This window comes from Lactuca saligna, chromosome 6 (assembly GCF_052625555.1).
Source record: "Lactuca saligna cultivar CGN05327 chromosome 6, ASM5262555v1, whole genome shotgun sequence".
In the NCBI taxonomy this organism is placed as follows: domain Eukaryota; kingdom Viridiplantae; phylum Streptophyta; class Magnoliopsida; order Asterales; family Asteraceae; genus Lactuca; species Lactuca saligna.
Window position 1 is genome coordinate 20,162,689 of NC_136422.1, and position 72,089 is coordinate 20,234,777.

Below are 72,089 nucleotides of genomic sequence, written 5' to 3' on the forward strand. Positions count from 1 at the left end.
AGTTATGGGCTTAATACCTAATCCAAAACTTTTCTCATGCTTTAAAAACTTTGCAACATCAGAAACACTTCTAATCAACCTCTTAAATTGCAGTTTTTACTCTTATGGAAATAAGATCTTTTATTCTCTAAGCTTTTTCTGAAGTGATGGAATGTTAAGATTAAGATAGAAAACTACATGTTGTGTATTATTAATCTCTTTCCGAATCACAGTTTCAGAAGGTGGAGAAACTTTGAGTTCTATAACCATCTTTATTAATGAGTCAAGCTTCTTGTTGAGACTATTGACTTCCTTTACTATTGCATACTACTTTTTTGTTTAATATCTCATTTTATTTTAATGGATAGTAGATGTTGGAACAATGTTGACATTTTCTTCTTTATACTTCTTTTCATTTTCTTCTTATTCATTAGCTAGGTGCTACTTATGTTCTTCTTCAATATGCATTTTTTGTAGCCTTATCTATTTCAATTACTTTAACTTTTTCCTCTTGTTCTATAACATCCGTATTTTCAGGGTTATTATTTTGTATGTTAATCTTGAGATTTAAGGAGAGACTCGACGAGTTGAGGGTTCAACTCGCCGAGTCAAGTCGAGTTGCTCGCTTTGAATTCATGAGTGGACTCGATGAGTTAGAGAACCGACTCGCTAAGTAGGTTCTGGGCAGAGAAACCCTAATTGCCCAGCTTGGATCCTATATAAGGGAACTTATGCCCCCATTTACGCATCACCAATTACCCTACACCCCAGAGAGCAAACCCTAATCGCCATTAGATCTAAAGAGTGAGTGGGGAGCTAACTTGAGTTGTTTTGTGCATCCTTTGAAGGATATTTGGAGAGCTTGGTGTGTTTGATCTAGGAGGGGCTGTAGATCCAGAGTTCTCCAGTGGTTAGCTTCAGTGAAAAGGTAAAAAGCTCCTATCTTGACCTTTCCTTTGTGAGATCTTATTTTAGGGAGATGTTGTGGGTTTTCTCCCATATATTCTTGGCAATGAGTTATTCCAGCATATCATGAGGTTAAAACCTCTGATATGGACTGTAAAAGGACTTGAGAGACCAAAGAACCTAGCTTTAAAAATCTAGATTCTAGATTTTGTGCATCTAGCCCTTGTGGGAGCATGTTTTGGCATTACGAGTCTTATATGCCATCTTTAAACGTAAAGCTTGCAGCTTTACATGACAATCGACCCTTACGATGGTAGATCTAGTGTTTGGAGTGATGGATCTGCGTTAAATCGTTTGAATGAGGAATCTGATCAAAGGGACCCGCCGAGTCGATGGCCTGACTCGATGAGTCGGTGAGGGTTTGTCCCGATGGGTTGATTGTGTGATAACTCGGAAAGTTGGGGGTCAATTCGACGAGTTGAGATGGACCTTTTGAGAGTTCTGAGGATACAAGGGGAATCGACGAGTCGCACGAGTGCACTTAACGAGTCGGGTCAAACATGGACTGTTGACTCGAGTTTGATTTATGTTGACTTTGGGGTTTTGGCCAACATGAGTAATAGAGACCATGGAGGGGTAAAATGGTCATTTATCCACTTCAAAGATTTAGAGAGAGAAATAATAGCCTTCAGTTATTTGATTCGTGAAAAGAGTATTAATTAGAGATATTCATCCTTTATGCTAGGAAGAGGCTAGTTCGAGATCCGAGCACGAGCTTATTTGCTCACCTGCTTTCGAGGTGAGTCTTCTCACTATACTTTACCTAGAGTGGTATTTATGTGTGATCGGAAGGTCTGATGTGCTCACTTGAGGTTTGCATTTTTTCTGTGTGATATATATGCTATATTATGTGACCGGACCGAAGGGTCCAACGAGCTATGGGACTGGAGGGTCCCAACCAGATCGGACCAGAGGGTCCAATGAGCTGTGGGACTGGAGGGTCCTACTGAGACACATAGACTGGAGGGTCTTACAGTTTTATAGCCTCGAGTGGCTAATGTGTTGTATGTGGTATTTTGGGGAACTCACTAAGCTTTATGCTTTCCGTGTTATGTGTTACGTGTTTCAGGTTCTTATCAGGATCATGGGAATGTGTTAGCTTTATTGTACACACGTCCGAGTTCGAGATATGTCCTTGGAGGATCCTGGATTTGTGATAAACGATTTTTAAAATGTGTTGATAGTTTGTTACTTGTGAGTTTTAAGAAAATGCGACATGTGGTTTATTGTGTTTTAAAAATGAAACAAAATTGGTTAAAAATTTACGCTGTTACAAGTTGGTATCAGAGCCTTGGTTTGAGGGATTCAGATGCACCTCCAGGTGTGTTTGAACTCAAACTCAGGATTTAAGAAACATTTTCAAAAGAGATAAATTTTTCTAAAAATGAGAAAGAGTTTAAAAGAAAACAAGTCGGAACAGTGTGTACAATTAGCCAAAGCTCGAATGGTGATTTCCCAAAATACCCTTACTTTTTTTGTTATGAGAGGTTTATGAGATATTATGCAGGCTAAATATAGGCTAGGTATTACATATTTTGGACTAGAGTTGCCTGATTTGTGATGCCTTAGTCTAGGAGTTGTTGCTATTTGTGATGTGCTTTTGAGTATGTGCTGAGTAGAGTAGTTTGATAACTCGAGGGGTAGGATTGCCAGAGTCGGCAATGTCTTTGAGTTGGGAATAGTGAAAAAGGATGCTTGCTTCATGCCCAAATGATGTGGGGGGTTATTTCGATGCCCAAATGATGCTTGCTTCGTGCTTTGTGGAACTCTTGATGATGGGAGACAGCTACTAAGTGAGTATGATGATATTCAGGAGGTAGATGGCTGGCATCATGAGGAGTTCTTCAACAGCTGACGGTAGAGAAGTGTGAGAACCTAGGAATAGCCTAGGGAGTGAACTTAGTCAGATAAGTACGATGATGGAGGATAGTATTTGCTGGAGGGCGAAGTTACGTAATGGGATTAGTGATCGAGACGGTTGAACAGCTACTTAGAAAATTTTGGATGATATGTGTGAAAAGTATGGGTAGATGTGGCAGGTAGTATGGGCCCGTACTACTGAAAGCAGAGGACCCATACTCGAAACAAGGAGAATCCTAGAAGTTCTAAGTAGCGGATTGAGAAAGAGAACATGGTTCAAGTGTCGTGATTCGTAGCGGATTGAGAAGAGAGAACATGCTTCGAGTTCCATGATTCGTAGCGGATTGAGAAGAGAGAACATGGTTCAAGTACCATGACTCGTAGCAGATTAAAAGGAGATAACATGGTTTGGGTACCATGATTCATAGCAGATTGAGAGGTGGCCACATGGTTCGAGTACCATGACTCGTGGCGGTTAGTGCTTCTACTTTTACCAGTTATTCCATTGTGATTTTTTAGACTGAGATCAGATGTGAAAGAGTGTGGGGGCAGAGGGCCATGTTTAACGAGTTTCAATGGAGCATACATTGAGAGGGGAATCAAGTTAGTTTCTGAGGGATTTTGGTGAAATGCCAGTTGGAGTCGCAAGACTAAGGGATGAGTAGAGTTGGTGATTTATGAAGGATTACAATCTGAATTGAGTAATCAACCAATAGAGGAGATGTCACTTTTAGTGACCAGAGTTGTGCTATTTCCGTTTCCTGTGAGAAGCAGAAGATATATTGAGACTTTTGGTTTCTGAGCTTGGGGATAAACCCTGTGGGGTAGCATTGGTTGCGATCTTTCACCAGAGTATATGGGCAGTATGTCTACCACAAGGTAGTATTATAGTAAGACAGGATCATTAGTGGTGACTGAGATGATCAAGAACAAGGATATACCCTATTTGAGTATAGTAGGGCATGTGTTGGCAGCAGTGTCAGATAATTAAGAGGAGCATTTTGGGGTGGTGGTTTTTGTTTTCTAAGTTGTGTATCGGCTATGAGAGTGAGGTCTCTTGCTTTTATAATTATTCCCACGTTGGTAGGTTGATCGAGGAGTCAGTGACGAAGTGTGTGATAGTGCATTATTTCCGGACTAAGAATCAGGACTAACTCAGAACAGTGAGGTACCTGGCGGTGTGTCGGTCTGAGGCTTTAAGATGACTAAAGGTAGTCACGTTGGGAGGATTTTGAGATTTTTGGTCAGAGATAAGATATTTGGAGATTGCTTGGTTCCATCGGGAAGGTCCTTGACTGATTGCATAGTACATTTCAAGAGTTAAGTGTGACATACCTGGTGAAGAAATCTATGGAATAGATTGTTTACATGCCAATGGGTGATGGTTTGAACCCTGAGTGGGGGAGAATTGTGTATTTTATTGAGGGGATCAGCGATCTGTTCAAGTGAGGTTAGAGAAATGGTTATGGAGGTCTACGGTGCGAACACATGCGGTCATGGTTATTGGTGGTCGAGGCGAGGGCAGAGCGAGATAATGCATGTTGTACGTGTTAAGGACAGGATGGGTGTCTCCACGGCAGGTGGCCGTCGGTCGAAGGCCGTGTGGTGGCTCGTAAGGATAGTTTCAACGGTTGAGAACTTTTGTTCAATATATGGGTTGTTCTGTGCACTTTCGGAAGGGTTGAAGTTGATTGGCAACCAGTTTCCGGTTATGTATGGGTATTACTGCATGGGATTTTAAGAAATAGAAGGTGGAGTTTCGGATGTTCGTCAACGTGTTATACATTGTTGATGATTCTTCCTTGTTTCAATTGAGAGTTGGAATATTCCGAAGTTACGTGTTGTGTAGCATGAAGACTAGTTGTGAATCCTAAAGGAATGTAGTGATTTATCTGTGTATGATGTCGTAAGTAGGAGATCAGTGGTTGAGGCAAGATATCGTGAGGTTCTGTGATGGTGTACCGAGGTATCCGAGTATAATGTTCTAAATTTCGGATTATTTTGAGACTGTTGTGTTATGAGATGGCGAGTGGTGTATCAGGTGTCAATGATTTCAGTGGGAGCCTTTTCAGCTAATTGACATCAAGCGAGATTATCCGAGAATGTGAATTGCAGTGAGAAAAAAAATTGTCCCGATGGTGGTCATCAGGATTAGTGATGCTTAGCTTGGGTGGGTGTGTGTGCATATTTATGTTGGGTCGCGAAGTGTGAGTTAGTGGTCGCAGTGAGGTAGTGATTGGGGGATGAGATTGTGGGGTGATAAGAGAGGATGTTGTGATACTGCGGGGAGCTGCAGTACTCACTAGTCAGCGAGAGAGTGTTGTGATATTGTAGGGAGCTGTAGTACTCACTAGCCAACGAGAGGGTGTTGTGATACTGCAGGGAGCTACAGTACTTAGTAGTCAGCGAGAGAGTGTTATGATACTGTAGGGAGTCGTAGTACTCACTAGCCAGCGAGAGAGTGTCGAGGGGCTGCAAGGAGTCGTGTTATTCGTTAGTCAGAGCATAACGCAGGTGAGCTCTCAGGCTTGAGTAGCCTTATTAAATTGAGTCTTCGGGAACCTAATGGCCAGACTAGGAGAGAGATGGAGGTATCCTTAATGGTTGAGAATCATTGTATTCTGAGTTAGGTTGTGGAGACCGCAATCAGAAGGAATGGAAGAAATGATGTACGCGTGGGTTGCGGCACATGGATCACGAGTTAAGTGTTTCGTTGGGACGAGTGGTTCCAATTCTATGCCGGACCAGACTATCAAGTTGAGTTTGATTCTAGTGGTGTATTGAGTAGGCGAAATGAGATTCTGGATTCAGAGATGGATTTCATTTTGTAGGGGTATTTTTTTTTCATCTAGTGTCTTAGACCTGAGTGGGTTAGTTTGTTGGTATGGGAAAAACCACGAGACGCATGGAACTAATGGGTAGTTGACGATAGAGGCCGAGGGTGAGACGATTTCAGTTGGGAGTATAGTAATAATTTGGGGTAAAGAGATCCTCGTGACTTATGTTTCACAGTGGGCTGATATAGTTATTGTTAGAAGGAAGCCAGTGAGACGTTTTGAGTATGCAATGGGTAACCTTTGGAGGTTCAACTGCTGGTTCAGGACACGACTTGGTACTTAGTCTTGAAAGGGATATTGAGAAGGGAACTGGATTTTATGATTGTTAGATGTTTGAGGATACTTCTGAGCAAGCACGATCATTTTCTATCTATGAGGACTGGGTGTTGAGGGTTCGTTGTTCAGATGGGTTTTAATTGCAGTATAGTGGATAGGTCCCTGGTGTGATGTGATCCTTTCATTCCTTGGTATATGATCTGGATTATTTATCATATCAGTGATGAGTGATCGATAGCCAATTTTGGGCATTGACTTGTTTTTATCTGTCACAACGAGAGAATCAGAGGGGCAGTGAGTTAGCGGGGTTTGCTATTCGAGAAGAGAATAATGTGGTGATATCTTGAGAGGATGGTCTGGTTGTGAGTCAGGCCACTAGAGTTTCTAGATTCTGGAGAGTCAGAAGGGGTATCGTAGTGGATGATGGGTCTGTCCTTGTTCCAGGGTGGATTTCCTGTTTGGATTCAGGTGTCTAGAGAGGAAGATAGTTGTGTGGTATGATATCCTTTCGATGGTGCTGTTCGGTTGTTGGATTCGATCTATATGTTGTTGATGAGCGATTTTGAGGGCAAAATCTAATTTAAGTGGGGGAGAATAGTAATATTCGGATTTTCAGGGTTATTATTGTGTTTGTTAATCTTCAGATTCAAGGAGAGAATCTACGAGTTGAGGGTCTAACTCGCCGAGTCGAGTCGAGTTGGTCGCATGGATTTAATGAGTGGACTCAACGAGTCAGAGAACCGACTTGCCGAGTAGGTTCTTGGCAGAGAAACCCTAATTCCCGGGATTGGGGCCTATATAAGAAAACTTTTGCCCCTATTTATGCCTCACCAGTTACCCTACACCCCTGAGAGCAAACCCTAATCACCATTAGAGCTAGAGAGTGAGTGAGGAGCTAATTTAAGTGGTTTGGTGCATGCTTTGAAGGAGATTTGGAGAGCTTGGTGTGTTTGATCAAGGAGGGGCTGTAGATCCAGAGTCCTCCAGTGGTTAGCTTCAGTGCAAAGGTAAAAAGCTCCTATTTTTACCTTTCCTTTGTAAGATCTTACTTGGGGATATTATGAGGGTTTTCTCCCATCCATTCTGGGCATTGAGTTAGTTGAGCACATCATGAAGTTAAAACCTCAGATTTGGACTGTAAAAGGACTTGAGAGACCAAAGATCCAAGCTTTATTGAGCTAGAGTCTAACTTTTTTACATCTAGCCCTTGTTGGAGCATGTTTTTGCATTATGAGTCTTATATGTCATGTGTAAATGTAAAGCTTGCAGCTTTATGTGACAATCGACCCTTAGGATGGTAGATCTAGTGTTTGGAGTGATGTATCTGCCTTAAATCGTCTGAATGAGGAATCTGATCGAAGGGACCCACCGAGTCGATGGCCTGACTCGACGAGTCGGTGAGGGTTTGTCCCGATGGGTTGATTGTGCGATAACTCGGAAAGTTAGGGGTCAACTTGACGAGTTGAGATGGACTTTTTGAGACTTCTGAGGAGTCGCACGATTGCACTTGACGAGTTGGGTCAAACATGGACTGTTGACTAGAGTTTCACTTCTGTTGACTTTTGGGTTTTGGTCAACATGAGTAATAGAGACCATGGAGGGGTAAAATGGTCTTTATCCACTTCATAGAGTTAGAGAGAGAAAGAATAGCCTTTGGTTATTTGAGTCATGAAAAGAGTATTAATTAGAGATATTTATCCTATGTGCTAGGCGGAGGCAAGTTTGAGATCCGAGCGCGAGGTTATTTGTTCACATGCTTGCGAGGTGAGTCTTCTCACTATACTTTACCTAGAGTAGTATTTATGTGTGACCGGAAGGTCATATGTGCTTACTTGAGATGTGCATTTTGTCTGTGTGATATATATGCTATATTATGTGACCGGACCGGAGGGTCCAACGAGCTATAGGACTGGAGGGTCCCAACCAAACCGAACCAAAAGGTCCAACGAGCCGTGGGACTGGAGGGTCCCATTGAGACACATAGACCGGAAGATCTTACAGTGTTATATCCTCAAGTGGCTAAGCTTCGTGCTTACCGTGTTATGTGTTATGTGTTTCAGGTTCTTATTAGGATTGCGGGAAGGCGCTGACTTGATTGTACACACATCCGAGTTGGAGATGTGTCTTTGGAGGATCCTGGATTTATGATAAATGATTTTTAAAATATGTTGATAATTTGTTACTTGTGAGTTTTAAGACAATGCGACATGTGGTTTATTGTGTTTTAAAAATGAAAATATTTTGGTTAAAAATTTACATCGTTACATGTTCTTTGCATATCCTCTCTTCTTCTCTGTGCATATTCTCTTCCTATTATTTTTTTCAAAGCATGCTCCTGTTCTGAGTAGCTTTTTATCTATGGTTCTTTATTCTTGTCATTGATCATACCCTTTACAAAATTTTCTTTCCAATTATCAATTTCCAGCTTCCGAGCTTTTAGTTTTTTTTAGTGTTTTTAGCAATGATGCACGTTGGATTTTATTCATGTTTTTATTCTTTCTCTTATAAACTAAATTAATTGAACATGACCCTTTGTTGCCAACAAATTCATGATGAACATTTCCATGTTGGTCATCATGAGATCCTGCTTTAATGATCAATTTATTAGGAATTCGAAGATATATATATTTTTCATATATGATTATATTACAAGAAGGTTTACTTTTTTTTTTTTTTCTGATTTTGTATCAGCACTTTTATTTTTCTCTATTTCAACAGTTCTTCTATCTTCATCTTCTTCAGCCTTCTTTTTGTTTTCTTTGTCTTTAGTAGTCAAGCATTGCTCTTCATCTTCTTCTATCCACAATCTTTCTATTTCTGCAGCATTAGCCATTTCAATCTCTTTAGCTTTGTCCTTTTCTTCTTTTTGCATCCACTCTTCTTCTTCTAGGCAGATCCTCTCCTGATATTCTTTAGTGTTCTTTTTGTTTTCTTCTTCTTCAACAACTAGTCTCTACTTTTTTTTTTTTTTTTAAATTCTCAAACATTCTATTTCTTGAGTCTAAGCCATTTCATTTGCTTTGGGTTTGTCCTATTTTTCTTTGCAGATCCTTTCTTCTTTTTCTTTCCATGTTTTTTCTTTATCTTTAGCAGCCAAGCACTTCTTTTCTTCTTTTTCTATCCTCAATTTTACAATTTCTTTAGCCTTAGCCATTTCAGCAGCATTAGCTTTATCCTTTTTTTTTTTTTTTTTTTTTTTTTTTTTTTTTTGTGGATCCCCTCGTCTTCTTCCCTGCAGATTTTTTTCTTTTACTTCTTCCAGCTTCCGAGATTTTTTATGGCTTTTAGCAAGGCTTTTTTTTGTTTGTTCTTTTTTAATACTTTTTTTTATGTGTTATGCTTGATTGAATTTTACATTGAATGCTTTTGATTCTTTTTTATTTATCAGTTCTGCTTTGTTTTGATAAAAATTTCATTGCTTTTAGTCCTATCTCTGAGAAAATGGATATAGGTCCTATGAAACCTTGTTCTTCACCAGAATATGATTCTCCGTAGATCCCAGTTTCATGATCGGCAGTTTCAAGTTCATCACTCATGTAGTCTTTATCAGAACCTGTTTTCATATTCATTTTCTTGGTACTTCTAATTATCTTTTTAGCTAATATTTTTTTTTATCAAAAGGCATACCTTTTGTTTTGCCTACGTTACTTTTATAAATTTTTTCTATTTCAATAGCAATCTTACTCTTTGTTCTTGGAGGACCAAAATAATAATTAACATCATCAGTCTTGTTTTTATTGGGACCAGAGGAATGAACTTTCACATCTTTTTCTTTAAGGGTTACATAATCTTCAAATGATATGTAGAGTAAAGGAAAAAAAATAACATGATTCTATAGAATATATGAAAAAAAATCATACTAAACTCCATTAAATTAAGTTCCAATGAAATATAAGTATACAATTTATGATTCATTTCATTAACTTGTTTTTTTGTTGTTTTTTTATGGTTTTGTTTTGGTTTTTTTTTTTTTTTTTTTTTTTTTTTTTTTGTTTTTTATTTTGTTTTTTTTTTTTTTTGTTTTTTTTTTTTTTTTTTTTTTTGTCATTCTATTCAATCCAACCAAATAATCATATAAAATAAAAAACTTAAATCAATATTATGACTTATATATACATTGACTTGTTATCTAAAAGCATACATTTTGTTATGTTTTTAGAGTCCGTGGAAGAATGGTCTTCTTCAATAGCAATTTGTCTCATGTTTTTCATTGGAGTAGTCTTCTTTTTCTTTGAAGCAAGGGAAGGACCTTGTAATGAATTGTCTGTAAGTGGTATATGATGTTAATAATATACATTGTAATTACTATTTATATAGAAATATAAAAAAAATCTCATTAAATTTAATTACATTAACTTCAAATAAAATATCATTACACATCACTCTATTCAATTTAACCTAACAAGCATATAAAATTGAAAACTTAAATCAATATTATGACTTATACATACATGGACTTTTTATCTATAAACATACCTTTTGTTATGTTTTCATTATCTGTGGAGGAATGGTCTTCTTTAATGTTAATTTGTCTTTTATTTTTCTTTGGAGCAGTCTTCTTTTTCTTTGAAGCAAGTGAAGGATCTTTTAATGGCTTTTCTGTAAGTGGTATATGATGTTTGTTATATAACTGTAAGTATTCTTTATATAGAAATATATAAATAAAAAATTAAATTAAATTCAATTACATTAAATTCAAATGAAAGATTATTACAAAATTTAATGATTCATTTCATTTCTTTGTGTATTTGAATTATATTCCCTGCAACCAAATAGTCATACAAACTTGAAATTTTAAAACAATACTATCATTTATATGTATATAGACTTGTTATTAGAAATCATACTTTTTTCTATGTTTTCATTATTTGTGGAAGAATGGTCTTCTTCAGTAGGAAGATTAACATCAGTAGTCTTATTTTTCTTTGGAGTAGGTGAATAAACTTTCACATCCTTGTATTTTAGTGGAATTTTATCTTCATCATAAGTAGAGTTATTATTTTCTTTTTCAAGGACTTCTTTCTCAATTGGAACTATAGTTGTTTCCTTGAGATCTTTTGATTGTTTGATGTATTTCTTCAACAATGTAGAGTTGCTATCAATAAGATTTAGCATTTGTGATGGAAGTTTGAATGATTCTTTGGGAGATTTTTCATGAGGAGTGTAGTGTTTTAGGTATGTTGGTTCAAATACTTCTTGATTTTCATTTTATTTTGCAGTTCCACATAAACTTTTGTTGAAAAAAGACTAGAATCTAGCACTTTGAATCGTTGTTGTTTATTTTGCTTTGATATATTGCTTGAAATTATTCTACATAATTGTTCCAACATCCATAAGTTTGTCATAGAAAATTCCCCAAATTACATTTAGCCATAATGATCTAGGAGAATTCGTGCCTCCAATTTTACCAGTCTAACAATGAAGCATAAAATGAATAAGAAAATGTCAATCAGTAGGGAACTTAGCTTTTTTGTAGTTGGTTGGAATTGGACCTTCTTCATCATATCCCATATATTTCATCATCGATTTTTCTTGTTCTGGAAAAGGTACTACATAATTAGGTTCAGGTTTTTGAAGAGGAAACCTTATGGCTTTTAGAAATTTCTTCCTTGTAAGCAGTACTTTCTCTTTATCTATCATCTCGAAAATCACTTTTTCGTTTTTCTTATCAACGTATGCTGATAATATATGTGTTTCATGGAATGAATTGAGCAGTTATTAGTGTATTTTGTGAAAAGCCCATGGAGATTGGAGTTTTTGATGATCTATATTATAATATGTAGTTTCTCGTTGTAGTGATAGCTATCAAGATCAACAGTGTAATTACAGTAGCCAAATTTGTAATCTGTTGATGATGAAGTACCAATCTTTGATGATTTTTTCCATTTGAAAAGATAGTAAGGAAGAATGGTTCACATAAGATTAGGGTTTTTTTTTTCCAGAGATATAGAAGAAGTATGAATTTTGAGCGCCTAAAGAGTGAAACAATGAAATTTGGATGATAAATAAAATTTTCAAATTTTAGTATGCTTTTTTTTTTTTGTAAATTCAACCACTATTTGTAGAATTGATGATTTCATTATCAACGGTCGATATTCTCAATATTAAAATTATATATTCGTAAATGCTTAAAGTAATATATATATATATATATATATATATATATATATATATATATATATATATATATATATATATATATATATATATATATATATATATATATATATATATATATATATATATATATAGGGAACTTAGCTTTTTATAGTTGGTTGGACTTGGATGATGGGATTGTCATTAGGGATTGTCATTGGGAATTCACAGGAGGTGGCTAGAGTGTTGAACATTATTCGATTGAATGGTCTAGGCGTGGGTCTTGAGATGAACATCATAAAAACTGAGATTTTTTGGCCTTTCTGTGATGGTAGGATGCTTCGTGCCGATATATTCCCAATAGATATAAGGAGACCTTCTTTAGGAGTGAAGCTCCTTGGGGGGGGGGGGGGGGGCTGTTAGCAGAGACACAGGGTTTACTAACGGGCTGGACATGAAGAGAGTGGTCAATGATGTTTATTTGATGGGTCTTTTTCCACAACTATGTGACCCGCAGAGTGAGCTCCTTTTGCTTCGATCATGTATGGACATTACAAGACTTTTCTTTGGTTTAAGGAATTTCCATCCGGTGCACATAGAAGAGGCAACTTTGTTCTTTAAAAAAGGATTACACAGGTCTATCGAGCATATGGTGGTACGTGGAGGCCCCTTCTTTAGAGACATTCAATGATGTCTGGCTTCCTTACCTATTCGTTTTGGTGGTTTGGGTTTATACTCGGCATACGAGGTTTCCTCCGACACATTTGTAGCCTCGAGGGCCCAATCTTGGGCATTACAAGACCACATCTTATGTGACAGTGGCATATGTGGTATAGACTCTGATTACCTATGTGTTATGACTCGTCTTTGCGATAAAATTTTGGGATTCAACTGTATCGGTTTCACTAATAAAGACACCACCCCCACTAAATCCCAAAAAAGCATTGGCGTGTGCCCTTTTTTGCAAAATCGTCAAAGATATGGAAGTCGACTTCGACATGACTATTAGACAGAAAGTAGTTTTTGAGTGTCTTTGAGCACCTCAGGCTCAAGATTTTGTGCTAACTATCCCCATTGATGGCCTTGACAGCATATGTCGCCTGTGGAGTACTGAACTATCACTCGTTACGCCTCATGATTCCTCTATTCCTAATTGACAAGATATGACCAGTGTTCCGCAAGGCATGTTTGGATACCTTTGGGGAACATCCGCTTCATTGTAGAAAGATCCTTGGTTTCAAGTACATACATGATGTGGTTAGGGATGTTCTTTTTGATGCTTGTCGGTGTATTGGTATTTATGCGAAGAAAGAAGCACCAGTGAACTTTTTGACGAACCTGCATGATGAAAGATCCACACTTAGACCGACTGCCATTTTGGTCTTTGGATGGGTAGGAGGGAATCATGTGTGTGTGGATCTTACCGGGGTCTCTCCTCTTGTCGATTTGAGGAGCGGGGGTTTCACAGCAGGGCATGCCGTTTTGAAAGCCGCTGCGTGCAAAGTGGCAAAACACATGAATGTTTGTATAAAAAATTCAACATGTGTTTGTACCTTTTGCATTTGACACATTTGGTTTTCTCACACCAGAGGCGGTGGAGCTCCTTAACAGAATCCAACGGGTCATCCACTCTAATGTCATATCTCCTAGATCCACAAATATTGTTTTCAAAAGAATAGTTTTTCTATCCAGAAAGGACTAACGATGCAACTTGTTTTTCATTTGCCTTCCATCAATATGTATTGAACTATATTATACCCACTATATATATATATATATATATATATATATATACACACACATACACACTAGTTTATAAGCTATGAGAACCACGGTTATAAAATTATTTAAATTTTCATATTAAAAAAATTAAAATTATTAAACAATTATTTTAATAAATTATTACTTAAGGGTTATTTTTTAGTTATATAAAATTATAATCATTGATTTAAATAAATATGTGAAGTTATATCGCCTTATAATCTATATAAATTTTATTTTATTTCAGTGTAATGTTATTAATTAAATATAATTATAGTGAGAAAATTTAAAATCAAGAATCAAGAATTAATTTAATGTAATTAGAGTGAGAAATTTAAAATTTGAAATGAATAATCAATTATTAATTTAATTGTAACGATCCAATTTCCACGTTCAAAAATTTTGTTTTTACAACATTACTTTAGAAAACGTTAATAATAAAAACATTGTTTGATCAAACTACATCACATCATAAACCATGTTCAAAAGTCAAGTCATACAACCACTCGAAACATCAGAGTATAATTCCTTGAGAAATCTAATAAATGCGGAAACCAATGTGTGTGCATGATGTACCGCTACCGAGCCAGCTCCTTCCCCTTCGATGAAGAGGTATCTGAAACCAAAACTGTAAACTGTAAGCACAAAGCTTAGTGAGTTCCCCCATTGTACCACAAACCATACAATCACATAACATACATAAATTGTCAGGCATATCTGGGTGCCCGACCTACCCCTTCGGTCCTCTCGACGGGATACTGCCTAGCATATCTGGGTGCCGGCCTCCCCTTCGGTCCTCTCGACCGGATACTGCCTAGCATATCTGGGTGTTGGCCCCCCCTTTGGTCCTCTCGACCGGGTACCGTGGACTATTTCACCCCCTACTACTACCACATAACATATATACCACATAGTCTATCTAGCATGGCTGGGCATGACTGCCCCTTCGGCCCTATCGACCAGCAACTTGGGGACTATCTCCCCTACTATCACTAGCACATAGCATCATAACATACAAACACATAAACATAACACAGGTAGTAGCAACACTAGATGAATATCACAGAGACAATCATCTAATCATACATCTCCTACTGGTGGGTCGGCATTGTGGCCTTAAACCCACCGCTACTGGAAGGTAACTCACCTCGTAGCTGCTGCTCCGGAAATCCTCCGGCTGTAATTCCCACCAAACACTTAGTCAAAAACTGCTAACCGTTCTTTGGGTAAAATGACCATTTTACCCCTGATCATCCCCTAAGTCAAAGTCAAAGTCAACTTCCAGTTGACCCGACTCGCCGAGTTGGACCTCCAACTCGCCGAGTCTATGTCCCAACGACTGTCCTGAATTCTGTTTCTACTCGTCGAGTTAGGCGTCGACTTGACGAGTTCTCCTTCCAAACTGATGTTTAAGTCCTTTATCCTACTCGCCGAGTTGTATGAACAACTCGCCGAGTTCATCTTAATCCGATGAACAAGTTATATTGTGACTCGCCGAGTTGTATGAACAACTCGCCGAATCTGATCTTGATCTAAGGAGATTGCCTTGAACTCGCCGAGTCTAGGCATCGACTCGTCGAGTTCCATTATGGGTGAGTTTTGGCTTCCAACTCACGGAGTCCATCCTGGACTCACTACACAACTCGACACAGCAAAAATGGGACAAACTCGGAGACTCGCGACTAGACTCGCCGAGTCAGATGAGCGAATCGTCGAGTCCGCTCCATGCAAGAGCCACAAATGTGATTTTGCTCGAATCCAGTCCATTCCATTCGTAGATCTGGGCTCCTAGAGCATGAATAACATGTAAAGTTTCCAACCTTACGTGTAAATATCCATCTATGGGGTTTTTAGGGTTCAAAATGCATTAAAAGAGTAGATCTAAGGTTTATATGCAATATGGGTTCATAAAGGTAGTAGATCTGAACTCCTGGAGCTCAACCATGCTTAGATCTAGAGGCCAATAACCTCATTTAAAAATATGATGCACATACAAGCTTGGAAATGAGGCATGAAGGACTTTAATGGGGCCATAAGCATGGAGACAAGGGGGAAAACGAACCATACCTTAGATATCACTCTGAAATTGCTCACAAGTGCTTGACCTTCTCTTCTTCTTCTTGGTCTCCTTCCCTATTCACTCCAATCTTCAAGAGGACACACCAAATGGCTTCAAATCCATAAAACAAGGCTTAGAACGAGGTATATGGCTCTTAGGGTGAATGGGGCTGGCTTAGGGGCGGAAAAGGGGGATTAAATAGGGTGCAAACCCCTGAAACTTAGGGTTTCATCCAGCAGTGGTGACTCGCCGAGTCCAGGATATGGACGCACCGAGTCGCCAACTTAAATGTGTCCCGGGTCCCGTCCCTACTCGGCGAGTCGGACCTATGACTCGCCAAGTCCAAGGCTTAAAAAGGAAAATACTCAATTAAGATTTACATACCAGGAACCAGGTGCTACATTAATGTAATTAGAGTCAAATTTAAAATTTTAAATGGATAATTAATAGGTTGATAAGTGACATGATAGATGATATATAACATTAATGAAGAATTCTAATTGTATGACACTTGTCAATAGTAGATTAAACCTATTCTTTTATAAGAATACTAGTTTATAACTTGTGAGAAACACGATTATAAAATTAATTAAATTTTCATATTAAAAAATTAAAATTATTAATCAATTATTTTAAATAAATTATTACTTAAGATATATTTTTTTGTTATATAAAATTATAATTGTTGATTTAAATAAATACTTGAAGTTATATAATTATATTACCTTATAATTTGTGTTAATTTTATTTTATTTTTCAATCTAATGTTATGAATTTAATATAATTAGAGTGGAAAATTTAAAATTTAAAATTTAAAATAGATAATCAATTATTAATTAGTGTAATTATAGTGAAAATTTAAAACTTGAAATTTAAGTTGGATAATTAATAGGTTGACAAATGATATAATTGGTGATATATAACATTAATGAGGAGGTCTAGTTATATGACATTTATCAATAGAAGATTAAAGTTATTCTTTTATTAAAATAGGGATATATATATATATATATGTGTGTGTGTGTGTTTGAATATTTATTAAAAAAATTAGTATTTATTTTTAAATTATGTTTCAATCTAGACATTTTCATATTTTGTAAAACATTTTGACTGTGTAACAAATGTTAAATACAAATTTTAAAGATATATTGTTAAAATACTATATTAAAATAATATATATTAGCTTTAATATATTGTTGGATGTAAACCATTATCATTTTAAAGATATAATTTTAGAATAATTTGTATAAAATACTTAAATTATTAATTAGAATATAACATTAGATGGTCAATTTAAGTAGAAATTTTAATTTAACTTAAACAACCAAAATAATATTTTGTAACTGGTTAAAAGTGATTGATTTTAATATTTTTCTAATAATGATTATAATATGTCAATAAGGTTAAATAAATTTTAAAAAATTAATTAACAATAACAATTACTATAAATAACATTAAACCATATATTATATTTATTTTATTCGTGTGTAACTCGCGGGTAGAAACCATTCAAACGATTAAGATTATATAGTTATAGCATATGTATATATTATCATATAATTCAAAATAATTAATATATTATATCAATTTAATATACAAATTAATATATTAAATTTAACAAAAATGTTAATGCTATATTAAAAAAATATATATGTGTATAGACTTCAACTATATATATGTTTCTGCACAATGTATGAGTATTCACATATGTATATATATATATATATATATATATATATATATATATATATATATATATATATATATATATATATATATATATACGTTCAGGTTCATTTGAGAACATGTAAATTTTGTGAGACCGTGAGACCAAATCTAAAATAATTTTAAATTGCAAAATAAATGGAAAAATCCAAAAAAAAAAATTTTAAATATTATTTTCGAAACTTGAATTAACTAAAAAAAAAATTTAAAAATAAAAAATAATAAAAAAAATCCCGTTTTTTTTTTTGAAAAATACGTGAAATATTTTAAATAGAATATTACACTGATATATTCTAAAAAATAATTTTAAAATGCAAAATAAATAGAAAAATCTAAAAATTCTTTTTTTAAATATTATTTTCGGAACTTGAATTAACTATAAATAAATAAATAAATAAATAAATAAATAAAATCCGTTTTTTTTAAAAAATACGTGAAATATTCTAAATAGAATATTACACTGACATATTCTAAAAAATAATTTTAAAATGTAAAATAAATGGAAAAATCTAAAAATTCTTTTTTTAAATATTATTTTCGGAACTTCAATTAACTAAAAAAAAAGATTTCTATTTTTTTGAAAAATACGTGAAATATTGTAAATAGAATATTACAGTGTACATATTCTAAAAATAATTTTAAAATGCAAAATAAATGGAAAAATAAAAAAAATTCTTTTTTAAATATTATTTTCGGAACATGAATTAACTAAAAAAAATATAAAAAAATAAAAAAATACGTTTCACGGTCTCACAAAATATAGGTGGTCTCAAATGAACCTAACCCTATATATATATATATATATATATATATATATATATATATATATATATATATATATATATATATATATATATATATATATATATATATATATATATATATACCATTTTATTTTCGTCAGGTGAATCTTTCTCTCTCTGAAAATGATTACATATTTACATCTATGATAAGTACAACTTTAATTGCGTCGGGTATAATTCATGTAACATGAGTCAGGTGAAAAGCTTTACCTAAAATTATACTGTACTTTAATAGCTCAAATCATCTTCTCTTTAGTCTTTATCTTGGGAAATCTTTTCACATAGTATTTTCCACTTAAAGCACAAAGCATTCACTTTCCATAAACAACCTCTTTTCCCCCTTTCAGTTCCCATACCCTTTCGAAGCAAGCAAGAGAAAGAGATAGAGAGAAAGAGAGATGGAGTTGTCATATGAAGAAGTATTACTTTCTTCTTGTGATCCCGTATTTTCAGATGTTGAATTCAGAAAACCAAAAGAGATTGTTCTAAAAGATGAAGAAAGAGATATTGATCAAGAAGAAGAAGAAGAAGAAGAAGAAGAAAGAAACACAAAAGCGTGTGATGGTGTTGACGAATCAAGATTGAATCAAGAACTCAATCTTTTAGACAGTTTAAACATGGGTAATTCATCAGAAAGTACAACCCCACAAGCATCCGATACAACTGAGCCTAGGGTTTTTTCCTGCAACTACTGCCAAAGAAAGTTCTACAGCTCACAAGCACTAGGGGGTCACCAAAATGCCCATAAAAGAGAGAGAAATCTTGCAAAAAGAGGCCAAAGAATGGGGTTCCTTTCAGGTCCCATGATTTCAGCAGCTGCAGCTTTTGGCCATACATATATGCACCAGCAGCAACACCAGGATCAAAACTACTGTTCTAGCCTTTCCTCGCTTCCTCTCCATGGATATAACAACAACAGATCACTTGGAATTCAGGTACACTCAATGATCCACAAGCCTTCTAATTCCATGTTTTCGAGTTCGGCTTCGGGGTTCAGGAGCTTTTATGGATCAAAAGGATGGCCATCTAGACCTCATGTTGATCAGCAACCAGCTATAAGGAAGCTTAGTTCAGCAAGCTACGCCTCAAGTTTGGCGGCAGCTCCATCATCCCATGCCGGTGTTGGGAGGTTTGAGGTAGTTAGGACAGGAATGAGTTCAACCGGTAAGGATGAGATTGGTGGTCATTGGTGGCCGGAGTTGAAGACTAATCAAGATGAGTCCCAAAAACTTGACTTGTCCCTCAAGCTCTAATCAGTTTCCCCAATTCAATTACATATAATATTTTTTTTTCCTTTTTAATCCTTCTGGTCAAGAATCATTTATACTTATGTTTTTTTTTGTTTAACTTTATTTTTTGAAAATTGAAAATAGTGTGTATATTTTAGATCTTGGAAAGATTGATTTCAGATATTGTTTATATATTTATTAATTTCGATCATTTCTAACCCACCCCACCAAAGAAAAAGTGGAGATGGTACGAAAGAATAGGCATTGTCCAAAATTTCAACCATAACTATGCTTCATGTATTATTATCACGTCCATCTTACCATCTAGTTAAAGAAAAAAATCAGATTTGAAATTACATCAAGCTTTCTTTTTATAAATTCATAAAAGTAACTTATCTTAGTTTATAAAATTACATAATCTAATTTACTAATAAACTAGCTTTAATAAACTATTGATAAACTGGGTTTTTAGTTAGTTTGTTAAAAAAGAGCAAAATATTTTGGTGTTTTAGCAACAATCTTTAATAATCTTGAAAAAAAACATATAAACCCAATTTGATGTTAGAATATGTATTGTAACAACTATTATTATTATCTCATACAGTAATTGGCTATTAGTTTTTGTATATCTTTTATTTAATGATTATTATTATTATTATTTAAATAATATACCTAGCAAGACACTAGGCTAGACAAAAAGCCAAAAAAAATCTACAAATAAGCCAAACATGCAAAAACAAAGGATTAAAACAACGAAAAATCCAATTGAGATTATATATTTCGATCTCTTTGAACCCCGGGGAGGTGGTAAATCCCAAACCACATGCCGAGGCTACGGGTTGAACCAAGAGAAGCATTCATCTAAGGATGGATAAAACACATCATGCCTGCAGGATACCACGTCCAACCTGCCAGGTTCCCTATGACTATGAAGTAAGGTATACATCTTCCATTAAAGAAACATGTGTCCCTGGATGTCATCTGTAAGCTTAGCGGTTGGGATTAAAACAATTCAAAAACATTTGCCCTTGGATTCCATTTGTTGAGTTGTTGAGCCGAAATTCTCGCTTTGAGTTCATAGCCATTGGACAAACCAAGTATTAGCTAATTCCCCATTTGACTTCATAGCCATCTGTTAAGTTGTGGAGTTTAATTCTCGCATTGGTTGTGTCTTGTGTTTCAAAATCATGGACTCAAAAGAGAAAAGCTCAAGGCAAAGGCAAGGAAATAAACCTTCATATGCTACCGATCGGATGACATAGGTTACCACTTATGGCATAACTATAACAAAAGGTTATTAGATGTTAGGATGTAGTGTTCAATAAGTGCTTTACATAAGGATAAGATTGTAACAAACCGCGATAGAGAAAAACAATAAATAAATAAATAAAACTAGATTCAAGTTATGTGTAATCTCAAATGGCGACATTGTAGAACCTAGAAGTATTCTTGACATATGGGAAGTTCAGAAGCAGTGAGAGCTACGATGAACTTGGTGATAGTGGTGCCAAGAGGATGAAGTTACATATGAGGGAAAGACTGAATCTCCTACTGTTTGGAGGCCTACTTTCAACGAACCTCTATTTACTATAATGAGATATTTTCTCCACTTGTAAAGATAACTACTATCGGCTTCGTCTTGGGTAAAATGACTATATAAGATCTCCATTTGGAGTAGCTAATTGTCAAAATAGTTTTTCTACATGGTGACATGGATGTAGACATCTATATAGCATATCTAGATGGTTTTATTACTTTTGGTAAAGAAAATTTGGTGCCTAAGTTGAAGAAAAGTTTGTATAGTTTGAAGAAAGCACAAAGTTCATGGTGCTTAAAACTTGATAACTTCATCTAGAGGAGGGGATACAAGAGATTGATGTGGCTTACTTTTGATACTTGAAGAATTTTAGCTACTAATATATCATATTATAATTATATGTTGACAACAAGTTGATATTGATTAAACATACAAGAGATCAGCAACCTAAAGAAGTCGTCGTCTAGACAGTTCAAGATGAAGCACCTAGTGGTTTATAAGCACATACTCGACATAAGCATAGTTAGAGACATAGTTACTAGTACTTTGAAACTTCCCCAAGAAAAAATATATAAAGAAATATATAGAGAAATTCAACACGGTGGATGCTAAGGCCAAACTTTACATAGTTAAGAAGTCACTTGAGAATCTCAAAGAAGCAACTCATGAAGACAAAAGAAGACAAAGCAAAAATGTTTAAGCTTTCCTACTCCTCGAGAATTGGTAGCTTGATATGGTTTATGGTATGCATATGGCACATGTAGTGGGAGTTGTGAGCAATTTTATGTCTAATATAGGGAATGAGTAAGTGTTTGCTATGCTAGTAGGAATAAACCTCCTACATATCCCTTTTTTTAGAAGAAAAAATAGTTTCAAAAAATCATCAAAATGGCAAACAGAAGACTTCAAATTTTCGAACATAATAAGCTAGTTACAACCCACCAAGGATCATCTTGCAATGTTTGGAAAGAAAAATAAGCACTGAAGAAGATGAAGAAATAACAAACCTTGCAGTTCTTTGGGTCCTCTTAGGAGGATTGGAAGTTAATGGGGAATGTGGAACTTTAAAGACACCAACAATGACTCAACTTGATGTAGAATGCTAGTTCTTTGAATAAAACTCTCAAGCTTTGAACCAAACCTAACTATGTTTCAAAGAAAGCAAAATACAAACAACAATCGTTCTTGATTTTAGAGAGAGAGAGAGTGTGTGTGTGTGTGTGTGTGTGTGTAACACCCCATTCTTGGTACGTATTTAATCCATTTAAATGTTCATTTTGTAAGAGCTACTCGACGAGTTGGTAGCCCTAACTCGTTGAGTAGATGCCAGTTTGATCGCAGGGTTTAAGTGGTCTACTCAACGAGTCGGAGCTCTGACTCGGCGAGTAGGTCTATCAGGAGGAAACCTTGCACCCTATTTAAGCAACATTTCAGGCCCCCATTCCAGCCTCCATTACCTCCACTCCCTGATCTTGAAACCCTAAGTAGCTATTGAGTGTTCTTAAGGTTTTCTTGACATTTTTGTGTGATTTGAAGCTAGAAGAATGAAAGAAACCCTTGGCGATCCAAGAAGAGGCTATAGATCCAGAGCTAGTGTTGCGTTTCAGAACCTTTGAAGGTATAAAGCTTTTACTTTGGTTTCCATTCACTTAGATCTTCTTATAGACTTGTTATTTTCACTTTATGGGTCCTTTCCAAGGTTATTCTGAGATTTGAACCTTAGGGGATGAAAGGACTTCAGATTTGGATATTTCTGAGCTCTAGAAGCTCAAAGTTGCCACCTTTATCCAGCCATGGCTCCATGATATGGTGTAGGCCTTCATTTCGACTTGAAATGAGTGTTTTAGCTTCATAACATCGTGCATGAATGTAAAGTTAGCAAATTTACTTGTAATGTTGGGCTGAGTACAGATCTATGATTTAGAAGCATTGGAATCATTTAGAATCGATTATATGGTTCAAGCATGCAAGGAACTCTCCGAGTTGTTCTTCAGACTCGGCGAGTCGAGTCGAGTCCCCCAAATCTTTTCTAGTTGAGAGCGAGACCATTGAGCTAAGAGGGGGGAGGGGAATGAGTCAGATAGTTGGACAAGATTAGGACCCAGGGAGCTAAAGGAATCGACGAGTCCAAGGAGGGACTCGACGAGTAGAGTCGAAATGTCCCGATGATTATTGCAGATAGAACTCGACGAGTCAGTAGAAGGTCTCGACGAGTTGACTCAGTGGACCGTGAGTTAGAATATTTTAGAGACTCGTCGAGTAGGTAGATGACTCGAAGAGTTGAGTTGACTGGGGTTGACCTTGACTTGACTTTAACCAGAGCGTTGACTTTGAACAGTGGTAAAATGGTCATTTTATCCTAGGAAGGAGTTTCAAATATTGACTATGCATTATTGTGTTTTGATAGCGAGAGGGATGCTGAGGCAGTTATTGAATATTCCTCACTGCGAAATTTCACAGTCAGTTTTACGAGGTGAGTTTCCCTTCAGTAGGAACAGGTCTAAGGCACCAACGCCGGCCCATTTATGTAGTTACAATATGTCGGGGTTAGCCCGATGTAGTTTATATTTGCAGTTTATGTGTTAAGTTTATTTCGAGCTTTGGTCCGATGCCGAGGTGGTCCCGAGAAGTAGTATAGTATGCTTGATGTCTTTGTGATTCATGCATGTGTATGGTATGTGTTCCGAACTCCGGTCCGATGTCGGGCAAGCCCGATGCAGTTTATGTGAGTATGTTATTTGTTTGAGTTTATGTTATGATTTAGTTTATTCCGGACTTCGGTCTGATGTCGGGTGGGGCCCGATGCTGTGGGCGGGGACCAAGTTTTTTCGAGCTATGTCTGATGCCAGGCGGGGCCCGATGCAGTGGGTAGGGTCCAAGTTATTTTGAACTTCGGTCCGATGTCGGGCAGGGCCCAATATAATGGGCGGGGCCCAGTAGTTGTTATATGTGCTTTGTATGGTATGTGGTAGTTTGGGGGAGCTCACTAAGTTTTGTGCTTACAAATCCAGTTTTGGTTTCAGGTACTTCAACTAGTAAAGGGAATGGCTCGAGCTGATGGCATGATACACACCACAGTTGATTAGCCTGGGAGCTTACTCTGATATTTTATGAGACAGTTATTTGTTGACAGATTTTATGAGATTTGAGATACATGTTTGATGATTTTATTTTATGATGATGAGATTATGTTTGTCAAATGATTTTAAAAACAAAATTTTTGGCTTGTATTTTGGGATGTTTTTAGAGAGTGAGAGAGATACGGAGAGAGAGAGAGAGTATGAAGTATCTCTCGGGAAATGGTGTAAAAAGGATGCACCAAATGAAAGCCTCATGTCTTGTTTAAAGTATAATGAGTGACTAAAAGTCGTTAACCCATTAAGCCCTTATGACACTAGACCAACATATCTCCGATGCATGCAAGCCTTACTCATTACTTTTGATTAAACAATTTGCGACCCCATACTCCTTCTAACACTCTCTAATTTTGGATTTTGGTAGATAAAAAAAATGCTAGAGTTTTATATTTTATAACCCAAGTTTATAAAATATAACTTTAACTTTTTGGTAAATAACAAAAGAATTTGTCTAGTCCAAAATGTTGTGCATGACATACTAATTCATACCATATGAATTACGTAATGTTACTTGCTAATGAAAATTATTATTTTCTAGAAATAAATAATTTCCAATTAATTATAAGAGTTTATGGAATATTTATTAAAATCAATCTATAATATATAATCAATTGTATCAAGTTGTTGTTAGTGTGACCCATTAGTATTATATGTTAATTAACAATATCACATCAAAATGATTCTTTAGCATACTACATTATTCAATCTCCTACTTGTGCAAGACTTATATTGGACTGATATAGACCGCGGTGAACGTTTAGAAAAATGTCATTGCACCCATCAACATACGACTTTGTGCCATTCTATCTATGCCAAATTCCCCAAAGCTCAAAGTTATAGTTGGTGTATAAGGTAAGTTTATTAGTTATCCTTTTGCTACAAACATCAAGTTAAATATTAGATACGGAAAGCGATCAATCTCATTACGTGTTCAACTTTTGATAAGGTGACTTATTGTCGATATATGCATAAAGATATAAAAGCTTTATCATTTACTTTTAGCTATCTCTATATATTTTACATTCCAATAATGTATCTTGTGATGAATTTTGAGCATAACAACATTCCTATGATGTACTTGTAACCCTAATGCTTTCGATCTAGGTTTTCCTCAAGTTATATGTAAACAATCTTCCAAAGCATAAACCCTAATCTAACATGTCTAAGAACGAAACTCATATGTAAATAAGGGTTTGGAATCTTACCTTACCTGTTATGTAGCAATAACAAGAACAATTCACAAAGTCCTTAACTCTTGAAAGCTTAGTTCCCCAATTGTTGCACCTCTAATGGAGTCACAAACACCACTGACAACAAGGAAGAATATGAGAGAGAGAGAGAGAGAGATGGGGAGGCTTCAAAACGTCTAGGTCTCTCTTAGAATGGTTTGGCATGTTTTTGGGAGCCTTTGGGGTTCCTTTTATAGTTGAGGCTTCTAGGGTTATCAACTTGGAAACCCTAATTCCCTTGCTTAGGCCCTAAGCAACATATGGACTCCTTAATGGACAAGCATTAGACGAAATCTTTATGGACTCTCATATAGATTTTGTCCACCCTATACCAATAAGTTCCATGAGCCCAAACTATAAATATTAATGATTTATATAACCAGTCCCCGTAAATTTAATCAGTCTCTTTCGATTACAAAATTAAATGCGGAAAAACTATAAATGCGGAAAAACTTGTCCTTGCAATCACAATTACAAATGAAAACTATGTAAATATTCCCAAGCAATCTATCCTAACTCTTCTAAGTAGTAGCTCAAAAATCCGATCTTCGAACCATGCGATCGAAATCCATTTCTTCATGATCATACTTAGCTCACTCTTCCATTCAAGCTTCCTTTTTTTATTCGATCCTACAAAACATCAAAATGTAATATTATCACATCATGTATTAAGAATCTACAAATAGGAACATAATATATTTAGATAGTGGGTTTACCTAAAGTAGAGTCATACAACTTGACTCCCCCATCCTTGCTTTGTTTCAGGTACATATGACAACTTCGCATCCGATGGCCCTTCTCTTGGCAGTAGAAACAAACACACTCTCTTGGACTAACACTTGGGACAATCTCAGATTCATCCTTTTTCTTTACCATTTGGTCAAATGTTTTGACCTCAGCCAATCCCTTTCCATTGGGAAGAGAAGACTTTTATAGACTTCCAATGTTGCCATTGTCAATGTCCATGGAAGTTTAGGAGGTTGATGTTCCCAACAACTTTGCTTGACTAGTGCGCTAAATCATTGCTGATTCAGCAACAATAAGCAAATAGGTAATATCAATGAGGGTCATGTCATGGTCCATCATATAGTACTCTCTAATGAACTCACTATATTATTCAGGAAGTGATTGAAGAACCAAGTCAACAACCAACTTTCTTGAGACAATGAAACCTAACATTCCTAACTTGTGAATGTGTGACTTCATTTCCAACACGTATGCACACGCCAATAGGTCTTGAGTGACCTTAAGCTTATTAAGTCTTTGAACACGTGGTTCAGGGAGAACTATTGGATGCGGTGGAGGAAGTGAATCATGAGAGGTGGAGGAAGTGAAGCATGATTTCCATTTCCATGATCCAATCGTGGAACATCATCCTTAAGTGGAAAGCTTTTTCCAAAGGATTCGGGAAGACGATAGTCATTTGAAATCTATAAAACGGGAGAAAATTCAAGTCAGTTGATAAGAATCCTTGATATAACACCCAAATTAAATATCAAGGCTATGATCCAACACAATATTCTACAATTGGGAAGAGGGATGCTGTAATCCAATTGCAAATTATTTGAAGGTAGGTAAATGACGATTTACTAATTTCCACCATGAAAAACAAAAATAAAATTAGGTTTTAAATGTTTTGAAACTTCTAGATCTTTTGAGATTCACTGAACTTTTCAGTGGCATAAATCTCGATTATGCCCTTCAAGTTTTTGATTGGGATACCGAGGATCACAAACAAGGTGTGAATAACCATGCAAATTAGCTTGGTACTATCAAAGACGTATATCACTTAATCAATGTGTTGGTTAACCACACACGCTACATTGATCTATGATAATCTACGAGCTACTCATTGCCATCCTTCATTGGTCCCATATTAGTGTGTCGGTTAGCCACACACGCTCCACTGACGACCAACAAGGTGCAATGTGCAATTTCATGGATTAGCACCAAATTCACATTTTTCCTAAGGTAACTAAGATTTGGGAATTTATAAAAGTGTTTAGTTACTTCGTATCTCATTATACTTATATTGGAAGGTCGTGTTCTATCCTACCCGTTCGGCTAATGACCCTCCACTACTCAAGGGTGTGGTAGGTAACAGTTGATACCCAATGGCGGTCAATTTACAGGACGCTTCCTTAAATACCCCTTATAGACCAACTTCGTGAATGAAACCTACTAACGGTAAGACTGACTCTTTACTCATACATATATAATATTAGACTTTTAATTTTATATATTATAAGGGTGTATTTTACACTTAAAATACTAAGTGGTTTAATATATTAATAAATTAAACTTTTAATTTGATTAATCTTAAACCTATAATTAGGGATTCGTTAATTTTCTCTTTTAGTTAAACACTTAATTAATTTAATAAAATCATAAGGGTGTAATTTGAACTTTTCAAAACACTAGGGTTCTAGAATTTAATATTTCAAAATTAGTACCTTTTCCAAAACTTGAGGACAAACTTTGAAACTTTTCAAAATATCTTTTAGATCAAGTTTTAAAAATAATTAACTATCATATAATTTAACCTAATCCAATTTTTTTTCTTACAAGATAATTGAAATCAAAATACTAATAATTAATTTTTATTTGATTGGGATATCAATTACCATAATTGAAAAAATCTTATTTTTATTTGGAAAAACAATTTATGGTAATTATCCAAATCAAATTAGGGCAAAAAATTAGAAATCTGCTATCAGACTGCGTTCATGTCGTGAACAGACCGTGTTCACGTCGTAAGTCTGGTCCAAAAACGAAATTCAAAAATTTCCAGCTCTGAAAACTTAATTTTTGCATCATATAACATAAAAACTACCCTAGGCTCTGATACCACTGATAGGTTTTGAGCAAAACATCATTCCTATGGTGTACATGTAACCCTAATGCTTTCGATATAAGTTTACCTCAAATATATATATATATATATATATATATATATATATATATATATATATATATATATATATATATATATATATATATATATATATATATATATATATATATATGCAAACAATCTTCCAAAGCATAAACCCTAATCTAACATGTCTAAGAATGAAACTCATATGTAAATAAGGGTTTGGACTCTTACCTTACCTGTTATGTAGCAATAACAAGAACAATCTACAAAGTCCTTGACTCTTGAAAGCTTAGTTCCCCAATTGTTGCACCTCTAATGGAGTCACAAACACCACTAGCAACAAGGAAGAATATGAGAGAGAGAGAGAGAGAGAGACGGGGAGGCTTCAAAACATCTAGGACTCTCTTAGAATGGTTTGGGACGTTTTTGGGAGCCTTTAGGGTTCCTTTTATAGTTGAGGCTTCTAGGGTTATAAACTTGGAAACCCTAATTCCAAGAATGCATGTATAGAAAATCAACATGTGTTTGTACCTTTTCCATTCGACACATTTGGTTTTCTCACACCAGAGGCGGTCGAGCTCCTCAACAGAGTCCAACGGGTCATGCATTCTAGTATCATATCTGCTAGATCCACAAATGTTGTTTTCAAAAGAATTGGTTTTGCTATCCAGAAAGGGCTAGCGGCACAGCTTGTTGTCCGTTTTCCTTCAATCGATATGTATTGAACTATTGTAGCAAAATTCTTAAATATCGAATGAGTATGTCTCATTCATACAATATTAGGAATGTTAATATGCTCCCACTATTTCCTAGAGAACACATATGTTCTATTCATTTTAATATAAAAGCATACCTTGTAGATTTATATTAACATGATGATTGCAAACATGAGATGTTTGCTTTATATCCACAAGTGGATCTCAAGCTTTACACATTTTACTAAGATAATCATGGATTAAGAAAATCTCCAGGCTAATCATAATAGATAATTTCTAGTAGATGTTTATTTAAAAAAAATGATTTTTCTTGGAATCTTTTTGTTATATCTCATATTAAGAATATGGTTTATAGTAAATAATATTCTTGTTGATCGAATCATAGCTACTAGTGAAAAAGGTTTGATCATAGTCAATGCTATGGGTGTGCTGAGAACCATAGTAAATGGCATGAGTATGAGAAAGTTATTTTATAACAAGCCTTGCTTTAAATGTGTATAGTTATCCATGTAATGTATTCTTTCTAGAAAAATCACTTACTCCTTCTAGCCAGGCTATGGGGAGGAAGGTTAATCAAGACCATACTTGATTATTATATATGGATTACATCTCATGTTCATGACTCTAAGTCATTTATCAAATTTAAGATATAGCATAACATCTTGGTATTTGATGGATTTACCAGAAACCAGCAAGAAATGCTCATCAATAAGAGATTCCACATTTCTCAATTCATAGATGCTTTCTACTACTAACGCAAAAAAATTGTGTTTGTGAATAGCTATTATTCAAGTTTAATAATCCATTGTTAAAACTACTGCGAACTATTACTACATCATGAGATAGCTCTTGAGTTGATCCACAGTTCCATATACTTCCCACTTGCTTTGTCATTAAAAGTTTACTTTCTGCTAACTCAGCCATCAGAGAAATAAGATAAATTATTCTTGGTGGGTTTGCATATAATAATATACGCCACATTTAAAGGATTCTACAAATATGTATCTAGTAGATTTTAGGTTTAGAAGCTTTAGTCCAAAATTGAATTCAAATCCATAAAACATTTAAATAAGGTATGGATGGAGCCTTTCCAGACAAAATCTTGAAAAGAAAATGTTTTATCTACTTGTTAGTTAGTATTAGTGCTCAAGGTACAATTGATAGTATTACAAGTGTTATCCCAAGGAAATAAATTAGAAAGTAAATCATATCAAGCATGATTTACTTCATCCTTTATTATCATTAAGGATTCATATGGTTCTTACTCGTTTGTATCTCAATATTCTATTTGAAAACTTAAACAAGGTTTCATAATTATGCTTTACCATGTAAAATATAATTATAACTACTATAGTTGTTAATAAAGTTGATTTGGTATCTTGTGTTAAATCTTAGACATTTATTAGAAAGGAAGTCATACACCATAGTGCATAGTTCCTTAATAATCTATTTTTCTCTACTACTTAGTGAAAATATCATTAGAAATCCTTTATATATAAATAAGATTAACATATGTCAAATAAACAACATTAATTAACTTCAAAGATCCATTTCTTGAAGTTTGAATATGTGAATTTCATTTATATAATAAAGATAACAATATCGTAGATAACTTTGATTCAAAATAACTTTAATTCAAAACTATTTTGCATATAGAACTTTTTATTTATTAAGCATTGATATTTACTTTATAATTCATGTTAAGAGATCTAGTGTTCGAAAAAGAATTTTAATCATTTTCGAATATGAAGGTGGTCGTTATAAAAAATTATTTAAGTAATACTCAATCATTCATAAATTAAACTAACACATACATTTAGACAAACTAAAATAAAACATACATTGTTTCACAATACAAGTACAGTATGATCCTAACATAATTAGTAAACAAAACTCAAAGACCGCAGTTCCAACTTGATTGTGCTCAGCTAGTTACTCTTCTGTAATATCTGCAAGCCAATTACAAATAAAAGCTTAACATTTAAGTACAAAGTACTTGAGTGTTATATAAAAAGTATAAGTTCTATCTAGTAGATATTTGGAGTACTAGTCTCTTTTAGAAATCCTTCCAGAAAAAAGGACCAGTTTCTCTTCCAGTGTCTCTCTATAGTATAAACAAGATCCATCATTGTGGGCCTTCTAGGATTTCTTAGGCCTAAAGGTGTTCCTTCCATAAACTTAAGCATAAAGGGTGACTCATTTTAGCCTTGGTTTCTTCCAATGTTTGAACTGGTTAATACCAGATGTCACTACATCATTGGAATATCTTTGTAACCTAGGGATACATATGAAACACATACCAACCTTTTAACTCCTTCCAAAAGTCATGAATAATTGACCCATAATTGTCTGACAGACATCATCGGAATCACTTTTGTGTATCCACCGTAAATTATACACAGGTAAATCGTACAAAGAAGGTGGTTTAAGGATAGGGCCTTCAAATACCTATAATTCCTCATCTCTATTGAGATTCTATTTTAAAGAATGAGTCCATTCAAAGATATTGTATCCATTGAATGTTATCATCTATCATGGATCTTTATGTTCAAGGATATGCATGGTATTGAGATTGGATTTGGTTCTCATCTATAAAATTTTAACAAAATTCATTTAGTATTTTCAATATGCAAACTCTTTAATACTTAATATTCTTTTAGTTTCTAAAGCATTAGTTATCAAAGTTTAGGATCCAGGTTGCTAAACAAACAAATTATTAGGTATCCTTTATCCCATCATTTGAATACAACTAGATAGATATCGATTATCAATTATATCTTACTACATATTTCCTAAATTTATGGGATCACTAACAAACAAATTTAATTAGACATTTTGATCCCATCTGTGCCTCGGATATCTCTTGGTTAGGTATCCTTTATCACAAAAGATTTCTGATCCAATCATCTAATTTGAAAAAAACTTGTGTAATCATCCGATAACTTGGTTATAGAAATCGAAAATACACCCCGTCCATCAAAAGATAACAACAAGCGGTTAGATATCATTTATCCCACTAGTGCATACAAGAGATGTGTGAATGTTCTTTAAAATGTATTGCATAAATTTGAGGTTTGAAAGGGTCTTTTTATGTTTTATAATTTTAGTTTTAAAAACATATGATATCATGATAATTTCATGCATCAAATTAATCAAGGTAATGATTTTCCAAAAAATCACATTAAATGTTCAAATATAAAATTGCGTTTTATATTTTGAAGTGGTTCAATTTTAACGATAATATTCAATATTAAGATTGAGTTTGAGCCATATAGAACCTTATTTATTTCTTAATAAAACTTGCTTTTATTATTCATATTTTGAAGTTTGAATAAGTTATAATATCACCATTTTAGACTTATAGTTTTTCAATATCATAATTTTCCGTTATTAACATTTTAATAAAACCGGTTTTTATTTTTAAAGTTATAACTTGTTACATCTTATGCTCTCATTTTGTAAATTGAAAATCAAACTACATGTAATGTTTATTTTGTCCAAAAAAATAGTTTGAGTTTGTAGAAATATAATTTATCAACCACACAAATCTATGTCTATATATTTTATAATGCAAACATTTTTACTTGAACCTCATGCATTAGAAACTTCCAAGACTATTCAACTTATACAAATTAATTTATGATTAATTGAAATATTTTATAACTCCCAAAACTCTTCATATCATACTATTTAATTGATGAGTTAAATGAAATATTTAGCATATATAATAAATTTGTAGATTACATATTGCATGTATGTCAACACAAAATGATAGGTTATATTTGTAGGATTTGAAGATTTATGTGAGTGGTTCGATGGATGCAAGAATGCAATTGCAACTTTTCCAAATCTAAATATATGTAAACTCAAATTGGATGCATGTAAAGTTTTAGATATTAACCATTGTTCATATTTAGGTATGTTTGTAAAGGTATACTTGAGATAATTTTTTAAGTTTATGTGTTATGCATCTTTCTATAATGATAGGATGATGAAGTGAGATTAATTATTACTTCTCATGAGCTTTTGGTAAATCAATCTTCAAGCTATTTATCAGTTAGAGCAATTAACTTGGTTAACATGTATGTATATTTATGTTGTCTCTCTTTTATTTGTTAAGAAAATATATTTTATGTCCAAGGGAACATTATTCAACATGTATTTTACGTTATTATAAGTTATATATTATGTTAGTTTCTATCTCTTATTTTGTTGTAAATAACATCGATGTAGTTTTTTTATAATTGATTTTGATGAAAGGAATTTACAATTATTATTCTAAATTGTTGGTGATAATGACAAATTAGAACGAATGATTATTAATATGATATGATTTTATTCTTGATGTAAGGTCCTGAAACGGATCATACCAGTGATCAAACAATCAACACAATCAATAATAACAAGAACAAAGTAGAAACAAAAATCTCAACAAGCTTGCACACGCTTCTATTAGCAAAAACATCTGGTACAACTTATTGAATAGCACCCGAAAACTCTGTGGCATCAACAACCATAAATGACCTAGCAAGCCTCTATTTATAGTAGACCTGGGCCGACCTTGGGTTTATGGCGTTAAATAGGCTTACGGACGTAAACTCATAGCCTGGACGTAAACTGCTATACAGACTACCAAAAATGCATATTGACACAAAAGAACCTATTACAACGAAAGCGTACCAAACCATTAATTAGACCCTTCAATCTCCCCCTTGGTTTGGTGCTAGCTTGAAGTTAATCTTTGTCAACAATCATCACATCTTCTTGCCCCATTCCACATGCGCTTGTTTATTATCTCAGCAGCCATAGAGGTGTATTCTTTCACGGCTGACTCAAATATCTCCTCAGCAACTTTAATCTGATAAAGGCTTAGATGATGAATGCCCCATTTACTAAACTGGAACAAATCCCTTCTATCATACAAACATATGCATCCCTCCTTTAGTTTAATAACATCAGATGTTGTGGTTTCATCAAATATCCAATAGAGCATAAAGCTTAGGGATCCATTCGGGTAACTTTGAAGCACGAAATTTTTTTTGACCTGATTTGTTGCAGGCAACATCACCACCAGAAATGAATGACCAGTTTTGGGATCAATGAAGTCAGGATAATGCTTTATTACTAATTCAACAGTCTTTATAGATGGAAAGCCCTTCTTCACTTGATCTTCAAGAAAGTGTTTGAATTTAGTTGCTTGTTGGTTATCTGACGGGTTTGAAAAAGGAGATTGGGACAGATCTGAAAGATCCACCCTGGTCTAAGAATTAAAATCATGACAGTCTTTATAGAGCTTCATGTTTCCGCTCTTTCTCCACAAAATCCACATATTTAGGGTATCATGAAAACCCCAAGATATGATTCCTGACCGATCACCATACGTGTCTCTAAACCTTACGACCTCGAGATTCGTAACAATGATTGTGGATTGATTCCCTGGTGCATTTTTGTCAAAACTCCTCTTGAACAAGATTTTTCCATTCTCATCAGCTTTGGCTTGTCTGTCTCGAATAATCTCTGCAACATGTGGAGCATGAGCAGGCTCTTATTCAAAACGGTCTATGACCTGTGAAGTCTGAGCAGTTAGCACGACAATAGGATGAGTTTGAGAATGAAGATTGATTCTATACTCATCTATAGATGTTTTATACGTTGCACCGATATCTTCTTCAAGCTACTTCTTGAGATCAAAATAACTGGACTTCAGAAGATTGAAATGAGCTTGGAGCTCAGAGATTTTCTTAGTCTTTGTTTCCTTATCTTCTTGGAGATCAGAAACTTAAATCTTCAAATTTTTATTCTCACTCAAAAGATCTTCAACTCGAATGCCAAGCTCGATATTTTTCTGATCCAGTACATCCAATCTCCTCTGAAGCTCATCAATCACATAATCATCTTCTCTTGACTGACCTTCTCTAAAAGAAATTCCTTTGGCTTTAGAAGAAAGTGCAGCAGTTTGTTCCTAAGCAAGATGCAAGGTCAAACGCATAGAGGCCTCATTATCACAGTAAATGGGGGTTTTTAAGTAATTCAAACCGTAGTCCAATAGTTGATGTTGGATCCATATAACTTGAGAACAACAAGCAGATGTAGCAACATATTCTGCCTCCGCTGTTGAGGTTGAGACATTGTGTTGTTTCTTGCACTGCCATGACACTAGCTTGTCACCAAGATATTGACACCCTCCTAAAGTAGATTTCCAGTCAAGCTCACAACCTCCATAATTACTGTCAGCAAAAGCATATGAATCAAATTTAGAATTCTTCGGATACCGAAGACCCAATTTTGGACTGCCTTTGATATACCGAAAAATTCTTTTGACAGCAATAAGATGTGAAAGTTTAGGATTAGCCTGATAACGTGCGCATTAACAAACTGCAAACATGATGTCTGGACGACTTGCAGTAAGATACATCAACAATCCGATCATCGATCTGTAGAGAGTGTGATCTACGGAATCACTATTAGTATCTGGAGTCAAAAGAGGTCTTTCAGCCATTGCCGTCGATGCAGATTTAGCATCTAGAAACTCGAATTTCTCAAGAATATCCTCCACATACTTGAATTGATGTAGCAGGATTTTGGTTGAATTTTGTTTCACTTGAAGTCCCAGAAACATGGTCATTTCCCCCAAAGAACTCATCGCGAACCGCTTTTTCATAACACCTTCGAATTCCTTACAAAGTTGCGAACTGGTCGACCCCAAAATAATGTCGTCAACATAGATTTGAACCAGAATCTGATCATTACCGACATGCTTGATAAACAATGTTTGATCGATAGTGCCACGAGAGTATCCATGCTCGAGCAAGTGCTTTGTTAGAGTCGGATACCACACTCGAGGGGCTTGATGTAACCCATACAATGCCTTGTCCAACTTGTGGACATGATTAGGAAATTTTGAGTCAACAAACCCAGGTGCTGATCAACATATATTTCTTCCTTTTCCTTTCCATACAAGAAGGTTGTCTTGACGTCCATTTGGTAAATAGTGAAGTTCATGTAAGAGGCATTAGCAAGGTAGATACGAATAGCCTCCAAGTGAGCTACTGGAGCATAAACCTCAGTGTAATCAAGACCCTCGACTTATCGAAACCCATGAACCACCAATCTAACTTTATTTCACACTATAACCCCTGAATCATCCTGCTTGTTTCGATAGAACCATCATGTGTCAAGAGACTTTTTGCCCTTTGGCAACTCAACCAACTTCCAAACCCCGAGTTTTTCAAATTGATGTAATTCTTCATGCATTGCATCTACCTAGCTGGGCTCATTCAGTGCCCTTTTAACATTCTTGGGCTCTATTTGAGAGATAAAGCAAGATTAAAGATAGGTATTGGCTTCTCCACTCTGACTTCTGGTTTTAACGTCGTAGCCCAGCTGACCAATGATGTTATCGATCGGATGATTGCGTTGAATCCTTGAGGGTATCTCTTGGATGATATCACTAAGCGAAACAGGAAGATTGTGAATATTGACACCTCCTTCATTTGTTGATTGAGCCGCTCCAGACGACTCTACTACAAACTCATTTGAATTTTTTTTAGGAAAGTCTAGTTCCATAAAAGTTGAAGTGACAGCGGAAGCATCTTTAGACATGAACTCTCTTTCTATAGGAGTAAGTGATGTAGTTTCAGCATCAGGAGTATCATTCTGAGCTGGAGATTTTGGACTATCAGGTTGTACAAATGACTCACCCTCAGGCGGAGCAGAGGACTCCCACTTAGGCGGTGAAGAAGATACCGTTGGGGGTCTGTAGACAACGTCTTCTTCTTCGTCTTCAGAAACATTCTTCGAACCAGAGACAAATCCAGATGAGCTACCCGAAGACACATTTATGGATTTGAAAAGGGATGTGTAATCAAACAACCAATCCGGATCCACTCGAGCATCCGTCTCATTTTCCTCCAACTAGCACACGTCATAAGATTCCACAACCTGCTTTGTCTTCTTATTGTAGACCCTACAAGCGGTGTGTGCAGCATACCCTACGAAGTAACAATCATCGACTTTGGCATTAAACTTCGCGTTGGTCTCTAGGTGAAGAAGGGTGCAAGGGTAGCCAAATACACGGAAATGACAGAATGAAGGTTTGTGACCATATAGAATCTCATATGGGGTCTTCATCTAAGCTTTGTTGATCAACACGCAATTTTGAACGTAGCAAGCAAAATTTATCGCCTTGGCCCAAAAGAAAACTGGTAGCTTGGAGTCAGATAGCATCGTCCTTGTAGCGTCTTTTAAAGTTATGTTTCTCCTCTCAGCAACACCATTTTGTTGAGGGGTCTAAGCAGAGCTGTATTGACGCATAATACCCTTTTCTGTGAAAAAATGATCGAGAATAGAATTCTTGAACTCTGTTCCATTTTCGGTACGAAGCGCCTTCACCCGGTTGTTAGTTTGGTTCTCAATCAACACAATGAATTTCTTGAATAGATCAACAACTCCAGTTTTTTTGGATAGAAAGAAAACCCACGTAAAACAAGAGAAATCATCAATTACAACCATACAATATGAGTTTCTGTTAATACTGAGAACGTTGACTGGTCCAAACAGATCCATATGTAGCAATTGAAGCACCTGACTGATAGAGTTAACATGTTTTGGCATGTATGGTTTTCTGTGATGCTTACCTTAGGCACATGACACACTCTTTTTAAAAGTTATAAAGTCTTTAACAGGCAAACCATGGATGATCTCATTCTTCACAAGACAATTCAAGTTCTTCGTGTTAGCATGACCGAGTCTTCGGTCACAACATTACATTTTGTTCTGAGATCTTTGAAAAGAGGCACGTAACTTGTTCTGGAAGATTGCTATTCATATCAATGATGTAAGCATTCCCATCCCTTTTAGATTTTACAAGAATCCACTATTCTGGGATGAAAAAGACTGGCTTGAGAATCATGCATTCCTTATCAGTGAAATGTGTAGAATAGCCTTTGTCGCATATCTGAGACACACTCAACAAACTATGCTTCAATTCGGGAGCAAAGTTGACATTCTCGAAACTTAACACCCCATTTGTGACGGTTCCTCTCTGAGTGATCTTGCCACCTTCTCCACCCACAAAGGAAATATATTCCCTATTAAAAGATTGAATGTTTTTCTGTTGGGCGATATCTCTTGTCATATGCGGGGAGCAGTCGCTGTCGACGAACCAAGGTTTGACGACATTCCCCTGCAACTGTCCTTGAAAAATGTGCATGTTCATTTAGATTTGGGAACCCAGGTCATTACTTTCCTGGGTTGTCCCAATGCCTTTTCAGATTTATCATTATTTACTAACTTTTCAGAGGATACCAATGATGGATTGGAGGTTATTTTGGGCAACCATTAATAATTAGGTTTTCTAACAGTCCCGGGTGGTTTTGAAATAGGATTTTTATTATTTTGCTTTGTGCACTTGGGTTTTCTACCAGAATTGGTTGAAGACCCATTTCTTCTTCTTGATGAAACCGACCTTGGCTTAGCCATGTTCGGTTTTGGCAAACTGGTTGGGACTTTGCTATGAACGAACTTTTTATGTTGTTGAAAAACAACCCATTTTCTACTACGATCATCCTTCCAATCATCATTCTGAGAACAAGTTCTAGAGGACTTTCTAGTTAAAGACCTTCCTCTGAATTCGTTCTCTCCTCTTGGTGACTCAAAATGTACAAACATTTTATTAGGACAATTCCTAGCTATATGACCACCAATACCACAACTGAAACAAATCTGTTTGTTATTGTTAAAACCTGTACTACATTTTTCAGATTTTTTTTTCCATACCACCACCCTTGCTTTTTTCACATGAACATGAACAAGAATTAGGTTGTAAGACAAGTGAGGGTACATCAGATGGAGAAATTTGTGAAACTAGTGGTTTTTCATTAGTATTATCACAAACATTAGAATTGCCAACCACATCATCAAACACTTTAAAAACATTCAAATTAGTATCAGAAAGTGCAGAAACATCACAAAAAACATTGTCACTTGCAACATCAGAAAAACTAAAGTCTTTATTAAAAACTAAAACTTCAGGTTCAGACTCAGTTTTATTTTCAGAAACAGATCTTTCAACTTTGTGTTGTGACTGATTTAAGGATTGATCTGCAGGAGAAGTAGAAATGTTAGTACTTTCAACATCAATAAATCCTCCTGAAAGAAAACCAGATGGCTTTCCATAAACCATGGATGGTTCATTGGCAATCTCCTCCTTGGACAAAGGTTGAAACCGATATGAATGATTGAAAAGAGGAGGCACTTTATTATACCCTACACCCTTTGACTGGTTATGTTTAAATTGCATGCAGTAGTCTATCCTGTTTGCAACTACCTCACTTGATACATCAAAATTTATAAAATCAAAATCAGTAGTTTCAAATTTTCCTTTTAATGTTTCAATTTCAGTAACTAACTCAGCGTTCTGTCTCTTTATGTAGTCATAATTTTCACATTTATTACTATAGTCGTCCTGAAGTATTCTAAAGTCCTTTATTTTAGTTTCTAACTAGGCCTTAAGAGGTTTTTGTTCTTTTCTAAGTTGGTAACCCTCATATCTAAGGTCCTCTACTTCTCTACGTAGTGTTTCAATTTCCTCATGAAGAATTTTAACATAATCAATACAAGCTAGATAACATGAAGGTAAACTTACCTCATTTTTCTTTGGTTCAGGAGTAGAAGAGACCATCAGTGCAAACTGCAGCTCCATCATTTGATCTTCAGCTGCAACACTCTAAGTGGAAGCATCATCACCAACCTGAGCCAAATGAGCATTTTCAGGTCTTGATATGTTCAGGGCCTGCATCTGATCCTCCCAGTCAAATGATTTATCAACCATAGCCTTCTCGCCGTTGACTTGACACCGCTCCGATTGTTTCCTACTGCAACCATTGTCCGATCATTGTTTAATCTTTTGTCTGGCTTCGGGCACTCACGAGCAAAATGACCTGGCTCGTGGTAGTTGAAAGAATGTAAATTTCCCTTGCTGAACCCTACCTTCTTGTCAGCACTCATCCCGCAGTTATTCTTCATGGTCTTCTTTGCAAACTGCTTTGCCCTGAAAATTGTCATGGCAATTTGCCATGTGATATCCATTTCTTCTACGTCTTTAGGATGAATTTTATCAAGATCAACAAATGACAATTGGGACAGAAGATCTCCAGCTACAAGAGCATTGTAGTAGTTAACGAGCCCTATAGCAAGAGCAATATTTTCATCACACTCCTTGTCGTTTGAGGAGGAGGCCACATTAGAAGGAGAAGTTGCTTGAGTAGCAATGAATGATTGGTTCTAAGAGAATGGCATGGAAGTGAAGTAGTTGATGGAGTGGGAAGAGACTGAATTTGAGCTTGCTGAGCAACAAAGGGTTGACCTGCAGAGGAAAAGGTGAGAGATGAAAGAGCATTGCTAGATGAGATCCCAAGGTTTTCAGCTGAGTATGAATTCACATGATTTATCTCCCGCTGTTTGTCATCAATATCACATGCCTTGATGACCGCCATCATTTCAGAAAGAGTGAGCCGACTTAGATCCTTAGTTTTCTTGATAACTGCCACATTCATGTCCCATGACTTTGGGAGAGCATTCAATAGCTTCTTGTTTATTTCAAACTTGATGAAAAAGATCCCGACTACAGTCATCTCAGTTGTAAGAGTTGTGAATCGCTGCAGCTGTGCCTCAAGAGTTTCTCCAGGAATGTAGTTGAACATGTTAAACCGTTGTCGCAACATATCTTGCCGACTCTCCTTCATGTCTTCATTCCCTTAATACACCTCGATTAGGGATTCCCACAAAGCATTAGCAGAAGTGTACTCCCTAAAACCTTGAGCTACATCCAGAGACAGGGCCATAGTTAAAGTGGCCAAAGCCCGTTCCTGCTCCTCAACCTTTTCAAAGTCTTCATCAGTGTAATTTTCAACCGCTTTATCAACCACTTTCCCTGCAACAGTGGTGGTTATTCTGACAGGATTTTTGATGATACTTCTCCAAATTTTGAAGTCCGTCATTTTTATGTACTTCTCGATCCTATACTTCCATTCAGGAAAACCTACAGCAGACAGTAGTCTTGGAATTTGAGTGGTTGTGCCCATTACAGAGTCCAGCTCATGGTGATGTGTTTGACTTTGTGAATCCATTTAATATTAATTTAAATAAGAAATTAAATTATTAAAAGAAATTGAGTTTCCGGTCAAACAAGAGTTCGCGGTCAAGTAATTTTTACGACCGTAAACTCAGTTTACGGTCAAGGGTTTATGCTTGTAAATAGTTTACGGTTACTGTATACGGTCAATGAGTTCACGTTTCCGGTTGTTGAAGATACTTTATTCACGGTCTAAGAAGCAACCTTATGGTTCAAGAACTGAGTGGAGTTTGCGGCTGTAATCTGTGTTTACGGCCGTAAGCTCTGGCCGTAATCTCCCGGAAATTCGAGAAAAATGCAATTTTTGAATTAATCTTGAAATCCTTTCGCGGTAGATACCAACTTCAATCGTAAACAGTGAAGAATATAGTCAAAAACTCGATTGTAGGATCATTTGACACTAGTTTTTCTCTGATACTAATTGAAAGGTCCTGAAACGGATCTTACCAGTGATCAAAAAATCAACACAATCAATAAATACAAGAACAAAGTAGAAACATAAATCTAAACAAGTTTGCACACTGTAACACTAGTCAAAATAGGTCAAGACAATCACATCTGATTATACCAATCATTTAATGTAAATATGTTAACCTAGTAATGTGGTAAGAATGTTATGTATTTCATGATAAATTCTAATACAAATATGAACTTTCTTTATGATACAACTCAAAGTATAAGTCCATACGATTCCAAAAATATAAAGAACGTCTGAATCTGACTTCACATGAAGAAGTTATAAACCGAACACTATAAATCTCTATAATAAGATAAATTTAAAATAGACTTAGAATTATCTATTTAAGTCTAAAAGATAGTTGTAGTACTCGTAAAAACCTACGCATGCATATAAAGAACGTCAAAAACAGAGTTCGTATGCAAAAGTTATGGCTTTCCGAAGATTTAACTTTCAAAAACCCTAAGTTAACTAATTCACGAGGTGAGTTTTATGACACTCACGATGTGAGGAATCATTTTGCCACATTTCCGTATCCGGAAGGTGTGACGAGGCTGCGAGAGGATAGGATCCAAATTCACGACGTGAGCTTTATGACACTCAAGACGTGAGGAGTCACATGGCCAACTTCCGAAGCTAGGGACGCAAATGGCAAGTCTACGGGGTGATCATGCAAGAACTCACAACGTGAGCCTTATAACACTCACGATGTGAGTGTCCTAAATTCCTACTATAAATACCAGGTCTGACTTCATCCATTCTTACACCAAAACTTCTTCCCTTTCTCTCCTTTGCTGAGGCCATCTTGCATCCCGAGCCCCGACGATCTCGCACGCTGACCGTTTTGCTTAGATAACATAAAATCACGCTACTAGGGTGAGTTTCAAAGCCCAACTTTCTAATATTTCAGGGGGGAAATGCATGATAGTTATTGTATATATATGTTATTATTATGTCTATATGATAGTATGTAGTTATGATAATCAAGATATGATTGTTCTAAATATAACATTTTGAATACATGCAACTATTATTAACTTATCTGTATGTTAATTTACTAATGTAGATCTTGATTTATACTTAGGATTCTACATATATGTTGTGTGCGATATAATACCGAAGTAATATTTGAAAGTTCTAAATGTTAAGTTATATAGTATGTTGTTATTATTAGTTTTATGTCACGATAAAACTGGATATGTTATATGTTGTTATTGTTAGTTTTATGTCAAGATAAAACTTGGTATTGTTATTGATTGTTTTATGTCAAGATAAAACTAGAAACGTTATATGTTGTTATTATTGGTTTTAGGTCAAGATAAAACCTGGCTTTTACTTCTAGATATAGTTGTTATACTGCCTAAATATTATGAAGTTAGGAGTAATGTTTAAAAGCATAGTCTAGTAACTTAAGGTTTTAGACATGAAAATGCTTTTTTTTTGTTAGAGCTATAGGAAGCCGTCAAAGTCTACATGAGTAATTGTATTCATCAACTAAGATTGGGGATCCTAGCGGAAATCCACTGAACTGTAACCGTTAATCCCATGTGAGTGAGGAAGTCATGTATAATTAGTATACGGGCTGACCACCCGACTTGTGACTGTTAGCTACAGTCAACCAAAAACAAGTGATGAACTATCCTTTTATTTGTTATTATTCTGACGTCGATGAAGCGTACAGTGTTGTTTCTCATGTTAAATCATGAGTGTATTTGTTCTCATGGTAAATCATGAGTGTATTGTTCTATCAGAGGTATTATGTCATAGCAGAGCTTACAGGCTCATGGTAGTAAATTGTTAGAAACATTATACCTTGTCGTATACAAGTATTAATGTTAAGTATAAGTTTTCCCTTACTTAGACCTTAAGATTTAGAAATGTTTAGGTATAACACTTAATTGATAAGTATACTATTATACCTAATGTTGGAGAGTCAAAATGATACTTTCAAAACTATACTTTTGAATGTGTAAAAATGTATTATTTTATGGAGTCAAAACCAGTGAACTCACCAACTTTATGTTGACGTATTTTAAAATGCATGTGTTTTCAGGAACTTGAAAGCTGGTATGTATTCGAGCAGAAGAAGTTTTACTATTATCTTTCTATTCATTAAGAAGTATGTCATAGTCGTATATTATGTAATAAATACAAGGAAAACAGTAATGTAACTTTCAAACATCAATAAAGGTATGTACTTTCTTTAAGTATTGTTTAATGTATGTTATATAACTGTGATACGAAAAATGACGTTACACTACCCGATGTTTCCGCTGACGGCCGGGGTGTGACACACACGCTTCTATTAGTAAAAAAGACTGGTACAACTTGTGGAATAGCAGCCGAAAACTCTGTGGCATCAACAACCATAAAATGACCTAGCAAGCCTCTATTTATAGTGGACCTGGGCTGGCCTTGGGTTTACGACCGTAAACTCATAGCCTGGTTGTAAACTGCTATACAGACTACCAAAAATGCACATTGACACAAAAGAACTTATTACAACGAAAACCTAGACCAAACCATTAATTAGACCCTTCAGTTGAAAACCAATGATTATGTGTGTTATAATAATGAATTCTTTATTTTCTACCAAAACTTATACGGATGTATCCCTTTTAAATATTTTTATAGTCATAAAAATATCTTATTATAATATCCTTTTTCACTAGTCGTTCTTTATCGTAAAGGAAAAGTAAAATAAATGAAATATTAATATTTTTATAAAAAAATATAAGTGATAAAAATATAATTTATGTGTAACACTCTTTCTCCGTAAGCCACTCTTAACGTATTTTTTTTTTTAAAATTAGTCACAATGCATAACTATTACTATAGTTTTGAAATTCAAATCACCATTTTATTTGAACAGTTCATTCTTCTCCAATATTTCATAGCTTTAGAACAAAAATGAAAATACAATATAGAACTAGTTTTTTCTTTAAATAATAATAATGAAAATTTATCTACTTTTTAATTAAGTACAAATAGAAATTATTATTTAAAGTAATGTAAAACTAAAGAATAGATTATATTATACTAAAAATATTGTTATTTGAAATAATAATAATAATAATAATAATAATAATATATGAAACACAAAATACTCCATGATTATAAATTAGTTAAAATACTTATAGTTTAAAATAATTTTAAATCAAAAACTTAATTCAATTTGATTCAAACATAACTTTTTATTTCTTTCTTATCGTATACTTAAAATTATTATAATATTAGTTACAAATTAGTGTAAAAATTATTATTTGAATGATAAATTAAATATATAATATATAATTGTTAATATTCATATCATATTTTGGGCACAACTTAAGAGTTTAAAACTGTAACGACCCGTTCCCAGTATGTTGATTTATTGGTAATTATAGTGAGTTTTTCAAGAGGGACTCGGCGAGTTCTAGCCTGACTCGCCGAGTAGGGTCGCGCCTGAGGGTACGCGTGAGCCGGGGACTCGGCGAGTCCATATCCCTGACTCGGCGAGTCCATCTGTCTGGGTGAAACCCTAAAATCCCCAGGTTACCCACTATTTATACCACCTTATAGCCCCCATCCTCGCCTCCCTCACCCTAAGAACGCAGTGTTAGAACCCTAAACCTCCCTTGAAGAGCTTATATGTGTTTTGGTGCCATTTTGTGAAGGTGTGAAGAAGGAGAAGAAGAAAGAAGCAAGGAGAAGTGTTGTAGTGCAAAGATCCAAGGCCAAATCAGAGTTAATTGAGGTATTTTCGGAGTTCCATCTTGTTTTACGCTTTAAACCTCCATTAGAGCTCTCCTAAGAGCTAGTTGATGCTTGTTCCAAGCCTTACACTTGCATGAACGTCTTATTAAGTCGAAATAGCTATGGATCTAAATGTTGGGGTGTTGTAGAGCCCATATCTACTGTCTTTTTGGAGTTATATTGCATGATAACCATATATCTACCCATTTTATGCATCTTTTAGCCTTATTTCCCTTATTCATGAGGTTGTGCACGTAAAGTTGGAAACTTTACGTGGTAAAACAGCTTATTGGACTCAGATCTATCAATTGTATGCATTGGATTCAAACAAAATCGAGTAAAAATCAGTTGCATGGCGGCAACTCGGCGAGTCGGAAGAACGACTCGACGAGTTGGGTCGCGAGTCCCGAGTTCTTCAGTTTTATCAGTGTCGAGTGGACGAGGTGAGTTAGGGAGTGGACTCAGCGAGTTGAGGGTAAACTCAGTGATGGAGGGACTCGGCGAGTTGTTCATCAACTCGGCGAGTCCAAGGCAATCTTCTTAAAGATCAAGAACAACTCGTCGAGTTTGTTCATCCGGCTCGGCGAGTCGGATGAAGATTGTCTGAGTTCTTGGATCAAGAGGGTACTCGTCGAGTCCATGCCAGACTCGACGAGTAGCAGTGAGTAAGAGTGAAAAGTGAGAGTGGGACTCGGCGAGTTGGGTGGCCCAACTCGGCGAGTCAGCCCCAAAGATAATTGAGTTTGACCGAGGGTAAAAGAGTCGTTTTACCCCAAGCGCAGTGTTTAGTATTTGATTGAGTGTGTTTATGGACTTGTAGCCGAGGAGATTCAGGAGCAGCCGCCGTTAGCTTTCCGAGCCACACACTCAGCAGCCAGCTTACGAGGTGAGTTTCCTTCCAGTAGGGACGGGTCTAAGGCCACAATGCCGGCCCGTTCAGTTAGCAGTAGTTTCCGGATTTAGGTCCGATGCAGTAGTTAGTATGTTCGATGCCTTCGTGGCTCGAACAGGATTTATGTGCTATGTTTTATGTGTTAAGTATTATGTGTTCCGGGCCACGGCCCGAAGTAGCATGTCGTATATGTGTTATGCTAGTTGATGTGTTATGCTATGCCATGTTCAGCCAGACAGTTCCGGACTTCGGTCCGATGCAGTTAGTTCCGGACTTCGGTCCGATGCAGGGGACAAGGTCCCAGTCAGTTCCGGACTTCGGTCCGATGCAGTTAGTTCCGGACTTCGGTCCGATGCAGGGGACAAGGTCCCAGTCAGTTCCGGACTTCGGTCCGATGCAGTTAGTTCCGGACTTCGGTCCGAAGCAGGGGACAAGGTCCCAGTCAGTTCCGGACTTCGGTCCGATGCAGTTTCCGGGCTTCGGCCCGATGCAGTGGGCAAGGCCCAATATGTGTTTATATGTTATTGTATGGTATGTGGTAGTTTGGGGGAGCTCACTAAGCTTCGTGCTTACAGTCTCAGTTTGGTTTCAGGTACTTCCGCAAGCAAAGGGAAGAGCTCGGGGTGACAGCATCGCACACACCACAGCATAGCTTTTATCCTGGGGATGTCTTTTGATGTTTTGGATTGATGTTGTATGATACAGTTTTCCGCACAATATTTTATTATGTTTTGGGGATACATCGCGTATGTTTTATGTTATGATACTTATATTATGGTTTTGATTATGTTGAAAAACGAAAATTTTTGGGTCGTGTTTTTGGGTCGTTTCAAGTTGGTATCAGAGCCCTGGTTTGAGGGATTCGGATACACTTCCGGGTGTAACTGAACTCAAACTAAGGGAAATAAAAGATTTTAGTAAAATAAAAATGTTTTACAAAAAGGATTTTGAAAGCACTTAGAAAGAAAGAATTGTTTTTAACAAGATAGAGGTGTGTGCATGCGGTTAGCCGAGCTCAAGTAAGTACTCCCAAATTACCCATACAAGTTATTTGTTCAGTTTCAGTTTCAGTAGAACAGCATGCTAGTGTAGGACTAAGGATCTAGGAGAATGCCTTATGTGCCTGCTTATGTGTTACAGCTTTATGAGTATTGCATGCTAGAATTGAGTAGACAGCAGTAGGATAGCCTGTTTAGGTTATGCCTGATAGTATGAGCTTAGCATCCTATGCTAGTACAGTTTCTTGTTATAAGAATAGTTTTGCTTGAGTCGGTTTCCCTTATCCGAATGCTGCTTGCTTCGTGCTTGGTGGGGTTCCGAGTAATGGGAGTTAGCCATTAGATGGACACGTCACACCACATGTAATCAGGGCTGAATAATCCCAGAGTGCTGGAACTGGCCCTATTGCGCAGCTCTTGTTTGAGTCCAACCGTTGTAGGGACGGATCTCTTACTTGAAGAATTATCCGATCCTCATCACATGTGATGGTGTTTAGGTGGTGGCTAACTGGCATTACGAGGAGACCTACAGCAGCTGAGGACCAGTCGTATTGAGCTTGAGTTTTCTCTAGGGCAAGCCTAGGATGAGAGTAGCAGAGAATAGCAGCGGTAGAAGTGACTTGGTGGAGTCAAGGCAGTTTTTGAGGAAAGTACGGATAGATGTGGAAGGTAGTAGGGGCCCATACTACTGAAAGCAGAGGATTCGTACTCGAATCAAGGAAGGCCAAGACAAGACCAGGAAGCTAGTAGTAGTATCATGATCCCTTGAGATATTTCAGTGTTCTGATGTTGTTATGATATGTTTCAGAATGGTAGTCTTGCGTCCGAGGCCAGCAGTCGGCAGCTCAGATGCCGGAGGGGGATCAGGATCGGGATCAGGCCCGGAGGTCGGGCAGATGGATGAGCATACTAGAGAGTTCCTTTCTTCTGAGGTTACCCGCATCATACTGGAGCAGACTCCTGTGATCTTCGGTTCGATCAAGGAGGGTATTTTAGAGCTGATGGATGAGAGATTGAGTACTTTCCGTGCTGAGATGGCGGCCGTGATGGGGTCGCGCACACTTACGTTCAGGGAGTTCAGGGCATGCGGGGCTCCAGACTATCATGGGGCGCGGGACCCCATAGCGAGTACTAGATGGTTGGCGGATGTGGCCAACGCTTTCCGCACTAGTAGGTGTCCCGAGGGGGGACAAGGTCAGATTGGCGTCCTGTCTTCTGAAGGACAGGGCACGGGATTGGTGGGAGGAGGTCGGACATGCCATCGGGGATGATGCGGCATTGGATGCCATGACCTGGGCTGATTTCTCTACCAGGTTCAGGGCGGAGTTTGCACCAGTCATTGAGGTGCAGCAGTTAGCTAGGGAGTTTCAGGACCTTACCCAGACTACAGAGACAGTGGCGGAGATCACCACCAAGTTCAGGGAGAGGGACCTTCTTGTTCCTCAGTATGCAGCCGATGAGGAGATGAAGAAGGCCCGTTATCATGAGATGTTGCGGAGTGACATCTGCATGTTTGTGAGCCGGTCCAGTTGTAAAACGCTGGACGACATGATTGCCAGAGCTAGAGAGAGGGAGATTGATCTCGAGATGGAGAAGAAGAGGAAATCGGAGGCGGTTTCGGGTTCAGGCAGTGTGGGCAAAAAGCCCAAGGTTTCAGATCACAGGTCTAGGAGTCAGCAGAGCCACGGTCGGTGTGGCAAGTGTGGGAGATTGCACGAGGGGGCGTGCAAGGCAGGGAGTTCCGGCTGCTACAAGTGCGGTCGGACTGGGCATTTGAGTAGGGATTGTACGGCCCCTCCTACTACGGTTACAGCATCAGATCTGATTTGCTTTCAGTGCAATCAGAGGGGACATAAAAGGTCCTAGTGTCCCAGTTTAGCTGCAGCAGGGAAGGTGGTTGCACCTGCCCCTACCACCTTGAGGATTACGGACGGCCAGCAGGGCCGATCTGATGCGCCAGTGGCGAAGAGCAGGGCATTTCAGATGACAGCAGAGGAGGCGCAAGCGACTCCTGATGTGGTGACGGGTATGAATCTTTCCTTCATCTCTTAATTGTTATAATATCGTTTGAATATTACTTGATGATATGTTTTATTTAGGGTCGTTCTCGGTAAACGGCATCCCTGCTTTGGTATTGTTCGATTCGGGGGCTACCCGATCATTTGTATCACTTGCGCTTAGCAAGAGATTTAGCAGAGCTCCCGGGGAGCTGGATTGTCCACTAGAGGTTGAGATAGCAGATGATAGGACCGTGAGGGTCGGCAGAGTACATAGAGGGTGTTCCCTTCAGATATTTGATGAGCAGTTTTCAGTGGACCTGGTTCCTATTCCCCTGCGTGGGAATAAAGTTATTGTGGGCATGGATTGGCTGAGCCCCAATGGGGCGGTGATTGATTGTGAGCTTCAGCTAGTGAGGGTTCGCACTCCCAGTGGGGGAGAGATAGTGATTCAAGGCGAGAGGCCCCAGCGAGGACCGATCTTTTGTTCCGCCGCAAGGGCGAGGCGCTATGTTCAGCAGGGTTGCGCCGGTTTTGTAGCTTACGTCTTGGATGCCCGGGAGAAGGGCAAGACGACGATTGATGATGTTCCTATTGTTCGTGATTACCCGGATGTGTTTCCCGAGGATTTGTCGGGGATACCTCTAGAGAGGCAGGTTGAGTTCAGGATCGACCTAGTTCCTGGTGCGGCTCCGATAGCCAAAGCACCATATCGACTTGCTCCCCCTGAGATGCAGGAGTTGTCTACACAGCTTCAGGAGCTGTTAGACAAGGGTTTCATTCGGCCGAGCAGTTTGCCTTGGGGAGCGCCGATCTTATTTGTGAGGAAGAAGGATGGGTCGCACCGTATGTGCATTGATTATCGGGAGTTGAACAAAGTAACGGTGAAGAACCGTTACCCACTTCCGAGGATAGATGACTTGTTTGATCAGCTTCAGGGAGCGTCTTGGTTCTCCAAGATCGATCTACGCTCCGGTTATCATCAGATGAGGGTTAGAGATGAGGATGTACAGAAGACTGCTTTCAGGACCCGGTATGGTCATTATGAGTTCGTGGTGATGCCATTTGGGCTCACCAATGCCCCAGCCGCGTTCATGGATCTCATGAACCGCGTGTGCAGACCGATGCTGGATCGGTCGGTGATAGTGTTTATAGATGACATCTTGGTGTATTCCAAGACACAGGGGCAGCACGAGGAGCACCTGCGGGAGGTGTTGGAGACTTTGAGGAGGGAGAGACTTTTTGCAAAGTTCTCCAAGTGTGAGTTCTGGTTGCGCGAGGTGCAGTTTCTTGGTCATCTCGTCAACCAGAAGGGTATTTTGGTAGATCCGGCCAAGATTGAGGCCGTGATGCAGTGGGAGGTCCCGAGGTCTCCATCTGAGATTCGGAGCTTCCTGGGGTTGGCAGGGTATTATCGGAGATTTATTCAGGACTTCTCCAAGATATCAGTGCCGCTCACCCGGCTAACCAAGAAGTCGGTGGTTTTTCGTTGGGGGCCTGAGCAGCAGGCGGCGTTTGAGACTCTCAGGCAGAGATTGTGCGAGGCTCCGATCCTTACCTTGCCAGAAGGAGTAGAGGATTTCGTAGTCTATTGTGATGCATCGATCACAGGTATGGGAGCAGTATTGATGCAGCGAGGCCATGTGGTAGCTTATGCCTCGAGACAGTTGAAGCCTCACGAGGCTAATTATCCTACCCACGACTTGGAGCTGGGGGCAGTTGTATTTGCCCTCAAGATTTGGAGACATTACCTTTATGGGGTCCACTGTACTATATACACGGATCACAAGAGTTTGCGATATCTTATGGATTAGCCGAGTTTGAACATGAGGCAGAGGAGATGGTTAGACGTGCTGAAGGACTATGACTGTGAGATCCTTTATCATCCAGGGAAGGCCAATGTGGTGGCCGACGCCCTGAGCCGCAAGGTGTCGACGGCCCCTATCAGAGATCTGTGTATGAGGATGACAGTGATCACTCCGTTGTTGGAGCGGATCAAGGAGGCTCAGATGGAGGGCCTCAAGGAGGAGAGGCAGAAGTGTGAGAGGATAGTAGGCCGAGTAGCTTCATTTGATTACGACAGTCGGGGTTTGTTGATGCTTCATGGTAGGATATGGGTACCGTACTGGGGTGGGGTACGGCAAGTATTGATGGACGAGGCTCATAAGTCTCGATTTTCTATCCACCCAGGAGCGACAAAGATGTATCGAGATCTTCGACCTGATTATTGGTGGCCCTGCATGAAGCGAGACGTCGCTTGGTATGTTGAGAGATGTTTGACCTGTCGGAAGGTCAAAGCGGAGCACCAGAGACCTCACGGCAAGATGCAGCCGTTAGACATTCCCGTGTGGAAATGGGAGGATATCACCATGGATTTTGTCACCAAGCTCCCCAGGACCGCACGCGGGGTGGACTCGATATGGGTAGTAGTGGATCGGTTGACGAAGAGTGCCCATTTTATTCCGATTCAGGAGAGTATATCGGCGGAAAAGTTAGCCGATATCTATGTGAGAGAGATTGTGGCACGTCATGGAGTGCCGGTATCGGTGGTGTCGGACCGAGATGTTCGTTTCACGTCCAGATTCTGGAAGCGATTCCACGACGAGATGGGTACTCGTCTCCATTTCAGCACCGCTTTTCATCCTCAGACTGACAGGCAGAGCGAGAGGACGATTCAGACTCTCGAGGACATGCTTAGGGCATGTGTTTTAGATTTTGGGGGCAGTTGGGATACGTATCTTCCGTTAGCGGAATTCTCGTATAACAACAGTTATCATGCGAGTATTGATCGACCTCCTTTTGAGATGTTATATGGCAGGAAGTGCAGGACCCCGATTTGTTGGGGCGAGGTCGGTCAGCGAGTCATAGGGAGCACCGAAGTGGTGCTCAAGACGACGGAATTGATCCAGCAGGTCCGTAGTAGGCTGCAGACTGCGCAGAGTCGGCAGAAGAGCTACGCCGACAGGAGGCGTTCGGACTTGGAGTTCCAGGTGGGAGATATGGTTCTTCTGAAAGTCTCACCTTGGAAAGGTGTCATCAGGTTCCGGAAGAGGGGCAAATTGGGCCCCAGATTTATTGGTCCTTTCAGGGTTTTGGCCCGGGTGGGTCGGGTTGCTTATCGGTTAGATCTCCCTGAGGAGCTTAGTCAGATACACAACACCTTCCACGTGTCGCAGTTGAGGAAGTGTTTGGTGAATGAGACAGCAGTCGTTCCCTTAGAGGACATTCAGGTTGATAGCGGCCTAAATTATATCGAGAAGCCGGTCGCGATTCTGGAACGGAAGACCAAGACCTTGAGGAACAAGGTAATTCAGCTAGTAAAGGTGCAGTGGCAGCACCGGAAGGGGTCTGAATGGACGTGGGAGGCTGAAGAGGAAATGAGAGCGCACTACCCGGAGTTATTTGCAGATCCAACCGTAGCAGACTTCGAGGACGAAGTCTGAGACAAGTGGGGGAGAATTGTAACGACTCATTCCCGGTATGTTGATTTATTGGTAATTATAGTGAGTTTTTCAAGAGGGACTCGGCGAGTTCTATCCTGACTCGCCGAGTAGGGTTGCGCCTGAGGGCACGCGTGAGCCGGGGACTCGGCGAGTCCATATCCCTGACTCGGCGAGTCCATCTGTCTGGGTGAAACCCTAAAATCCCCGGGTTGCCCACTATTTATACCACCTTATAGCCCCCATCCTCGCCTCCCTCACCCTGAGAACGTAGTGTTAGAACCCTAAACCTCCCTTGAAGAGCATATATGTGTTTTGGTGCCATTTTGTGAAGGTGTGAAGAAGGAGAAGAAGAAAGAAGCAAGGAGAAGTGTTGTAGTGCAAAGATCCAAGGCCAAATCAGAGTTAATTGAGGTATTTTCGGAGTTCCATCTTGTTTTACGCTTTAAACCTCCATTAGAGCTCTCCTAAGAGCTAGTTGATGCTTGTTCCAAGCCTTACACTTGCATGAACGTCTTATTAAGTCGAAATAGCTATGGATTGAATGTTGGGGTGTTGTAGAGCCCAGATCTACTGTCTTTTTGGAGTTATATTGCATGATAACCATAGATATACCCATTTTATGCATCTTTTAGCCGTATTTCCCTTATTCATGAGGTTGTGCACGTAAAGTTGGAAACTTTACGTGGTAAAACAGCTTATTGGACTCAGATCTATCAATTGTATGCATTGGATTCAAACAAAATCGAGTAAAAATCAGTTGCATGGCGGCAACTCGGCGAGTCGGAAGAACGACTCGACGAGTTGGGTCGCGAGTCCCGAGTTCTTCAGTTTTATCAGTGTCGAGTGGACGAGGTGAGTTAGGGAGTGGACTCAGCGAGTTGAGGGTAAACTCAGTGATGGAGGGACTCGGCGAGTTGTTCATCAACTCGGCGAGTCCAAGGCAATCTTCTTAAAGATCAAGAACAACTCGTCGAGTTTGTTCATCCGGCTCAGCGAGTCGGATGAAGATTGTCTGAGTTCTTGGATCAAGAGGGTACTCGTCGAGTCGATGCCAGACTCGACGAGTAGCAGTGAGTAAGAGTGAAAAGTGAAAGTGGGACTCGGCGAGTTGGGTGGCCCAACTCGGCGAGTCAGCCCAAAAGATAATTGACTTTGACCGAGGGTAAAAGAGTCATTTTACCCCAAGCGCAGTGTTTAGTATTTGATTGAGTGTGTTTATGGACTTGTAGCCGAGGAGATTCAGGAGCAGCCGCCGTTAGCTTTCCGAGCCACACACTCAGCAGCCAGCTTACGAGGTGAGTTTCCTTCCAGTAGGGACGGGTCTAAGGCCACAATGCCGGCCCGTTCAGTTAGCAGTAGTTTCCGGATTTAGGTCCGATGCAGTAGTTAGTATGTTCGATGCCTTCGTGGCTCGAACAGGATTTATGTGCTATGTTTTATGTGTTAAGTATTATGTGTTCCGGGCCACGGCCCGAAGTAGCATGTCGTATATGTGTTATGCTAGTTGATGTGTTATGCTATGCCATGTTCAGCCAGACAGTTCCGGACTTCGGTCCGATGCAGTTAGTTCCGGACTTCGGTCCGATGCAGGGGACAAGGTCCCAGTCAGTTCCGGACTTCGGTCCGATGCAGTTAGTTCCGGACTTCGGTCCGATGCAGGGGACAAGGTCCCAGTCAGTTCCGGACTTCGGTCCGATGCAGTTTCCGGGCTTCGGCCCGATGCAGTGGGCAAGGCCCAATATGTGTTTATATGTTATTGTATGGTATGTGGTAGTTTGGGGGAGCTCACTAAGCTTCGTGCTTACAGTCTCAGTTTGGTTTCAGGTACTTCTGCAAGCAAAGGGAAGAGCTCGGGGTGACAGCATCGCACACACCACAGCATAGCTTTTATCCTGGGGATGTCTTTTGATGTTTTGGATTGATGTTGTATGATACAGTTTTCCGCACAATATTTTATTATGTTTTGGGGATACATCGCGTATGTTTTATGTTATGATACTTATATTATGGTTTTGATTATGTTGAAAAACGAAAATTTTTGGGTCGTGTTTTTGGTTCGTTTCAAAAACTCTCACTACAACTCAATAATTTTTTAATTTTAAATGTAATCATGATTTCAAATTTAATGTAATTAGTCATGCCTCTATATTTTCCATTACATTCAAAAGCTTTTTAAACTTATGGTTATTAATGTACAATATCTTTTTTTTTCTACTTATTTATTATACACATTTTACCTATATTAGTAGTATATAAGTAAGTTTTGATTAAAAAAAATCATATTTTTGAAAGATTTGTAATCCAAAATGAATGAGATGAAAAAAATAAGTTTTGTCGTATCAATGGTTATTTCAACAAGGATTATTCATAACAATGTTTCTATATATCAAATGTATGTTGATTTATAAATATTCATTTTCAATGATTTGTAAGTGCTTAAAAAGTTTTGTTTGATGTAAATGTTATAGTAAATATTGTAATGTTTTTATTTTATTAAAAGCTATAGTGTTTTTCCATACTGTTTGTTATTTGTTTTATATATAAATCGGCATACATTTTATATATATTTTCTACAACTTAAAATGTTCTATAAAATCATCAAATATTGAAGTATTTATTTTTTCAGATTACTTTGTATTTTTTATATATAGAAATCAATATATGTTTGATATATAATCTATACAACATAAAAAGATGTATTAAATTATGTATTGATATGAGGAAATAACTAATTATATAAATCTATTACAATTAATATAACAAATATGTAAAATATAGAGTTTGGTTTGCTACTGACATTGGTTTTTACGTATAAATATTAAATGACAATTTGTTAAACGCTATTATTTTAATTAAATTATTATATTCACGCGCAACGCACGGGGATTCGACTAGTATACCTATAAAAGAAACGTTTTTTCCTTTCACCACATTCATTTGAAAGTCCCATGACTTTTCAATTTTTTTCTAATAATGATTATAAGCTTGTTAATATGGTTAAATAAATATATAACCTAACATATAATCATATATAAACAAAATTTCAATATTAAAATAATATATTTATTTTTACCTATAAAGTGATGTATTTCACTTTTAACATATTATACTTAATTTATTAGTTTTAAAATGTTATTGTATATAAACCGTTATCATTTTAAAGCTACAGCTTTTGAAAAGTTTGGATAAAATACGTAAAATGTTAATTTAAATATAACATTACATGGTCAACTTAAATATAAATTATAGCTCAACTTACACAACCGAAACAATATTTTGTAAATAGTTAAAAGTAATAAATTGTAGTGACTTTCAAAAATTATTATAAGTTGGTTAATAAGGTTAAATAAACTTAAATATGTTGCTATATGTAAACCATTATCAGTTTAAAGCTATATGTTGCTATATGTAAACCATTATCAGTTTAAAGCTACAACTTTTTAACAATTTGGATAAAATACTTAAATTGTAAACTTAAATATAACATTACGTGGTCAACTTAAATATAAATTTCAGTTCTACTTAAAAAACCCAAAGAATATTTGTGAATAGTTAAAAGTGATAAATTGTAGTGCTAAATGTAAAAACAAAATTATAATCTCAATTTAACTAAAATATTTCATAAATATATTTTTATAATCATTAAAAGTTTTCAAATAAGTTGTTTAAAATAAGTTGTTTAAAATAAGTTGCAACAACAATAGTTAAAAATAACTCTATAAATAATTATATTGTTACCTTTAAAAAAATGTTTGATGTTTTAAATAATTGCAACGATAAAAATTAAAACGTTAAGCTAAAATTAACAACAACTATAAATAACATTAAACCATATATTGTTTTTTTAATTTTATCCATAAGTAACCCGTGGGTCCCTTCTTTCAAACGATCAAAATTATTTAGTTTTAATAGATGTATACATTATCAAATAATTCAAAATAATCAATATATTATATCAACTTAGTATACAAATTATTATATCAAATTTAATAACAACATTATGGTTATATTTAAGAAAACATATATTTATAAATATTTCAACTATATAGTTGATTCTGCGCAACGCGCGGGCATTCGCCTAGTGTTTGCATAAAAATAAACAACACAAGCATTCATAATAGTGTAAAACAGGCCAAGTTCTAGTGACGCAAAATGTATGTAAAAATTGCATGTTTGGTCCTTAACTTTATGTATGTAAGGGACGAAAAATGCAACAAAATCAAACCATAGGGATGAAAAACGCAACAAAATAAACCACAGGGACGATCCGAGTGAAAAAAAAAAAAGTTAGGGACCAAACGTACAATTTTGACCAAACCACAGGGACGATTTCAGTAATTTACTCAAAATCTAGTTTAGAACTAATCTATTACATAAAAGAACAATGATGAAAAGTAGATATCTTTTTATTACATGGTTTATGAATAAAAGAATATTAAAAACCATTTTAATAAAGTATACAACAATAACAATACAAAGGTCAATACCTAGTTTATATACACTCAAAAAAATACATATAAACATGCAACAACCTTTGTTTTTCTATGACAACTTTTAAGTGATAAAAAATGTATGTAAGTTTTTGTCACACAAAATAACAATTAAGAAGTATTCAGATAAGATATGTATGAACTTATTTTTAGATGAAAATAAGTTATCCATATTCTCCAAAAAAAAACTAAGATTTCCAAAAATCATAAAACATAACCACACTTGCAAGGTGGCTCTTGGTACCAATGGTTGGGTTTTAGTTCAAAAATACTTTCAAAACCCATAAAATAGCAAATGGAAGACTTCAAATTTTTGAACATAATAAGCTAGTTACAACCCACCAACGATTATGTTTCAAAGTTTTGAAATAAAAACAAGAACCAAAGAAGAAGATGAAGAAATAACAACCTTTGTAGTTATTTGGGTCCTCTTAAAAGGCCTGGAAGTAGATGGAGACTATACAACTTTAGAGACACTAATAATGACTCAACTTGATGTAGAATGCTAGTTATTTGTATAAAACTCTTAAGCTTTAAACAAAATCCAAGTATGGTTCGAATAAAGCAAAAGGTAAGTAACAATTATTCTTAATTCAAAAGCTAGAGAAGAGGGGGAGAGTATGAAGTAGCTCTCAACAATTGGTGCAAAAAGCACGCATCAAATGAAAATCTCATGAATTGATTAAACTAGAATGAGTGTCCAAATTATAGGTAATTATCCATATTTAACAAATCTTCAAATTTCAAAAATGAAAAATTAGGGAAACGCTAATCTAGTAAGCCCACATCGTGAGCGGCAAGCTCTCACGTCTTGAGCTGCGATTAAAGGTTTTTTTCAATTACGTGTTTTCAATCTTTCGTCTTTCATTCAATTTTAAACAAGCATTGTAGACAATATAGCTCTAGGGTGAATGTAATTATGAACCAATGGCTATGATTCCACTATTGGGTTTTGTACACATCAAATACACTCTAAACTAGGTAGCAGGAAAATCGAAACTACAATATAGTTAAGTGTACATGTACCCTAGGATCTATCGTTTCAAACTAATTACATCTACCTTGTGAAAACGTAAATACAAAGAAGAACCATATACCTCCTTTGTAGCAAAATACCTTCTTGCTTGAGCTCTCGTGCATGCCTTCTTATTTGGATGTAAAGGACCCAAACTAGGATCCCTCTCTTGGTTCACACCCAATGGACCCAAAAGAGTATAATCAAAAATAACTAGGAGGGGATGAACTACAATGAGACTTCTTCCACAAAGAGGGATAAAGAAGTGGTGAAAGTTCTAGCCAAGAATAAGCAAGGAAGAAGAAATCCCTAAGACCCTATTTATAGCCTTAGATACTTTTGAAGGTTTTATCCTCAACCCCATGTGGGATGGATAACCCTAAGAACGAAATTCCCCTTATCCTAAGGGAATTTTTGTCCGTCACCCTTCTTTCTACGATTCTAGAATATTCCTGATTAATCAACTATTGATTAATTGATATTCAACCCTTCTATTAATTAAATTGTTAATTAATTCCCAAATTTGTTTTTCCAATTTGTTTTAATTAATTATTAAACCATAATAATGAATAAACTAGTTCCTCCTTTTATTTATACTACTGAAATTTGAATATTAACCCCTCATAATTTATTAATTGTTACATTGTGTCCTCGCAATTAATTACAATTAAAAATAGTCAATTAAAATTAAAGAGTTTTAAATTTACCCCTTGTATATATATATATATATATATATATATATATATATATATATATATATATATATATATATATATATATATATATATATATAAGAAAGGTACAACATGTATCATCGCATGTTAAATATTAACATTATCAGTGTTACCATGACTAGCCTTACCCATTACAATGTAGGGGTTTAAGGAGGTCTTTATAATTCCTAATGAGGTCAGATTTTAATATGATACACGCTTAACACCGTCACCACCCTAGTGCATTTTGAGAGTGGAGTTACTAAAAGGGTTTAATAGTGATAGTTGTTAATCTAAAAGTATTCTAAATACAAGTATAAAAAAAATCTCATTTTATTAATAGAATGTGAGTCTCATGTTATCCATGAAAATTGCACATTCTCTTTTTATTCGGATAATAGAGCTCCTGTGGTTAACGAGCACATCAATCTAGAGTATAGTTGAGAATTTTATAGAACTCGTGTATCTCTAGCGTAAGTTGGGCAGGGGATCATGTGATTTTGCATGGTTAATTCACAATCTACTTAATGTGAATCTTATTTTATCCATAAAAGTTGAATGTTCTCTTTATAACTTGTTGATGGAGCTCATGTGGTTAACCGACACGTCAATTTGAGTGGTAGACCACGTAATTTTGAATGGTCGATTCACCACCTGTTTAATGATTCGCACCGATCCCGTCATTGAATATAAGATGAACATAATCTGAGATGAACATGTCATTCGTAGTCAATGAATCTTAAAGATCTAGGAATTTCATGGTGATTGAAATTGGCAAAGGGCTTTGGCTACCTAAATAATTTTATGGTGTGTTTATGGCATCCCTTTACACATCATGGAGCCAAATATGGATTCTAATCTTCTGAAATAATTTTATTTAGGGTGATTATTTTCTAAGGATTGATGAAACAAGAACAAGTTAAACTTTATCATGGATCAAAAGCCCTTACTACTTTCCATATGATAAAAAGTTAACTAGTTCTCCCATGTTTTGTGTTAAATCAAATATATTGATTTATAAAGTCAATGGAACATTACTTCCAGTCCTTAGCTGTTTTACTAAGGATTGTGTATTGACATTTACAAGAATGTGCAGTGACTAAAGTGAAGTTAGAAGAATGAAACATGGAGAAGATACTTTGATTGTGAATACCAAGCCCTTTCTACTATTCATAGAATCAAAAGATAGATCTTTTCCCAAATGTTTATTCTATGGTATTATAACTGAAATTGTATCTATTATGATTCAGGAGATAGTTATAACTTATTTAAACATAGAACATTCTAACATGTGAAAATAAAGTCATGAACTCTATGAAGCATGTATAGTAACAATAGTTCAAAGTTGATTCAAACATTTGAATAAGATGTATTAATTGTGTGAATATCTATTGAAATTAGTTTAACTAATGGATCGTACAGATTGACCATAATAAGTACTTGTTCAAATAAGGTTTGGGTGAAGTGTATTTACGGAATCATATCCTTGGATACATAAATGAGAAATGAATTACCAAGTATCCAATTGGATCGGTTTTTGGATATCATTTGACCCCGAGTCTCATGATAAATGAAAATCTTGTTTATCAACATAGATGATGAATACCTCACTAGGTGATGTAAATATATGTTTGAATTAGTTTACACTAATACACCATTTAGATTAACCACAATACATGGTAAGACCAACTTCGCATGAACATGAGTGTGGAACCTTTCAGGTGTTTAGAGCTCTTATAAAGCGAAGTTAATAGTCAACTGGGAAATAATATAAGACTCTCATAATGAGAATCTCATTCCAAACTTTATCGATCATCTAAGGAGTTGTGAAAGAGCCTCACTAGCTATCTCCACCCAAAACACTACCATAAAGAGTGTTAGTTCGATAGAAAAATAAATCATTCATTGAATTTGTACTAGATAAGTCACACTATGTTTACTAAGAATTCATGGGTTGTACCATGAATAGTGTTACAAGAAGTTATTTGCTTTTGTACCAACTACGTAGCATCAGGAAGCATTATACGAATTGTGAAGTGGGATTCACTCCTCGCTAGCACATACGTAAGTTTACGATTATAAGGCTTACGCTTGTCGTGAAGCGCTTAATAATCAAGGACTTGGAATAGAGATGTGTTATCTCGTTGGAGAACCAGTTAAGCATTTTGGATATTTATTTAACAAACCTTTTGAGAACAAAGTGTATGTTGCTCAAAGGGAAGTCATCCAATAGAGGGAACTGATTTATAAAGGGCTACTGGGAGCCAACCAACGAAGAACCTAAAGTTGGACCTAGCATTCAATTCGAGATTGAATGAGTTGTTGAGGAAAGTGACATATTTCCACCTCTTCTGTGCAGATAGATAGAGGACGTTATATGCCTAGTTATATAAGAGTTTATATTAAGGTAATTGAGTCACTAGTATGGAACAATCAGATTATACAGAAGCTATGGTAGGCCCTAAAGGCAAGAACATGGAATGACTACATGGAGAGCAAAGTTCAGTCCATGTATGTCAAAACTTAGTAGATCAAGCACTTAGCCTTAACCATTAGGTATAAGTGGATCTTCAGTTAGAGACAAGCATGGATAGGAACAAACACATAATTAAACCAATATAGGTTATGAAGGATGTGTAAGCTTGAGAAGTTCCTTATGGACCGAAACAAGCATCTTGCAATTGTAATCTTTGTTTCAATGAGAGACTTCAAGGAGTTTAAATCTTAAGAAATAAAGATGAGCCATACCAATGTCAAAACTAGTGGAAGTAATTGGAATCTTTTTTTAATGAGAAAGTTCAAGGAGTTTGAATTTTGAGAAACATAGATGAGCCATATATATGTCAGTGCTTGTGGAAGCACCATAGTCACTCTTGTATTATGCATAGATGGTGTACGATTCATAGGAAGCTATGTTTTAACTTAACAAGTTTAAAAGCTTGGCTTGGTATCTGAAGTGTTTGGCTATGATATACATGGGATATACAGAACACCTACATAATAAGGATTTATGGAAATAGATCAAAGTGATTTGTTGGATTAAGCAAGAGTACATGGAATCTTGAGGAAAATCGACATGATGAATTTAAAAGGAGATCGTGCTTAATAAGAAATGGCATGACATTGAGTGATACCAATGTCCTAGTTCTATATTGAACTAAAGAAAAAGAGACGTGTCCCATACACTTCCACTATGGGATTTATCATATATGCCATAACATGTAACATATTTGATGACGCGTATGCCTTGAACATAACAAGTTGGATTAGATAAATTTGGAAAGAATCAAAGAATCAGATCAAGAACTTTCTTAAGGGTCCTATGAGGACAGACGATAGAACTTGTTAGTACAGACGGGATTAATGTAAAGGTACACTGATCCTAACTTCCACATTGATAAACACGATTTCGTTCGCATTCGGATTTCATGCTTTTAATGAATGGTGAAGTATTAGCATGGAAGAGAACTAGGTAATACACCATAGTGGATTTAACAATAAACATAGAGTATATTGTGATTGGTTAATTTGCAAAGAAGACAATATGACTAAAAGAGATTCATTAGTGCCGTCTTTGTTAAATTTCAATTGATGGTTCTTTTGGAGGCTCTTGTGACTATAAGGTTGAACCTAGATCAAGTATGGATCCCAAGTCACACAAGCTCACAATATACATACTCAGTAAATACCACCACATTTGATAGTGAGTCAAATGTAAAGACATCATAGTCAATGAGTCATATCAAAATATAATTTTGTCGATGCATTCCATAAGCCAATCTCATTGACCATGTCTGACAATTAGACAAAGTCAAGAGGCATTAGATTTGAAAATGAATTGGCTTAAGTGCTCTTAGTTTAGTTTTTTTAAATCTCGAGAACTTAAAGCGATATAATTGTAATTCGATTTGGCGATTATTAGGTGGAGATCTTAATATATGATGGAGTTTGGCCATTTGAATTACCTTATTACTGTGTTCTCCTTTTACATGTTTGGAACCCACTTACTGAGTATTAATTTACTCAAATTTCCATAATCAGTAACACTCTTGGAAGTAAGTAGTAATTAAAGACTACCATGAGTATTAGTAGATTGTCCATAGTGAATGGACATAACATATAGATCGCGTTAACACTGATGAATACTTAATATAGAGATTTAAGTAATGGACCAACCCGCGCTTAAATATTACTTCATTGATCCAGTCACAAGTAATTCTAAGATGATAATATCCTCTATTCTACAAACCTAGATACATGTGGGGTTTTGCTCTATGATTCTGTTATGCATTAGTCTACTCTGACGCTATCTGTAACTGGTAGTTATAAAGGGTATATCCATGTGTAGTATGATGAAATAGACAAAAACCATGTATTCAAAGTTTATTTACTGCTTCTCATTTAATAGGAGAAGTGATATCTATGGGCCCCTTGATGATTTGGTGCAAACATATAAAGTGCTTGGCCGAGCCCTGACTGGAATTGATATTATCAATTTAGTAGTCAGATACAGTCGCCACAAGTCTATATCAGGAAATATAACAATGATTTCTAAGATTGACCGTTATCCATGTCTGGAATTCATATAGATATCAAGAGAATGAAAGAATAGTTAATAACTAATCTGAGGGCTAAAACTAAATAGATCAGAGTTCGACAGGATCATTCGATGGCATTCTCTCTATCAATTATTAGAGAAATATTTATATATATATATATATATATATATATATATATATATATATATATATATATATATATATATATGAGTTCTATGGAAAACAAATAACTAGGACAACATCTACCGGAACCAATAATCAAATGACACATGTCCATTTCTTTCTTCACATGTAATGTATTGTAGAAGTGATGTGTTGTCATGTTTTCATTGGTTCAAATATGTGTTGCCCTAATCATTCTTTTTCCATATAACTTTTCCCTATATATATATATATATATATATATATATATATATATATATATATATATATATATATATATATATAGTTGATTACATGTCCAAGTAGGAGACTGTTGGAGGGTGTGTCCAATGTCATTAACTATTGATGATATTTCTAATAATAGTAGGGTCTTCTTGGATTGCCCTCAAGATTGAAATTAAGTAGAATAAAAATGGAGGAATTAGTTTATTAATTATTATGGTTTAATAATTAATTAGAAACTAATTGGAAAAACATATTTTGGAATTAAACATTTTAATTAATAGAAGGGTTGAATATCAATCAATAGTTGATTAATCAGGAATATTCTAGTACCATAGAAAAGAAGGGTGGTGGACGAAAATTCCCATAGGATTAGGGAAATTTCATTCTTAGGGTTATCCTTCCCACATGAGCTTGTGGATAAAACCTTGTAATGTATCCAAGGCTATAAAGAGGGCGTTAGGGATTCATTCTCTCTTGCTCATTCTTGTCTTCATTTTTCGCCACTTTTTTCTCGGTATTTGTGGACGAACTCTCCTTATAGTCATCCTCTTGTACTTATTGTTGTTTCTACTCTTTTGAGTTCACTGGGTGTGAACCAAGAGAGCTATTTTTATTTGGATCCTTTACATCCAAACAAGGTGGCATACACGAGAGCTCAAGAAAGAATGTCTTTGGCTGCCAAAGAGGTATGTGTTTCTTATTTGTATTTTTGTTTTCATAGGGTACTGTAATTTTTATGAAACCATAGATCCTTCGGTGCATTTACACTTTGGTATATGATAGTTTCGATTTTAGTTTATAGTGTATTTTATGCGTATAAAACCTAACACAAAATTCCTTAGCCCCTTAAGAACATATGACACTAGACCAACATATCTCCTATGCATGCAAGCCTTTCTCATTAAGTTTGAGTAAACAATTTACAAGCCCATACTCCCTATAACACTCTCTAGTTTTGGATTTTTCAAGATAAAAAAAAAAAAAAAGACTACAGCTATATTTTATAACCCAAGTTTATAAAATATAAAATTGAACTTTTTTATTAAAAGACAAAAGGATTTATCTAGTCTAAAATGTTGTTCATCATATATTAATTCATACCATACGAATTATGTATTGTTACTTGCTAATAAAATTATTATTTCCAAGAAATAAATAATTTATATTTAATTATAAGAATTTATTGGATATTTATTTAAATCAATTTCTAATAAAAAATCGATTGTATCAAGTTGTTGTTAATGTGACCCATTAGTATCATATGTTGATTAGCAATATCATTTCAATATGATTATTGAGTATACTAGGTATTTCAATAATGTGCTCTTGGATAGTTTTATTGACGTGATCTAGGCACGGATGTATGGATTAGGAAAGAGCACAAGTTATATGTTCCGAATCGGGGGTACATCAGTTATTTAGATATCTATATTATCAAAGATTGTTGTTCTTTCAACCTTATAATCAAATTACATAAACAATGTATAACCATGCAATGAACTTATATGGTTGACGAAATTCATGTTATACCTAAGGTTGTTACAGGAAGATTGTGTTTTGCGTTGTGACAATCAGAGGCAAACCATTTGGTAAATAATCAAGCGTTTTATAGTAGCATGAAACACATTCATATGATGTACCATTTTATTACAGAATTAATAAGTGCTTTTACTTTGAACCTAAATAAGATCATTGGTACAAAGTATCAGTCACACATGTTTACCAAAGTGGTGAATACAAAAAAGTTGAAATTATGCATGGATTCAACTAACCTTTTAGATACTTGAGGAGAAGGGATGGAATAGAGATAGATATGGGGGCTACATAGAAACATACTAGTAATAAACATCAAGGGATATTGTTGAGTTTGTCGAGCCTCGTTTTTCCCTTTAACTCCATTGCCACTAGGTAGACCAAATACCAAGCATGGGGTCCCTCGGGGGGGGGGGGGGGGGGATCTCAAGAAGAAATTTTTCATGGGCAACTTCATTTATAATAATCGACATAAAAACATATAATGTGACATATTTATGATAGTTTATGGGCTTAGCGTTATTGGTAGAATTTAGGTAAACTTTCTCCTATAAACAAACCCCTCATAAATCTTGTAACTATAAGTAAGTAAAAAGTTATAATTTGACATTATCAATAATTTTTTTTTCTCTCTCTCTCTCTCTATCTATCTATCTCTCTCTCTCTCTCTCTCTCTGTTGTTCACATGTAGGCGTAGCCACTTTGATCGTGTGAACCACGATAAAAGTATGTTCTTGTATTTTGTTTGCATTAATACTTTACACATATGAAATCGTTTACCATTTGTTGTATTTCTTAAATCCTGATAGTATTAGAATCTAATTTAATCATTGGCAATAATATTATGTCTAATCAATCCATGAACCAAATAAAAACATTTATTATAATGAAAACACGATTTTACAAATTGTAAAAGGAATAGATGTGAAAACTAACAAGATAGTGGATATGAAACATTTGGAATGATTATACTTGATATTCCCACCATGTCGATCTTTCCAAACAATCAGATTATTTATGGAGATGTAACATTTGGATTAATCCTATTATTATTATTTTTTTTGCTAAACCAAACTCCCAGTTTCCAAGAAGATAATCATAGGGAAGAAGGGTTACGACTAGTTTCATGACTATCATGAACAACTTTAGATCACGTATATATATTCTCTATTTTGTATTTCCATCTCCATTTTTCCAAAAACAACTGATAGATATCATACTATGACATCATAATCGTAAATAAAGGTCTAAAAGTGAATAGAAGTAGAATGAAACACTCCACTTGACAAAAATTAACAAGGGTGTAATGATCCCCAACCAAAAGGAAATTATCTTTCCAAGAAGATAGATTTTATTTCTCATTATATTATGTGTCCATTTCTTAATAAAGAGAAAGTTACCAACCACCGCTATCCATATATCCATGGATATGTAAAAGAAAATCAAGATCGCAAATGAGAATCCAATCCATTTAAATGATTCATCCAATATATTATATTATAAAAGCTTGTAACATTTTCTACTCATCATATACATATGGTCCAATATAGAAAATGAATCCTATATATAGTTTCATGCTAACTTTCTTAAGATTTAGTTGTGTATGGAACTTCTCCGAGGTCAAGGTCCTTAAAATTATATTTTGAAAAACGATTACTACCAAAGCTTCTTTCATGCAATTTAAATTCATAATAACAAGTAAGTGTTAGCAAGATGTTGGGATCTAAAACTCACCTTAATGGTTAGTGCAACAATAAGTCATTTGGTATAGTAATTCTTGAAATAGTGGGTCTAATACTCGATTCTTAATAAATATTATGATATCAAATGATGATCATCTATATCAAAAAACTATCGGAAAGAGTGTCTACAGGCATTAACTATTGATAATATTTCTAAAAATAATAAACTCAAATTAGCTTGCCCTTAAAATTCAAATTGACTATAATAAATAAAGGAGGAATTGGTTTATTAATCACTATGGTTTAATAATTAATCAGAAATTAATCAAAAAATATTTTTAGAATTAATTAACTGTTTATTTAATTAAATCATTGAACAAAATATCTCTTGGATAAGAGAGAATGTCGGTTTTGGCTCATTCTCTTACATGGGGTGGAGTACATAGCATACAAAGGGATATAATGCTATAATTAGGGTCTTAGAGACAATTTTGTTTTAGGCCCATTGTCTTTCATAGGTAGGAGTACTTAACCCTATTTATGGGTTGTTGAAATTTGATCCATCATCCTAGTTATTTTTTATTCTGTTCTTTTAAGTTCATTGGATGTGATCAAATAGAGGGATTTTGGTTTAGATCCTCTCATGCAAGCAACTTCGAAGAGGACAAGGTCTCAAGCATGTAGATGAATGTCTATATCAGAGGTATTTTATTCTTCTTCTTCATGTTTTATGTTTTAATAGGCTAGCAGTAATACTATGAAACTTATATGGTTGCATCTACACTTAGGTAAATCTTAGATTGTATCTGCTACCTATGTAGACTATATTGATGCATAGAAAGCCTAACAGTGATGCAAAGCCATAGGTTCATAATTATTAGCACCGTTAATCCATATATTGTTTAAATGCTTGTTTGAAATTGGAAAAAAATTTGAAACTAAAGAAACCTACTAATGGCAGCCCTAACGTGGTCTATCGGAATAGGGTTTTCTTCTTTCCTCTTAAATTTCAAAAATGGAAGATTTCTAATATGAATAATTATGAAATTTTTATTGTTTTGAATCTAGAAAACAATAAACATTATTTAATATCCTCATAATTAATTAAAATTAATATTAGAAAATTAAACTTAAAAAGTTTTAAATTTTGCCCTTATGTGTGTGTGTGTTAGAACCTTATCTGTTACATGTATTAGAAAATTACAACATGCGTTATCACATGTTTAAATATTGTCATTGTTGGTCTTACCATGACTAGGCTCACTCACTCTAATGTATAAGTTTAAGGAGGTCTCTATGATTTCTAATGGGGTTGGTTTTAATATTTTCGATGCATACCACCCTCAATGCCCTATTACACTTTAAGAGTGGGGTTACAGAGTGGGTTTGATAATGATAATGGTTAATTTAAAAACATAATCCAAGATTAACATGTCATTGATAGAAACATTATGTTAAAGAGCAGTAATATTGGTTATAGGTTCTTAAGATCATAGAAGTATAATGAATACAAGGAGGAAATTACACCACATCCAAGAAAATGTTGACAATGGAGGTCTAGTTATGAAGTGAATATCTAAGAGCATCGGTATGAGAAATGTTAAATATTTTAGTTGTTAAATTGATTCCAACGAAATATTTATACAATAGATAAATCATTAATTGTTATGGTGATTAAATAATGAGCAATTATTTATTATCAAAGAGTATGAATCCATATAACGATTAGTTTATTATTGTGTTTCATTTTGGGTTTTACTTCCTGAATATTAATTTATTCAAATTCCACAATCAATCATACTTCTGGGAGTAGGTATTGATTTAATACTATCATGGATTTCTTAAAGATTTTTCATATGTGTTGGATCTTGCATATGGATTTCTGCCTTATTGATGAGTACTTTGACGATAGGGATTTCGAGTATTGGTTAAACTTGCACTTAGAGATTACTTCATGGATTCAATCGCAAGTAATTCTAAGACGGTAATATCTTCTATTCTTCAAACAAATGCATATAATTCATATTTTGCATTGGTTTACTCCAACACATATTGTAATTGGGTGTCATAAAGTTTAATCTCATGCATGATTTGGTGAGTAAAATGTATGATTATATAGTCAAAGTTTATTCATTCCTTTTGGTATAACAGGAAAAGCATTATCTTTGGGCCCTCAATGATTTATTGTCGACATCTGAAGTGCTTGGCCAAGCACGATCAAAATTGATGAGTTCAATTAATATAAATTCAGTCATCATAAATCAGGAAATTGAGACACTGGATCCTAGACTATAAGATTGATTCCAATCCATGTTTCATGTCTATACAAAATCTTGTATAATGAAGGGATAGTTGATCACTTATCTTAGGACCAACGTCTAATCAGAGTTTGGAAATATCATTGGAATTGTAGTTAGCGACTTATCCAAGTGTCAAACTCTTGGATTAATTTGTCTAAGGTCCTAATAAATGGTTTGGATTGATCAAAGGAGAGAGATAAATGATTTATTAATATATTATATGATTAATATATTAATTAGATATATTTAATACTTAAATATGAATTAATTAGAGATAGTTAAAATTGATTAATTATTAATCACAATTAATATGGAATTATTTTAGTATTAATTGAAGGTGCAATTGATGAATTCTAATTGATCTATAATTGAACAAAAGAATAATTTCTAGAACTAACCAAGGCTTCGACGATTTTGTAAGCCTCTTTAGGATTTCAAGAAGCCTCCTGGTTGCAAATAAGGAAATGATTTGAATTAGAGATTCTACTTTTGTTTGTTGAATCAATGCACTAAGTCCTCTTTTTCTTCCTTTAAAACCACCAATAGCTTGCAAAATGAGCACAAAAGCTTCTAAAAGGAGTAAGGTTTGCAAAAGGAGTCATTCGTTGGTGATGGAGGCTAATGGTAGGGGAAACTTTAGCCTTAACATCCTTTAAATTGGGCTTTTATGTCCGGTAATTAGGGTTTGGCCCAAAATGGTCACCATGGCGTGGTACCTATTTAAAATACATAATCATAAATCAGATTTCCATGTTGTGGTGATTCCATCACCACGTTGCAGCCAATCATGTTTTTCATATATAATTGAAATTTCCTACCTTGGGATCTAGATGTTAAAGCTCTCCCCCACTTGAATTAGACTTCGTCCTCAAAGTCCTCAGCCACAAACAATTTGGGCTTTGCTCCCTCATCTCAGCCTCGGATTCCCAAGTCCACTCGGAAGTCTTTTGGTACTGCCATTGCACCTTCACTAGGTCCACTACTTTATTGCAGAAGGTCTTCTTCTTCCTGTCGAGAATTGTGATGGGTCTCCTTATATACTTCAAATGATCAACAACCTGAATATCGTCCAAAGGAACCACTACAGACTCATACCCAAACATTTCTGCAGTTGAAAGACATGAAAAATGTGATGAACCTGACTATGATCATCAGGCGGATCCAACCGATATGCCACATTTCCCACCCGAGAAATAATCCTAAATGGACCTCTATACCTAGGGACCCAACCTACCCCACTTCCTGAACCAAATGACACCTTTCCAAGGTGACACCTTTAGTAGTAGAACGCCTACGGTTAGCATATCTCTTTTGGCGAGTTTATGCAGATCACAACCTATCACACACCTATTGTATCAACTAAGTGGTCTTGAGTATCACCTTAGTACTCCCCATAACCCAATGTTCGACCGCACCAACAAGTCGGGAGCTGACACTTCCTCCCATACAACATCTTGAAAGGTGGTCGATCAATACTGGCATGGTAATTACTGTTGCAGGAGAACTCAGCCAATAGAAGATAAGTATCCCAACTCCCACCGAAATCCATCTCACACACCCTGAGCATTTCCTCTAGCGTTTGAATAGTTCGGTCGTTCTACCCATCGGTCTCGGTTGGTTTGTTGTTCTGAAATGCAATTGAGTACCCAAATCGTCATGAAATTTCCTCCAAAATCTAGAGGTGAAGCAATTCTCGATCAGAATCCACCAAAATTAGCATCCCATGCCAACCGCCACCTCTCTAATGTAGATGTCAGCAAATTTCTGCACAAACTCTTGACAATAGTAACATGCCAAAACCAAGGGAAAAAAATTTCATTTAAAAAAAATCAAAATCACAAATATCATAAAATCATAATATCCAAAGGCATAAAACAAGAATCAGAGTATTCCCAAATCATAAATTCATAAAAATCCAAGATGATCTACATGATCAGGACTTCGCCTTGCCCCTATCCTCTGAAGTACGTGAAACCATAAAATCAAACTATAAGCTATATATTAATGAGTTTCCCTTGAAATAACACCACACAACATATAACAATATGCATATTAGGTCCACATCTATTAGACTGAATTACCCGTGAGGCGACAACACATGTGTAGTTTGCCTACCTAGCCAACAGCTCATGTATATATAGCTTCTGAGCCCACAACATAAGTCTGGCTTCCCTTTCCGACCCACAACTTATGTTTGGCTTGCTCCACAGTTTGTTAGCCTCCACAAAGAGTAGTTATGCCTCAACCCAACCACACTATGTCGACATATGCAACAGATAAATATATAACCAATAAACAGATAATCATACATATCTAATAGATCACTACCGCATAGCAACATCCTATACACAAGGATACATAAAAAAAATCTTGTGGGATCTCATTGGTGCCTTCGACCCACGAATATAGTGAGAAAACTCACATGACTTATAAAGATGACAAGAAACTCAGCTCAAGGTCGCGCTAACAATAGCTAAAGCTCTCGCCGCTAAAAGATGGGTGCTAGCACCTCCTAATAGTCTCCACAATCTAAACCATAAGTCTACCTTCTAATAATATAACTTTGACCAAAAGTCAACCCCTGCCAAAAGTCAATGGCCAAAGTCAAAGTCAAAAGCCGACCATGCCAACTAACAAGCCTCATGTCGTGTCCAGCCCTTGGTCACA

At 36.0% G+C, this 72,089-nt stretch overlaps 1 protein-coding gene across 1 annotated transcript; it reads left to right on the plus strand.

Annotated features, from left to right (window-relative positions):
* Positions 1-18,623: 18,623 nt before the first annotated feature.
* LOC145003492 (uncharacterized) lies at positions 18,624-19,802 on the plus strand. The gene has a single exon (XM_078962622.1). It carries the CDS (start codon positions 18,761-18,763, stop codon positions 19,613-19,615), a length of 855 nt encoding a protein of 284 aa, XP_078818748.1. The 5' UTR covers positions 18,624-18,760; the 3' UTR covers positions 19,616-19,802.
* The last annotated feature ends 52,287 nt before the right edge of the window (positions 19,803-72,089 follow it).

Bases quoted from the DNA above. Each gene is read 5' to 3' on its own strand.
- LOC145003492 (XM_078962622.1), top strand. From the start codon at position 18,761: ATGGAGTTGTCATATGAAGAAGTATTACTTTCTTCTTGTGATCCCGTA.